Raw genomic sequence first — 72,089 nt, forward strand, 5'->3', positions numbered from 1 at the left:
AAGTTCATTCGATTGACGAAGAAGAATACTAACAAGATTTTTCAGCATATGTAATTCACACATCTTAACTCGTTTAATTACCCACTGGATCGGTATTAGAATATAAGTTAGTCTACAAAACATGGATGAATCTCATTCAACATCTATCATTTCCCCAAATACACTTAGCTCGTCTCAATCATCCAGATTCAATCGAATCGGGTAAGTTAACAGGATCGTCTCTGACATTTAGACGACCATGTGCGAAAGCGTTTAGAACGCCCTTTTATGAAAAAAAATAAAATAAAATTTCACCAGGGGCGGAGCTATGTTAGAGGTAGGTGGGTCTCTGGACCCATCTAAATTTTCTAGACTAGGCTATTAGTAGTTAGCGTCTGGTTGCAAGTCAAAGAGAAAATTTCCTATCCGTCGGAATAGGGAGACGGAAAAGCTAAAAAAGATAAAGCTTTTAGGTTTTTTTTTTAAAACTTGAAAATGGAACGCAGCAAAAGTAAACGGGCTGCAGGCGGCAAGTCATTTTTACTCTTCTATCAGTATTCAATTAACTCAAAAGATGAAGACACTAGATGATGTGATGATGTAACATGTATTGTATTCATCTATTGAGTTGTTTCCTTTCATTTTACACAAACGGACAAAATGGATATGATTTTAACTTATATTGCTATATGAATATCTCAATATGCCACATATAGTATCAATTAATCAAGTATATCAAGTAATCAATCAAACTTATCATACTGTCAAACTGTCGAAGCACTCCTAGTATCATAAACATGGTGCCCAATGATTCTCCAAGTTCAGTTAATCTTAAATATGGCGGTGATTTTTTGCTTGGCATACATTTCATAAGATGTAAGATGTCTAATTTTTTTTTGTTAATGTGAATTGGTTTCTGTATAATAAAGATTTGATTAGATTTTTTGTCTTATGGATAGGTATTGAAAGATATTTCAAAAAAGTTAGGCAAAAGGATTCTGCTCCTATATTGATTAATGATAATCAATTGGTTTCTCAACCTGAATCACGATCTGATAGTCAAGAGGAACCCGAAACAGAAACAGAATCAAAATCAAGATATGTATCTGTTAACCGTGTACGGATAGACTTGTCATATCTCCCGTCTGATCCTGGTTTACAACCGAAAATTTCAGATTATGATCCGAATGATCAAGATGTTGTTCGAAGAGCTTATCTACTAAAAGGTCCTTGCCAGCCAAAGGCACACAAATTTCCCAAAAAAGTAACGTCAGGAAGAAATCGAGGGTTCAACAGTGGCAAATATTTTAGTAAATATGAGAATTGGTTAGAGTATAGTAAGGCTAAAAATGCACTATTTTGCTTATATTGCTATTTGGCATCAAAAGACCTTGTGATACACGTTGGAGTTCACATTATGGTACACTTGTCAATTTAATAACGATGTTTTCTTCTGTGATTGAAGTTCTTGATGAGGTTCTGGTAGATGCAAATGGTTCTAAAGAAAAAGGTGATGCATTGATTTTATTAGATAGTATGCGTTCTTTCGAGTTTGCTTTTAACTTGCATCTAATGAAGGATATATTAAAGATCAGTAATGATCTTTCAAAAGCATTACAACGCAAAGATCAAGATATTGTAAACGCTACGACCTTAGTCAAGCTATCTAAACAGCGCTTACAAAAATTTAGAGATTCTGGGTGGCCATCATTTCTTGAAGAAGTTAATTCATTTTTCCACAAGCACGGTATATCAGTTATTCAGATGGATGACGATTATGTACCTCCAGGAAGATCACGGCGATATGGGCAGGTAACAAAAAATTTACATCATTACCAAGTTGATTTATTTTATGCTTGCATAGATAAACAACAATTCGAACTCAACAATCGTTTTGATGAAGTAAATATGGAATTACTTGTTTGATGTCATGCCTGAATCCGAATGATTTATTTGCTGCTTTTGATATCAATAAGTTGGTTCGTCTTGCTGAGTTTTATCCAGATGACTTCTCAGAACAGGAACGCATAGACCTTGAAAATCATCTCGGGGTTTATGAAATGGATATGAAATCCAATGATGCATTTAAGGAATTGAATGGGATTAGCAGTTTAGCCAAGAAAATGGTTGAGACGGGAAAGGATGTTGTTTATAATTTGGTGTACAAGTTTATAAAGTTATCATTAATCTCGCCGGTTGCTACTGCTACAGTGGAAAGAGTCTTTTCTGCTATGAATATAGTAAAGTCTCGTCTACGAAATCAAATGGGCGATGAATGGTTAAATGATTGCTTAATCACTTATATTGAGAAAGCTATTTTTAACACCGTCGGTGATGAGGTAATTATGAAACGCTTTCAGAAAATGAAAAACAGGAAAGGACAATCATGATTTTTTTGTTTTTTTATTGCTAGGAAATTATTAGTACTTCATTTTACCTTTATAAATTTCTTCTGTTGCTTTGAACAATTAATTTTTCTAAGGTAAGAAATTCATTTATTATTTTCATTAATTTTTGTTTGACTATGCATATGATCCGAACCCATATGGCTTGCTTGCAACCAAAAGTAGATTAGTTAAGGTGAAAAGTTTTTTTTTTTTTTCGTTTTGTTCCACCCAACCAAATTTTCGGGCTCTGCCCCTGAATTCCACACATATAATTATATGTTTTCCAATTAAAATCTACCATATAATATTGAAATGAAGTAATTTATGTCACAAACTTAAGAACAATGTTAATAAGCCGAGAACTATCAAATTTCAACTACTGTTTAAGAAGGAAAATTTGAAAAATGAGCTACGTCCGTAAACAGATAGAAAAAAATCGCCACTAGCCATTTACTCTGATACTGTTTTTCTTGCTCAAGATAGTTGTGGAGTACCTATATTAAAGCAAGAAAAAAATTTGAGAAGGAAACTCAAATAAAAACAGATGCTCCAATCGATAACAGCAGTTATATATCCACTCATATGGTACTTCATCGTACGATTCATATGCCATCGTAATAATTGCACTGTCTGTGTAAAAGGTTAAAACACTGCACATTACTATGGAAATAAGAAAAATGAAACAAAAATTAAACAACTACCTATGTGACCAAAAAAACGCACTTTGGACCCAATATTGCACGATTCCCAAGGGTTGGTCCCATTTCATTGCCCCAATGGCCGGAATTGCTTATAAGCTTTTTGTCTTATATCTAATGGTACCATCCCCGCTAGCCTTTAGCAACCGTGCAATATTGGAGTAATAAAACAGCACGGTTAAGATGCTGGGGCATTAAACTTCATAAACATATATGCACAGTTCATATTGCTACATGTAATGCACTCGATATAAAAATGTAGAGTATGAGCATTAGATAAGCATCTACTGTCTACTGTCTACAGGTATATTAAATTGGTCTAGTAGGGAATATATATATGGAAGTGAAAGTTTTCCCTTTCTTTGTCTGGGACATGATATAGTCATTGTCAGTGCACCAAGTTAGCATTGGGAGTCGCATGATCCATTACCAAACATATATACAATGCAAACTAAAGACCTTAAATGTTTGATGCAAGGAAAATTGAAGCGACATGGAAGAAATAATACTGCCAATAAGAAAGTGTATATGATACTGACCTCTTATTAAAGTTGTGTCCACCATCATTTGAATTTCCATCTCCTTGCATTTTTTTCTAGCGAACTTGTTGATCTTTTGAAGATCAATTGTATCCAAAACACACTCTCTATAAATATTAAAGCTAATCCGTTTAGCTTTTTTTTTTGTGACATGGTTGATCTCAAATACGACTTCCACAATTTCAGTTTTGAAAAACTTATTTCCGCGGATGCCACTGTAACAGGACTAGTCAATAATATCCCGTAGGCAAGACAAGTAACATGAAAACAATCATGTCTCTTCAAGAAGTTCAAGATATCGATTGCATTCCATGTGTCTTTTGGCAAAATCTCTCTGACTATTTTTAGTTCAGCAAATAAATCAGTGGCTTTGAGATCAGAAGACGTTCCATATTTAAGAACGGATTCAAGATGAGTACAATATGCTTTCAAACGGTCATCATCCATAGAAATTCAAGTTTTTCCAACTGAACAAAAATCCAAAATTATTCTCTCATGGCTTACATTCCTCAAATCTTATTATCAATGAGCTGAGAGCTTGATCAATAGCAGGAACAATTTTTTTTTCCATCATGCATCACAGTTTTCAGCTCATGGCTACATGACTGTATTGGTCTCTTCATGATCTTACAGCAACTGCAGTGGACGACTAAACCCAAATTTGGTGTCGAGTGGGCTGGCGTAGTGGGACGGACCATCGATCAAAATTTGATTAAAGAGTAAAACTCGGACCAAATTTGGTCGGGGATTAAGACCAAATCCAAATATAGTCGGACGTTTATATAATGTCCGCCTACCCGACGGGCGTTGGTATAATATCCGCCTGTAACCGCGTGTTCGTAAAGTTAACGCCTGATGCAGGGCGTTGGTATAATGTCCGCCTGGATGGGGCGTTGGTATAATGTCCGCCTGGATGGGGCGTTGGTATAATGTCCGCCTGAATGGGGCATACATAATGTTAACGCCTCTCTTGAGGCGTTGATATAGTCATGATCCCACTTTTACAAAGTTTTGAAAACTTTGCTTGGGGCGTTGTCTTTATCAACGCCCCTTTTTTTTTTTTTTTTTGAACCCGGGCGAACGTATAATCTCCGTCCCACACACCAGACGTTGCTATAGTTCACGCTCCATACAGGCGTTATCTTTATCAACGCCCCATACCAGGCGTTATCTTTATCAACGCCCCATGCCAGGCGTAATCTTTATCTACGCTGGACGATGAAGCGGACTTTATATCAACGCGCGACCAAATTTACTCGTCACCCGCTACGCCACAGGACGGACTAAACCCAAATTTGATTTTTTTTTTTTAGTCTTTGATCTTTAGTTATGCTCGCACCACTGTGGACGCTCTTAAGCTATCCGGCTCTTAGGCGGGCTTTTTAGGCCATGCAATCAGCTATAAGGCCCGTTCGTTATTGCACCAAGCCCAATACAAATCCAACCAGTCCCACCATTTTTCCCACTCGCACCTCTTTGCTTTCTCTTCTCCTGGAATGAGTCAAATCAATAACTGCAGAACAGAAATTCTTAGACCATTTCCAACGGGTTGAATTTAACAGTCATCAACGATCGGTAAAATCATAGAGTTGTTCCATTTGACTAAACCGTCAATAGAGCCACCAATAACATGGCTTGGTCATCTTAACCCACGTTAAATCCCCTCGAACGTTCATAATCTATAGAGTCAAGACCAGTTTCCCCACGTCCATAATCCCTTCATGGTCCATAACTAAAGCCATAACCTCCCACGTCTCAGTCAAACATCAAACCCCACTCTCTCAAAATCCATCTATAAATATAGGGTTCATGAACACTCCTCTGTTTACAATCACTCCACTACTACTACTGCTATACCACTCTCTAAACCCTCTGCTTTTTGATCTCAGAAAAACACAACAAACATCATGAGTTCTTCTGCTTGTTCTTCATCAGTCCTTGCAATTTTCATCATCTTCGCAATATGCACACCCATTATAGTGTCAGAAGCTAAATCAAGTGAATTCAAAGTTGGTGAAAATGGTGTTTGGCAACAACCCAATGATAGTAATCTCTACAACCACTGGGCTAGGCGCAACAGATTCATCGTTGGCGATTCTCTATGTAAGTCTTTTCTTTTTTGTTAAAATCTGATTAATTATGGGTTAAATTTGATTAGTTTGAAACTAATGTTATCTTGTTGATTAGTGTTTGAATATGAGGATGGTGATTCAGTACTAGTGGTGAACAAAGGGGATTACAAGAACTGCAACACAACGAACCCAATATCCGCATTCGATGATGGAAAGACTGTTTTCATGTTAACTAAACCAGGACTAATCTACTTCATTAGTGGAAACTCAACTTATTGCAAGAATGGGGAGAAGTTAATCATCAGTGTTATGACTATTCATCCTCCTACTCATCACCAGTCTCCACCAGCAGTTTCTGACTCGCCTTCAGTTTCACCAACTAGTCCAACAACTGAATACTCATCAGGAGCCTCCCTCATGGCTGCACCAATTACAGCATTATCAGCATTCCTTGGAGTCTTTCTTTGGAGCGTACCAATGCTACAGTAGTTACCCTAGTATACTTTAGTGTTTTTATCCTTCTGTTTGTTTAGTGTGTGAAATTCCGGCTAACTAGTGGCCGGAATTATTATTTATTAGTTTTTTATTGTTATGATTGTTTGATTTTTCTATTTTATTGACCAAAACCATCATTTTTATTCATTTATTATATGTACGTAGTTTGGATATCTATCCACACTTTTTATTATTAATGAAATTATTTATTAGTATTATCACCATGTTCTTAATTTTTTACAGTCTACAGTCTACATAGATGAACATAAACGAGCTCTTGAGAGAAAAATAATCGAAAGTAAGTTGTCAAATCTTAGCTTTTGGGAAGCAAAGTAATTGCATCCTTGACAACTTTCTGTCATGCACTCAAGTACCTGCGCCTCATGAAAGAAAGTGCATGCAAACCCACTGCTCTAGCGGGGATGATATATTGACCGCGGTCCATCCCGCAAGACACAAAACACAGGGTCCTCCTGACCCGGCGGATTTGTAAGGGATGGGTTAGGGGTGGGACCCACCCCCTCTCCGGCGTGATGTTAATGATCATTTCCGCTGCTCTAAGGAAGCTACTAAAGTTATCAGTCTTTGTAGTCCCTACACTGTCTAATCACATAATTTCCATTACTTATGCTCTCTTTTTTCTCTCGTAACAGTTACTGCATTTTGTTTATACAGTGATTGAAAAGGCTTTATTGACGTTGTTGTGTGCGCTACTACGTATTTAGAATTATATACTTTTTGTGTCTTAGACTATATATTGTAGTTAATTTCGCATACTTTTAGTATCTTTTAAGACTTACGTTTTAGGGGCTCATTTATGTTGCAGTGTGTGTGTTTGTTTCTCAAGTTGAAAAACATGGCGTCCTTTGGTTCACCTAGGACTGCCAGACAGTATGCGTAAGTGCATTGCCGGGGACTGCAAGACAGAATCAGATTGAGTTTATGTAAAGAATGTGTTTAGTTTACAAAATCCAACAGGCTGCGGCTGTCGGTTTTAGTAACTGACAAACTATGTTCTTAAAAAGCCCACATAAGCCCATTGAAACGTTTTCGGTGTTGATAAGAGTGTACTCCATATTTGAGTCATAACTATGCATCCTCCTACTTATCACCAGTCTCCACCATCAGTTTCAGGAGCCTCCGTCGTGGTTACCCCAATTTCAGTGCCATTGCTATGTATGCAATGACTAGGTTCATTCCTTTCAGCTAAAAGCAGCCTTTTTGTGCAAAAGCACCAAAGTAGTAAAGTGGAACAGTTTCAAATGGACCGATTTCTGTGATAGCCTATGAAAGCTTTTGATGACCGTCTTCAAGGAAATCCATGAGTCAATCAGCGCTTAAAACCTGCTATATGCAGCTTCTCAATCAACCGGGGAAAATAAATGGCCCTAACTTTGATTCAAACTCTGGTACTAGAAAAGTTATCAGACACTAGTGAAAGGGAATGTAAAGCTATATGATTTTGAATCTCTGTCCAATGACTGCTATTAGCGGGTTCTTGCACTACAGTCATCAAATTACTCTGAAGTTCTTGTCAAGGATGTTTTTCTGCATGATTTCTCAACACTCTTGATGCAGTCTGTCCTTTCACTTCCAACAGGCGAAAGAATTCGTGACATGGGATAAAAAAACTTTCTGAGTATAAAAAGTCTAAAAATATCTGAATGTAGCATTCAAAGTTTCTATTATCAAGATTATCTCCTGACAATAGGAAGTAGCGACTGCAAATTTCTTGGTGGGGATATGGGATATTATCATACAGGTCACCTTACTGTTGGTTAAACTTCAACATAGAAGTCACTAACAAGCTGGTTAGGACAAGATTAGGAAATTGATGTAATCCTAAGGGAATTAGAAGTCATCTAGTTCTAAGAAAAAGAAAGACATGTAATAAGGTAATAGGACTAGGAAAAGAAATTCATAGTTCTATATATATATGATCAGCAAAGTTGTGGTTGATCATATGAGCAAGATTAGAGCTTGTGTTTAGTTTTGAGAGATTTTCTAAACATCAATAAAGAGAGTTGTCTTTATATAAGCTAAGTTTCATCTTGCAGTTGTCATTAATTGGTATCAGAGCTTGTTTCTGAGCCAATGGCAAACGAAACCACCATTGTGGGTGCAAAACAGTTCACGCCCCCATCAATACAAGTTCCAATCCTCAACGCCACAAACTACACAGTATGGGCCATGAGAATGAAGGTACTGATGAAAATCTACAAAGTTTGGGAAACAATTGATCCTGGTACATTGGACCCAGACAAAAACAATGTTGCCATTGGATTACTCTTTCAAGCAATACCAGAATGTCTTGTTCTACAAGTTGGTGAACAGGAAACTTCAAAGAAAATTTGGGATGCAATAAAGGCATGTAATCTCGGAGCTGATCGAGTTAAAGAAGCCCGTCTGCAAACCTTAATGTCTGAATTTGAAAGAATGAAGATGAAAGACACTGATACTATTGATAGATTTGCAGGAAAGCTATCAGAGATAGCCTCAAAAGCTGCGTCACTTGGAAAATCCATTGATGAATATAAACTGGTAAAGAAGTTTCTCAATAGTTTACCAAGATCCAAGTATATTCATATCATAGCTTCTCTCGAACAAGTCTTAGATTTAAAAAAGACTAGCTATGAAGATATAATTGGAAGATTGAAAGCATATGAAGAGAGAATCCTTGATGAAGAAAACAATGGAGAAACTCAAGGAAAAATCTTGTACACAAACTCTTACCAACAAAACTCTGCGACAAGAGGAAGAGGTCGTGGAAGAGGAGGTAGAGTAAACAGAGGCCGAGGAAGGGGAGGAAGGTTTAACTCACAAGATAGAACAACAAGTCAGAATGATCAAAACCAAGGGAAAGAAAAGAAGGATAGATCAAACATTATTTGTTACAAATGTGATAAACCAGGACACTTCTCCTCTGTATGCCCTGAAAGAATACAAAAGATGGAAGAAACAAACAAGAATGAAACAAGGGAAGCAGATACAGCTCTTTTCATGCACGAAGTTGTCTTCTTAAACGAAGGGAAACTAATACCAAAGAACTACGAATCAAAGGATGGAGAAGAAGGAATCTGGTGTTTAGATAATGGAGCCAGCAATCACATGACTGGTAAGAGACACTACTTTTCTGAACTCAATGAGAAAATCAAAGGACAAGTGAAGTTTGGGGATGGATCTTCTGTCGAAATTGAAGGGAAATGATCAATTCTATTTCAGAGCAAGACCGGAGAACAGAAGCTTGTCACAAACATCTACTTCATCCCAAACTTACAAAGCAACATTCTAAGTTTAGGACAAGCTAAAGAAGTTGGATGTGATGTTAGAATGCGACAAGATTATCTAACAGTTCATGACCCAAGTGGAAGACTTTTAGTTAGAGTCTCACACTCACAGAATAGACTCTACAAGATAAGTCTCATGATTGGAAGGCCATTGTGTCTGAATATGAGACTGGAAGATCAGACATGGAAGTCGCACGCGAGGTTAGGACACATAAGTTTCAGAACCTTAAAAACTATGTCTCGGCACAAGATGGTTCCAGGGCTACCACAACAAAACGGAGTGGTGGAGAGGAGAAACAGGACTCTAATGGAGATGACAAGAAGTTCTTTAAAAGCTATGCAGGTACCTAATTATTTATGGGGAGAAGTTGTACGACACTCCACATACCTAATAAACAGGATACCTACGAAAGCTCTGAAAGACATGACTCCATATGAAAGCTTGCGAAAGAGAAAACCAAACATAGATCATTTAAGAGTGTTTGGTTGCAAATCATACACAAAAGTTTATTCTGCAACTCTTAAGAAACTGGATGATCGATCTCAGACTCTTGTGAATCTAGGATTTGAGCCTGGATCCAAAGCTTACAGATTATTCAATCCAACAACGAAAAGAGTGATAGTGAGTCGAGATGTGGTATTCGATGAAAAAGCAAACTGGAACTGGAAAGAAACTAATGATGGACCAAGTAGGGATCCAGGAATGTTTCACATGAGATGGGGTCAAGTAATTGATGAAGGCGAAGGACCCATAATCATCAATACCAATGGAAACAATGATGTTAATCAAGAAGAAGAAGAGAATAATGAAAACACTGAGAATAACGAAGAAGTAGAAGAAGAAGAAGAAGAAATCGATGAAATAACTCAACCCATTCCACTGCGAAAATCAACAAGACAGATACAAAAGCCACAGTATCTGGAGGATTATGTACTTCAAGCTGCAGAAGAATGTGAGATTATGCTACTTTCTGTTAATGATGAACCAAGGAATTTTCAGGAAGCAAAGGTCTCGACTAAATGGACACAAGCATGTAGAGAAGAAATTATTTCAATCAACATAAACAAGACTTGGTTTCTAGTTGATAAGCCAGGTGGGGTAAAAGTGATTGGTCTTAAGTGGATCATCAAAAAATAAAACGGAATGTTGATGGTACTGTCAATAAATACAAAGCAAGGCTTGTATCTAAAGGATATGTACAAGAATCATGCATAGATTTTGATGTAGTTTTTGCACCAGTTGCTAGAATTGAAACAATACGCTTATTAATTGCAGAGGAAGCATCAAACTCATGGGAAATTCACCACTTAGACGTTAAGACAGCATTCTTACATGGTGAATTGCGAGAAGATGTGTATGTTGAACAACTAGAAGGTTTTGAAGTAAAAGGACAAGAGCATAAGGTTTATAAGTTATCAAAAGCTCTATATGGTCTAAGACAAGCTCCTCGAGCCTGGAATACAAAGTTAGATCAAATCTTAAGAGAAATCAGATTTGTTAAGTGCTCTAAAGAAACATCAGTATACATAAGAGAAGAAAAGGGAACGCTCCTTGTGATTGCAGTCTATGTAGATGATCTATTTTTGACTGGCAATTCCCTTAAGGTGATCAATGAGTTCAAGAGAGAAATGTCATCAAAGTTTGAGATGTCAGACCTCGGAAAAGTCACTTATTACCTTGGCATAGAAGTCCATCAAGGAGTAGATGGGATTCAGATTAAACAAGAAGTTTATGCAAGGAGAATTCTGAAAGAAGCAGGACTTGAAACTTGTAATCCAACTAAGATACCAATGGAGTTTGGACTTAAAGTTTCAAAGGCACAAGAAGAAGCAGAGATTGATTCAACGAGTTATAGAAGAAATGTTGGATGCCTAAGATACTTATTACACACAAGACCAGACTTGGCTTTCTCTGTGGGAGTAGCAAGCCGTTATATGCAGAGTCTACGCAAGTCTCATGGTGATGTAATAAAGCAGATATTGAGATATCTAAGAGGAACAATCAGCTGTGGATTGAAGTATGGCCGAGGAGGATCAAAAGGAATTGTTGGGTATAGTGATAGCAGTCATAATATTGACCAAGATGATGGAAAAGGTACAACTGGTCATATATTTTATCTAGGTGAAGCACCTATTACATGGTGTTCACAGAAGCAAGACATTGTAGCCCTCTCATCCTGTGAAGCTAAGTTCATGGCCGCAACAGAAGCAGCTAAACAATCAATATGGCTTCAAGAACTGTTGGGTGAAATCAAAGGAAGAGAACCTGAAAAAGTTCTCATCAAGATTGATAATAAGTCTGCAATTGCACTTACTAAAAATCCAGTGTTTCATAGGAAGACGAAACACATTCACAAAAGGTATCATTTCATACGAGAATGTATCTAGAAGGAGATCATCAACGTTGAACACATACCAGGAATTGAGCAGAAAGCAGATATATTGACAAAGGCATTAGCTCGGATCAAGTTTGAAGAAATGAGACAACTGATTGGAGTACAAGATATGTCACGGGTAAGGTTGAAGCTTAACGGGGAGAATGTTGGTTAAACTTCAACATTGAAGTCACTAACAAGCTGGTTAGGACAAGATTAGGAAATTGATGTAATCCTAAGGGAATTAGAAGTCATCTAGTTCTAAGAAAAGGAAAGACATGTAATAAGGTAATAGGACTAGGAAAAGGAATTCATAGTTCTATATATATATATGATCACCAAAGTTGTGGTTGATCATATGAGCAAGATTAGAGCTTGTGTTTAGTTTTGAGAGATTTTTTAAACATCAATAAAGAGAGTTGTCTTTATATAAGCTAAGTTTCATCTTGCAGTTGCCGTTACTTACAACTCTGGACAAACTTCAGTTGGAGCTTTACAAATAGACTGGCAGTAAATTTGCTATACAGATTTCTAAAACCCCCGAAGTTTTAAATATTAAGCTCTCTATTCTCAACTGTTTATGTTTAGAATTTCACGTAAAACAGATTCTGAGCACACAAAGGTACGACCATCTTGCATTCCGAGATAGTACTCGCACAAAGCCTCACCTGCAACTCTCCAAACAAAGTAGCATTTTTTTCACCCCATAATGCTTTGCTTCATCGTAGCAGATATGATATATGGCAAGAGCATCCATGAATATATCTTTTTCCTTCCTAGGACTCTGATTGAGCTCCGGTGCTTGATATAAGACCTATGGTGCAAGCAATATGACCGAGGATTTAAAAACACGAAAAACTAGAAACAACCTATTGAAAAACATGAATTAGTAAACGAGGATTCGACAAAGACCTCTTTATATTTCTGCATCTGCAGATTGACCTTTTGCCCCTACATTGTTCAAGGCACGGCACATATCGGTTTTATATGGATTATGTTGTTCCCTCCAAAAAGCAATGCAATGTTCTGGAACATCTTGTTCGAAAGATGGGAGTTTATCCACTTCTATATGATACAAATAGTTACAGTAAATAATAATCTGTTATGAACTTATTCAACTTCTATTAGTACCCGAGTGAAGAAGGAATTAGTGCTGCTTACCAATTAGTAGCTGGTCTCCAGATTCTTCAAAAGATTCAACTTCATCGTAAAGGAGTCCCAAGACAGACTTGGAATGATAATAATTATCTTTTCTCAAGGACTGTGGAGAGTTCAATCCAGATGGACCAGAAGACTTTTTTCGCATGAAATGTGGATTTATGTGCGGCTTTAGTTTGAGTGGGATTTGAACCTGTTTTGAGACCGAGAAAGAATTTTGACGCGGATGTGAACCAATGTACGTTATAAATCTAAATGAGCGAGGGGTAATGATTTTAAGTTTTAAACCAAAGAAAAACGTTAATCATACTAACCTTTTTTCCAGATTTTGTTGCATGCAGCAATTTTCCCTCCACATCTTTTATTTTTACAGCATCTGACTTGTCCAATGTCAACCGTGTATCCATTAAACTCAACCACCAATTTGCCGACACGCCGACAGGATTACTGAATCAAATGGTATTAAATGAAGTACTTGTTCAGGATTTGATTATTAAACAAAAGAAAATATTAATAATATAAATGAGTGAGAACGAGCACGTACCTACTACTAAACATTGCTGTTAAGCACCGCTCAAAAAGATGGTGTTCTAAATCATCTTCATCCTTGAAATCAGTTGGCTTAAGATGGGATACATTTTTCGCAAAATAAGTTTGTGTCCATGGCGTGCTAGGTCTGAACCAATTCAATAACTGAAAACGGGAGAACTTCCATATTAGCATATATCTGCATAAAAGGTTTATTTTTGAAGATTCCACTAACCTGTGTATTTCTGCACACCCGATACATGTCTCCATCCAAATCACTATTTGCAATTTCATCTGCTATGGATCGGAGCCCTACAATGGGAAAAAGTATTCCATCTTTTGCATCTCCAACGTAGTTCTCCAACTCTGGCACATATGTTGCTGTCAGGACATGTATGTCGCCGAAGTGTAGGCCAGGGTGTTTGTAAACTAATACATCACCTGAAACTTGACCATTTTCACTAAAAATGAACCAGAGAGTTACATTAATACTTCAAACACGGTGCGGAAAAGAGAAACAGAAGATGCTTTACTGACGAATCTCATGGAAAAATCTGGTGGATAGTAGAAAACACGTACAGAATTACACAAACTTGATCTGGTTTTAGATCCTAGTAGGATCTGCGGTGCCCATCAGATAATATGAGTCATTCATAGGAAGCTTTCTTTCCTTGAGATTCTTCAAATCTTCTCTCATTAGCACTGACAAACGCTCTTTCAGATATGGTTCACTCAAGAGAAGTCCAGATACAATCATTTTTGTTAAAAGAAAGTCATCCATTCCACCATAATTTAGAGATGCTGCAATTAGAATTAATATAGTAAGAGGAAACCCACAAGACAAACCAGATTCTACAGAACCAAATTGGCCAAAGAACGAAAGCACCATAAGCAAAGGTTGGCTAACAGGTTCATCAATAGGTTCTCATAAGTAGTGGCAGATCTGATTATCCTTTTATAAGAAAATTGGTTGTTCAATCTAGTTCAAGCTAGTATAGTAAATGACAATTACCTCTAAATGCTGCGCGCCGGTCACACTGAAATTTTTTGGTTTCTACCCAACAATCATTGAGAAGTTCCAGAAAATATTCATCTGGGACTCCCCCGTAACTAAGAAGTGCAATGAAGTATCTCGACAATTTTGCCATCTTTGGTTTCATGCTACAGAAAAAGAAGTAAAGAGAGTTAGACACTAACAGGTACAACCATGAAAAGCTTATGCATGCACATACCTTGTTGATACAACCTCAAAGGAGTTGATCGTGGATCCATTATTTGCAAATTCAAGATCACTCTTAACTTTTATCATTGAAGGCCGTACTTGAATTGTGTTACGGTCAAGCTGAAAAATCGAGAACATGCAACATTACTAAAGAAGTTGGTAGATCTAACTTGCAAATTCTAGAAGCCACATTGATAGTGACTAGTGATTTATAACAGCTTAATTGGAATCAAATTCATGTTCCCCTAAATTGACGCAAATATTTTTGTAGCAAATTTTTATACCATCTTGTTGACAAGGAGGGTACAGCACCGCCATTGTGAAACAACCGCAACTGGATCAGCAAAGGCTAGACACGAATGAAGAAAAAGATTGCTATCTTGTTAATTGAGTTTGACTAAATAAACAACAAGAACGGAAATTAGCAATGAAGAAACTAGCGGGTGCCTGTACCGGATCTCCAACATAAGATCTTATAGATGTCTCAAGTCCTAAAGTTTTATACTCCGTACTTCGATGTAGTAGCGTTTTCTATGGACATAAAAGCATTTAATTAGACTATGATATGAAAGATCTTTCCCCCTTACAGCAGATAAGAAAACTGACCTCAAAGTCACCCTAACTCGAGCACTTTCCTTTCAGGATGTTCCTCGGACATTTTAGAGCTAAATCGTAAGAGATAAAACCAGTTCCATCAGTATGTATCTTAGGCTCCCCAACTTCATTGCAAACAATGCAGCCATCCTGATCCTACAGTTGAGGAACGGTCCGTATGCGAGTTGAAAGATTAGCCAATTATTTTCAAAAAGTAATAAACAGAAACAATGATAGAGGGTAGCAAGGTATACATATATATACCAGGCAAGGTATATCTTCAATCTCTTCAACATGGGCAGACGCAAAATCAATATTCAGTTTGAATGTCTTTGACAATATGAGGGATAACCTGCAACACAACCAGATTTTTCATATAAACCAAGACTGAATAATGTACGAATTTCTGCTGTAAAGAAATAACACCATAATAACCTTCCGAATTACCTAGGCATGTATTTAACAGTGGTTGGAACTTTATTTATATTCATGAAAAAGGACCCTCCTTCGGAAATAGATTTATAAAACAAAATGCAAGGGCCGACTTTATTATATGACAATAGATCTTCATATTCCATGCAGACAAAGTAACACTTGACAGATGAGGAAGTTGAGGATTTCTTTTCTTTGTTCTTCTCCTCTTTGCTGTCATGGTAAACTAGCGCAAGTTCGTATACAGAGCAAAAAGTAACATGTCAATAAGAAAACTTTGCATAAAATTATTGAAAGCAATAAACCGTAGTTAGATAATTCAAAATCTAAGAAACGATAATTACAGACATCAATTCAGAAACTGTCCAGAGAAAACTGAATGCATAAGTGTCAACTCACCGAAAAAATGATAGCGTCGTGAACCAACTAATATCCCTTCTTCACGAATCCTATGGTACACATAATTTGAATCACAGATTCCTACACCTTGGTTTCTGTTCGGCTGGTATGTAGAACTTGAATTATTGCATCTGAATATTGAATTCCTTCCTGCATCCTCCACCATTTGTCCTGAAAACTTGACCAGCAAAACATTCTCATCGCCTACAACCCTCTGAAGATGAGTTTGTCCTGATTCCAAATATGGGCCCTGTACAGAAAAGTCACATACATATCGAGTTGTTTTGATTAACAGTTCTTACAACGCTACTGTTTGTTAAGTTCAAGTCTGACGGGAACAAAAATATTCTGTGGCAGCAGCGAGAATGAACATAAACTTAGTCCCTGAAGAATTTCTTCATTTATCTCTTAAAGAAGAATTATACCTTGAATGTGTAACTACCATCTGAATCAACATGACAATGGTACATAAAGGTTTTATCCGAATCCCAGTTGATATCCTGCTAAACCAAAAAAGATGAGAAAAGAAGATCAAGTCTTTATTTCCGTGGCAGTAAAAAATTAACCAGGGTGCCTCTTTATTCAATTCTATATCTGTTTCGTTTTATCGCTTTTCAATTTTACAAGAAATCTTTCAATGTAATAGCTAACAGACAACATTCACCTTTGCTCTCTCTCTTTCCTGGATAAAGTTGCGCCCCAACAGTCTCCAAAGTTTTGGCTCAAAAGAAGACATTTCCATATCTTCCATACTCTTAATTGCATCCACGGATATGACATCATGCGACTTGTTCCTGCATCAAGTAGGGTCTCCATTATTTCAGTAAAACAGCGTAATTTCAATATACAAACAACTACAGATCTATGTGTTACACAAACAACTACAGATTTATGTGTTACACAATAAGGCTTTAAAATGCTCATCTGATCATGCTATTGAAAATGTATCAAACGCAACATAGAACCCACAGTAATTGCAATTGTTAGTAAGTACGGGGTAGTCTTATCATGCTATTGAAAATGAGAGATACTCAAAGTTCGTATGAACTTACTTCCCGCGATAGCTTAACATCAAAAACTGCTTCTTAAAATCAAGCTGATTTAAAGCTTGTATATGTCCATTTATTCTTGGCATTTTGGTTCTTCTCTGCTCTTCCAAACTAGTGCGTCTAAAGTTATCATCATCTGAAAACAAAGCCAAAAGAAAGTCTCACAAACCTGCAAATTTTAATTCACAAGGTACAAATACAAGTGCAATATCAAAAACCCAGTAACAATGTTTATTTTTTGGCTTAGTAATTGCTAAAATATTGAAAGGAAACAAAGCATCTTGGCAGTTACTCCTAGTTCTGTTTAAATTTGAAACTCTAAGAAGCTCAGAGACCAATCTGTGGATGCCAAATGAACCCATGAATCTACACAAAACGACCAACTTAGTTCTTACAAATGAATACAACCAACGAGACTATATTCGGATCCAATACCCCCAAAATTGTACAAACACAACCCCTGATTAGCTTCTTTACGCAAAGAAATCATACTAAATTGCAAAGAAATCATACTAGTAAGAGCCCCTGAAACTACGCTGTAAATTTGATAGGTGCAGCAGAAGTATAGAAATCATACTAAATGTATCCTCTCGCTGAACCTATTAAAAGGAAATCTAAAGCTTCAAAACATGTTTTTTCACTTGAAATCTTTCCATATGCAATCTACAAAATATGGGTCTCTGCTCATTTGACTTAAAAATCTTGGGTGCATCAAAAAATTACCTTACATTGTTTTTACTAAAAAAACTCAGTCAAGAAAAGGTAAAGTAAATTTCTGTGTATGAGGGCAAGAAATTGATAGCTACTACTTGTGATCACACTGAATACAACATGTAAAGTTCTAAATTACCTTTCCTAATATTCTTTGTTGAAGACTCTCCAGCATTCTCCATTTTCTTCTGCTATGATCTATTAACTTTTGAAAGAACTAAGAGAAAAGAAACCCACTTCTCCACTGATCTCCTTTGAGTCCGTTGTTGATTGGGATGAAATATGATTTATCCACACCACACCACACCACTTTACTTTTTTTTTTTTTTAATCAAGTACACTGGAAGAACGCTCTTTTATCCACTGTGTAATAAGAAGCTTGACAAAACAAGACAAGGGTGACTCACAAGACACGACAAGAGAAGAGATAATAAGCATTACTTAATTTTTTGACCACTGGTTAGCTTACATGTATGTTAGGCTAATGCTAGTCTATCTAAACTACTTCGACCACTGTTAGTCGTGCTTTCAATTACAATGTCTTGCCGTTTTGAGTCTGCATCCTATATTTGTACCCCATGTGATAACCAGGAATTTTGAGTTGTGAATCTTGGGACTTGAGGAGAATAGATTACCTTTTCGGGTCACATAATAAAACTTAAAAAAAAAAAATGTAGTGGCGAAATATTGCACAAGACAAATTCAAAGTCTCACTCTTGCTAGGCACGAAGTAGAAGGGAATTAGGCGAAGAATAATTACGCGATAATAAGGAAGAAGACACGAAAGACAATCACAAGATAAGAGCAATGCGACATTAATCAGAAGAAACACAAAGCATCAATGCGACAAACAAGGACAGTCCTCAAAAGACTGGTGAATAAGACAAACTGATACCAAATCCCTCCTCAGAGATCTTGCACGTGAACATGGTTATCTTCTATGCATATATTTGCCTATATATAGATTCACATGGAAAAAAGAAAAGGCAGTTTTTTGGAGAGAGAATTGCGTCAAGTAATAGCGCTAAGAACTACTTCCAAAGAAAAGAAAGAAGCCATTAGAGCGGAGCTTTTACTTATTATCTCCACTGTCATTCATTTGTATCTTTGTGATATTTGTAAGAACTTCATATTCTAAATACAAAGCTTGTGTGAAGATCATATTAGTGCCAAGTGGTGTATAATATCATTAATATTTAAGTTGATTCTCATGATTTAGACTTTGTGTTCTTATCATCTTAACGGGTGTAGTTGTGCGATTTTCCGCAACTACAAAAACAAACAAACAAATAACTGCACTAAATTAACACATAGCATCATAGTCTACCGGAATAAGCATTGAGTCGCGATAAACATCATGAAATAACTAAAATTGTTGTTAATTTAGCTCAACATAATCTTATAGTAAGATAGATCAACATACTCCATCGGGAAAATCTTCCCGTTGACACGATCCTCACTCATTCTAAACATCTTCCTACTTATCTTCAAACCATTACCCAATTTATTTTCTCGAAGGCCGATCATGATAATATTCACGATCCTCACTCATTCTAAACATCTTCCTACTTATCTCCAAACCATTACCCAATTTATTCTCTCGAAGGCCGATCATGATATTATTCAATTTTGGAGTCAGTCCAGTGGCAAACCGGCACAATGACATAATTAAACATCTTCTGTTTGAGATGTTTCAAAATTTTAGAGGCATTCTCTGTCACGCATACTCTATCTTCACAAACAATAAAATTTTTAGTCAGCTTAATGGACGTTTGGAGAGAGAGAATTCCATCAAGTAATAGAGCTAAGAACCACTTCCAAAGAAAAGAAAGAAGCCATTAGAGTGGAGCTTTTACTTATTATCTCCATTGTCATTCATTTGTATCTTTGTGATATTTGTAAGAACTTCATATTCTAAAAACAAAGCTTGTGTGAAGATCATAATATTTCCAAGTGGTGTATAATATCATTAATGTTTAAGTTGATTCTCATGACTTAGACTTTGTGTTCTTATCATCTTAACGAGTGTAGTTGTGGGATTTTCCGCAACTACACTTTGGCGCTAGAAACAGGGAGGATTATCCTCACCTGCTAGTTATCAACCAGAAATCACCATCTTTCAAAGTTCCTGTGTTATTTTCACTACCATTCACTAATTATCATCAGTTCTCATTACGACCGTTTTCTACCCGCCACCACGAACCCACGGAGACTCCTTAAATATCATTTACCCTTCAAAACACCATATCTCCTTACTCTCCGAACATTGAAAATCCTAGCGATGCAAATAGGAAACTTTAACAACAGATGCGGGAAAGAACTAACTGCTGCCATGGAAAATCCATAATATTGGATGGAATGGGTTCAGCCATATGATCCAGAAAGACCAATCATAGACATCGATAGTGTAATACCCTGTATTTTTAGCTATTGTTTCGGGTCGGGTTATACCCGGATTAGTTAACCTTGTGGCTTAGTTTGTTGTCCCTTTGCTTTAGCCTAGTTGGGTGGATTGAACTAGAAAGGCTACAATTTAGGGTGGAAACAGAATAATCAATAATAAATAAAATTAAAGAAAAATGAAAAGATAAATAAAATAGTTAAGAAAAATAATAATAAGAAATAATTTTAGATTTGAAAAAGAATGAGAAGGAGAAAGAGATGGAGCTAGAGTTTTTATAGAAGAAGGTTCTGGATAATCTAGAGGAAATTATAGCTAATTAAAGGTAGAATGTGAAATCCTTTTCTCATTTGGTGTTTTCTTTGGGTATTTAGTTTGTATGATGTTGTATTATTAGGTTTTAGTAATTTAATCACACAAATATATATCCCTTAATGATGTTCAGGCTTTTGAAATTGTTAGATAATATGATTAGGCAACTATGGTTAAATTTTGAGAACAATACACCACAAATTCACCGTTGAATGTGTGTTTGAATTTGGATGATAGTTTCTGAAATTCTGGACAGTTCCAATTTTTTGTGTTTTTGATATTCTTAGGAAGTCTTAATGATGTTAAAACAATTTGAGTCCTTAACAAAAGTTGTAGATTTGTGATTTATCTATCAGTATGCTTTCGATTGAGTCCATTTGATATTTCTATGAATTTATCATGAATTTTTTGGTAATGACATGTAATCTGACCAGTGTTTAGGATGTCCTTGTAAATTCGATAACTTTAGTTTGAACCGTTGGTTTTCTGTGAAATTTGGATATGTGGTTTTTTATGGAGATATGTATGTTCTCTGAAAGTTTCAGAAAGATCAGATGAATAAACCACCCAAATATGTATGATGCAAAATGGATGTAGTTATCTTGTTCGTAGAAATGCTTGAAAGAAAATTATGTTCTTATGCCATGGTTGTTTGTATTGTTTGTAAAATGATTTTAAAAAGGAAATGAGTTCATGTTTTTCCTTTAGATGAAATATGATTCCATGCTAACGGTAGGTAATGATCCCCGAGAGTTAAATGGGTAATGATCCCCATGGGAACTTGTGTTTCCCGACCATCGATGGCGGCTGTCCGTGCTGGTAAACAATAGGTGGTGTACGAACCAAAGTTTTCGTACTGTGAATGAAACGAGTAATGATCCCCGAGAGCAGATGGGTATGATCCCCATAGGAACTTTCGTTCCTGACCATCGATGGAGGCTGTCCGTGCCGATAAACGTTAGGTGGGTGTACGAACCAAGGTTTTCATACCGTGAACTCAAAATTTGTTGGTGAGATGTGTTGAAATACAGATTAAATTTATTGGAAACATAATTGGTTTTATAAACTCATAAGTTGAAACTTAAATGGATGAATTGTGAATTGATGTGTTAAATCCCAAATGGATGATTAGTGAACTCATGGTTTCTCTGTGACAATTATTTTGGTTTTGCAAACTCATGGTTTGTTAGTGTCAATATTAACTTGTGAATCATATGTTGAAATCTATGTAAAATGATTTGTAGAACCTTATTGGTTTTATGAACTCAAGCATTGAAATACGAATTGAAGTATTTTGAACTCGCGGATGATTTACTGATATAATATTAATATTGTGAAGTCTTTTTTTGAAATCTTAAGATGATTTGTGAGAAACAATATTTGTATTGTGAATTCATGATTAAACAAATGAATTGAATGATTTGTTGAAAATAATGCTTGTGTGGTAATCATGTTGGTTGAATATCTATATTAGTGATTTTCTCGAAATTATGTTGTATGCGTGTTTTGAGATTGGGAATGTATTCTACTGAGCTGTCATCTCATCCCAATTGACATTCCTTGAAGATTTATTAGAGTTGCGTAGCGGAAGCTAGGAATGAGTAGCTTAGTGATTGAATTGTTTACTTGTGTTTGCTTGAAATGTAAATATGAACTAAAGATGTTTAGTAATTCATATGAATCAAATCATGTATATAAAGTTTTAATTATGTTTATTATGAAAATAAACTTTAAGTCTCTTTCCGACCCGTAACGTTTCGAGTTTGGATATCCATATGGGTTTGACCCTGGTCCGGAACTCGAGGTGTTACAGGTAGGGATAACAGGAGAACAGAAAACCAGTTCCGCTGTCAAAACCGAGATGAAGAGATCTTTTCCCTCTAGCGCGATTATGAAGCAAAGTTCGCACAATGGAAAGAAACAGAAAAAATGTTGATAGAAGAACGAATCAACCTCGCACAATAGCATGGATGGCTGATGATAGAAAATCAAAACCTAAAATAAAAATTACGAGAATACGAATTACGAAGAAGACGTTATATCAAAGTGAACAATGGGCGAAATGGAGCACCATAAGCGAAAGGGATATAAGATGAGTAGAAATGCACCACCATAAGCGAAAGGGATATAAGATGAGTAGAAGAGCGTTATATCAAAGTGAACAATGGGCGACTCAGCAAAAACACCTTCGAATCACTACAAGGAGAAACCGAGGAATCAACGATGTATCACAAACCACATCCTCGAAAAGAAATATGGAAAAATCACGTAGAAGAATGTCAAAGAAAACCCGCGAGTATGATGACAAAGACAGACTCTCTAAAAGTGAGGTCCTTACCCAAACCTGAGAGAAAAGGAAAAAAGACACATATATATGAAGAAACAACATTCAGAAAGCTAAAATGAAAGAAAGGAAACTATGTATCAACCCAAATTTTAATATGAAGCAAAGTTCTTTCCATAAGAAAGCAAGCAACCCAAAGGAGAAACAAAGCTACACGACAAAGTTAAAAAAACAAATCTCGTAAAACCTCAATAGGGGGCAGCAAGTTACTATTTAAAAACCTCTACTTAGGGACGCTGGGACTACGGTTGTGGCGTGTCAACTTAGTTTGCACAGTTGTGCGACCGTAGGACTGTACAATGTGTAAGAGGCGACCATAATCCCTAACGCGCGTCATAACTGGGGCATCCTTAGTTACTTATATTTGGGTGAAAGAAAAGCTTATCCATTGGAGGCCACTGATAAGGAACCACTCAGCGAATAAGTTCTCCGGTATGGGGTGTAAAAGCAGACCAGTGGAGTTAGAATAAGGCCTGGAACATGTGATACACTCGGTCCAAAGAAGCCCTACTTAGGGTGTTATCTCGTGCCTATCAAGGCACTTAGGCGAAAAACATGGGGTTGCGACAACACTAGTTGTTGAATAACTGGATGGGAGGATCCCAACTGAAATGGTCAGGGGTGACTTTCTTGAAAGGGCGATTCAAGGGGAATATAAATGGACGACACCCTCTATTAGGGAGCTAAATTGTTTTGGGGCTCTTTACTCACGAGAGTATCTGAGGCCTGGTATATTGTCGCAGAATAACCTAAGGAGGTAAGAATACTAACACGGTTAAGGAGAGATCAATGTCCAATGACTCGCAAGAGCACATGGAACTGATATTTCGTCGCCCAATGTTGAAGACCCTACCCAAGGCGACCATAAGTCCTTTAAAGTTCTATGTGGGGGAAGGCAGTAAGACCTTACTTAGGAGGAAGTTAAGATTTATAAAGATCATGCGAATATAATCTATTCAAGCAGCGCGAAGGGAGCTGAGACAATAAAAAGGTCGCGCCAGGACAATAAAAGGTCGCACTGAGGAAAACATAGGATCGCATCAAAGCGCGAAAAAACAGAATGGGAACATTTCCATTCAGCTAAGTATTAGATTTGAAACAAGTCTTAAGATTTATCTTCTAACATGCTAGCATGAGTGCACAATGTAATATTCATAGAAACCCTTAAACCTTGAAGATACACCTCCCACATACTGATATATCACATTAATATCTATAATACAAAACATAATGGATTTTTGACCTTGGACGGTTGGGTAACATTTTGAGAGACAAACAGATAATCCGACCATCCCAGTCTCATCCAAGCAAAAGACATCTAGCGGTCGTGGTGTTTGTAACCTCCTTCCATTATGGAGATATTGATAACCTTCTTAATTAGTTCATCTTTAATTGAGAAAATAAATCTGCCATTAAAAAAAAGTAAAGTGAAAAATTAAATGTCATGACCATAAAAAAATAAAATAAAAAAACTTTGAACCATATTTAAAAAAAAAATCAAATTTTCATTATGGAAAAGAAAAAAAAAATTCATTATACTCACTGTATAAAGGGAACAATTGAAAAAAAAAGAAAGAGTAATTTTCGTTATACTCATTGTATAAGGGAATAATCGGAAACAAATACGTATCCAAAAAATGACTCATCAAAAATTTACGCTTATGTTGTAGGCCTGATTTTAATTTTCGCAATCAAATAAGCCAACCTTCATCAGCCTACGAAACCGAAATAACACTTGAATTAAAATGTATAAATCCCAAAGAAAAAACAACTTTAAAATAATTTTCTAACATTTATAACAAATGTATTTTCGACTGAGACATTTCACCAATCGAAAAATCAACCATGTTTTCGCCCATACAAATTTACCATTCTTGGGAATAATTGATCATTTTTGATCAATATCATGACTGTATCTTCATCAGATCTTAATGCCATGAATAGTTTAATCAGAAAATGCAACACAAAAAAAATAAAAATAAAAAACACAAACAAAAAGAAGAGCAAAAAACCTTGATCGGTTTTTTTTCCTAATCGACAACACAAACAAAAAGAAGAGAAACTCAAAATGGCGGAGTAGAGAAACCATTTTGTGGTCATACAGAGTCGTGTAAGTTTCAAGATACTTTAGTTTTAATTTTTCCAGTAATATTTTGAAAAATCAACAATATATAACATCTTTAATAAACAATGGTCGTGAATTTTACATAATATATATACACTAACTGTTACTATTTGATGTGTCTCAGCTAAGAAAAAGTCAATGGATTGCAGTGGTAGTTCAAAAACTCAGACAAACCAAATGTCCATGATGAGAGAAGGAAGTCAAGAAAAATCAAATAAGAAACCGCGTCGATGACACATATACGACCCAGAGTATGCAATGGATAATGAGGCATACAAACACTTGGAATCTGTGAACCGAGATGAAATGAAACGGATAGTTCTCCTGTCATAATTTAGACCGGGGAACCTGTTGGGGCGGTCTAAGTCTAAAGCTGACAAGGGGATAACGCAACTTATCGTGGTTGCTGAAGAATATCATGAGGAATTGAGACGACGACGTCGAAGATAGAATATTAATATTCCTTTGAGGAGGAAGATGAAGGAAAAGCCATGCATCATCTTTATGGGTAACTATTGATAATTCGCGAAGAGAATTGGAGAATGGATTTGAGGCTGCGCCGAAACCATGCAATGGAAATTACTTGGGATCATACCGAAATGGAATCACCAAAGCATATGGATAATGAACACAGGACGATAGTCCCAGCAATCGAGGACGTAAATACATTTGTTGCTTGTCAGATGAAGATTCAGCATAATAGTATGAATGCAACACAAATCAGTATCACGGACTATCAATCTATGAGGATCGGAAATTAATTCTTTATTTAAGGGCAAAATAAAACAAAATTTTTATCAAAATTTACCATTTTAAGTCTAAAGAATTTCGTGAGGCATTACTAAACTATTATATAAGCATAACCGAATTTATAAGTATTTGGATTACGATTTTCATGTCTACAAGTTCTCATGGATTGAATTAAGACTCATAGTGCGTGGTAATTATTAAGATCATTTTAGCCAAAAATTATTCCATCACACGCCGTCCCGTTACGGCACGGGTTATTTTTAGTTTATCATAAAAAACAATTTTGCATTAAAATCATAGATTCACATAAGCAAAATCTTGTATTCTTCAGCTTCTTAGAATATTCTCCTGGTGCATATGTGACATTAGCATCAACCCAACAAAATCAAGCATAGTATTTAAGGCTATAACCTTCCTTCAAAGATGGAAAGCATAGTCAACTATAGGGATGTTAAAATTTATATACTTCCCACCTTTTCAGTAGGAAACCTTAAATACCATAAGACACATTTTCTTATGAATTTAGGCACAACTAAAAGAGTAATATAAAATATTGAATAACCCAGTATGATAACCGCAATCGCACGGTGTCTAACTAGTAGACATAGGCAAGTACGGGTCGTTCCCACGAGGAGCAGTGGAAATATTGTAATCAATATCTCTAATAATCATAAATAATGTTTTTTTATTGAGATTTTTATAATTGAGAAATGTAAAATGAAATAATAAAATTAAACTAAAGTAATAAAAGAAATTCAGTGGGAGAGTCAGTAACCATGGTTTATAGTATCCACCACAACTTCTATTCAATTATTGAAATGAAACATAATCCATGAATATTTGTCTATTGTTCGTTGGTAGGCTGGGGACTGTGTATAAAAATGAGAGCAAGATGGGAATGTATGAGAAGCCTACAGTGATAACCGCAAGTGCACGGTGTCGATTGTGGTGTTGTGCAAATACGGGTCATTCCACAGAGACTTGGGTGTATGTTTGAAGATTTCCTAAGCTAAAACAGTGGCAGTTGAGAACTTTGAGCTGTGTTGAGACACAACTCAGCTGAGGACAGTGAGATGTCAAAATGTGTAGGAGTGAACAATGGTTGTAACTGAACTAGTGAAGGCAGTGAACTAAGGTTGTTGAATCCACAACCTAGATGCTTAGAAATCCCTGTTTTGATACCCTAGTTCTCTTCTTCAATCAAGGAGTATAGAGGTTCCAACCTCAACTACCTTGAAGGTGTGATAAATCACCAAAATGTCATGAATTAACCTTAAGTTAATAGTCTGTCAAATCCAAGAATTGGCTGTCTGATTAAGGCACAACCAAGCAAAAATTGAACTAAAAATGCCAATTCCTAGCATTACCCATCTGTTTAAAGTATGGGCAATCACAAATTGAGCTAAAATCATTTTACTAAGCTTGAATATACATCAAAGTGTTAACCTAACTACCTAGGATGCATGACATACTAGGTGAGAGTAAATCAATGTGTATTCAGGGATTAAAGCATGCTTTTACTTATAAGTTCATGGAGCAACAGTGAATCAAACAGGGGATTCTTATCAACTAGGGTTTCATCTAAACCTTAACACAATGAATTAGAACATAATGCAACTACTACTGAATTTAAACATAAACTTCAAATAAACTGAACTGAAATTGAAATTTGAATATAAACAGGACATGGAAAATTTAGGGCACTGGCTAGTCCAGGCCTCTGAGGTGGTGCTCTGGCTAATCCAGGCATATCTCTAACACATACCCACAATATCTATTTATAGTTACAAGCACAAAATTAGGGTTACAATAATTTTTTCCCAAATCAGAGAAATTAGGGTTTCACTTTACCTATTTTGATGGCACAATCTCTCCCCCATGCGTCGACCCATTCTTCCTCTGACTCTCCTGCTCCATTCCCATGCCTCAATTGATCCTCTAGCTTCACCTATTTCATCATTTTCTCATCTAGGGTTTCAGAGATAAAAGAGGGGAAATTAATGAAATAGAAGGCTAGGGAAAGGTAGGGTGATGATGGGTTTTGTTCGATTTGGTGGAGAGAGTTGGTGGTGGCGTTTGGTGGAGATGGCAGGGGAGAAGGTGGTGGTGATGGCGTACGGGTTCTGCAGACAGAGAGGGGAAGAAGATGGAGAAGAAGAAGGACCCGATAGAAATGATTTAGGGTATGTTTGTTTTGGGGGTGTAGGTGTTTGTCACTGCTATGTGAAGCGGGTGTAGCCAATTCGATGTCCAGCAAGGATGAGACGTCGGATGCGAAGATGATGGATCGATCTAACGGCGAGATGGAAGGGAGCGAGGAGCGACCGTTGGATGATGAAGTACAACGAAACTGACGGCCCAAGATGGAGTTAGGTGTTGTAGTGTTAGACAGGAGCTTCAGACTTCGATGCACGACGATGAAGCGACCGTAGGATGCTGAGATGATCCAATCTGACGGCTGAAGATGAAGGCGGGTATGGATATTGGAAATGGGTTTGGGTAAGGGTTTTGGGCCTTGGGTATGCCAAGCTCACTTCGTTCTTTAAGAGCAAATCTTCCTTCTAAGCACATTTCTAGCCTTTGAGTCTTGTGCACAACATTCTTCGCGGCTTCCTTGCGTGATTCCTATCGGCTTTTCACTACTTTTCTGCTCTTTTCGCTCCGCAACTCATCCAAACTTTATTTATTACCTAAAAATGCAAAATTAATTAAGAAAAATATTTATTCTTGAAAACAATGAAAATACAGAATATGGGATAAAATGTAGAATTAATGCACAAAAGATGAGTTAAATGCCAACAAAAAGGGATAAATATATACAATATTTGGCACTCATCAAATACCCCCAAACCTGAATTTTACTTGTCCTCAAGTAAAACAAAACTAAGGAAATCCTACCTATACCAGTGTCGCTGGTCTCTCGAATGCATTTAGCGTATGCACTAAGCCTTTTAAACCACTAAGTGTCCCTAGTGGACGAGTGAAGTCTCGTGAAGGTTTGCTTAGAACGTACCTACAAAGTTCTAGGTCAAAATATAAGCTCAGATTGCATCAAATGTGACATGTGCAAGACAGTTTAAGCTCACAGCAAAATGAAGATGTCAATCTAGCTATCAAAGGCACAATCCTAGCACTGATAACAAAAAAAAGACATGTGATAAGAGTGTAAAGTGTATCTACACATGTGTAAAGAAAGATCTGAAGTTATGACTACTAATCACCAAGAGATAGTTTCTCAGGCTAAGAACCAAGGTCGAAATCTAACTAGCTGTCCGGACTTTACGAGAATTGTGAATGAGTTGGAGGTATTTCACAATTACTCGCTTTGTAAATCAATGGCATACACCCTTCCTTGCTTATTACAACAAAAAATGACTCTTTACATGACTCTTATTTACATTGACTACTCTCTTTTATTTTTGGATAAGAGAGAACTATTTTCTTTACATGACACAAATGGAATTTGAATACTTGATTTTTTTTTTGTATTTTTCTGATATTTTTTTCTGAATATATACATCGTTTTTTTTTTTTTAATAAGGAAACACTTTTGATACAAATACAAAAGGAAACAAAAGATTACATGACACTTTGCAAGAGGTAGCCCTTTTTGATGCACCCAGTTAAATTCGATGGTTGTCTTTCTTAATGGAACCTCCACCTTCTATCCCAACCAACCAAAGAACAAGCTAGTCAAGTTTCGTTCAGTATTCTAAAGTGATTGGCAATCGTGACTTCCTATCAAATACCTTGAAGATCGAGGCTATACATGTATTGGTAGATCGTGCGCGTGCAAATTTCTTATCACTATGTGAATTGTGCTAGAATTAGGGTGCCTAAATATCTAGACTAAGACTCCTAATAATTACATATTTGCACAAGAGTCAACATTTCAAGGTAAATGAGCTCCATTTTTATGATTTTTCATTTTTTTAATTTTTTTTTTTTAATTTTTTCGATTTTTTCAAAAGAAGGAGTTCGTTTTCAATTATAGCATATTATCATGGTATCCATTCCATACCCCCAAACCTAAACTAAACATTGTCCTCAATGTTTCAAAAGATAACAAAATTATAATGCAACATATGAAGAGGAACATGCTAAGTAGAGTAAAAGGAGAGAGAATACCCGATTCGTCGAAAACACGAACCGAACTTCATTATTCACCGGCTAGAATCCAAAATTTTCAACTTAGATCATATTGGATTAGCAAAAATATATACAAAAGAAACCAAAAAGTTTTAAAATTTATCTACTGGATTATATACAAAAAATTCACCATACACCAAAAGTCTAAAGAGTTGAGGATCAACCCAAAAGACAAAGTGTAGCGGTTTCAACAACTTCACACATGAAAGAAAAGCACGTGAAGCTGTGAAACCAAATGAGCTACCCCCAAACCTGGATTTTACAGAACATATAATTTTGAAAACAAAATCGCGCAGCTTTGGGGGTTCATCATGCACAAGATCTAACTCAAAGTGTACTTTGCTATGGACGGGCAAACATGCAATTTCCAACTGTGGTTCCTCAAAGATATTATATTTAAATGCAAAATGGTCCAAGAGGACTTGGGAAGCACACAGTTCCAAACCTAGATTAGGCATTCTCAGAAAAATTGGTTTTACAATATTGGTACAAACCAAATATAGGTTGGGTGGAAGGCCATCAGATTGTGACTCATGTAGGAGAATAGGTACGTCATTATCAATCAAATCAAAATCTCCTAAATCATCTACACATGTCACATCATGCTCACAATCATCAATCAAATTAGCAAGTTCACACTCAGAATCATCAACATCATCAACAGATTTGTCCTCATGCATCGGCAATTCAATGGAAACATCATATGGAATACTAGCAGAGATATCATTCATTAAGGTCTGGGCAGAGAAGCCTAATGTATTTGAACCCAAAGGTTCCATAACATCATCAGTATAGACATGTTCTTCTAATATAACATCATAATTATTATCATCCTCAACAAAACAAGAGTGTCCTTCCCTAAAAACTATAGTGTTTCTATTCCACTCGTTTACCTCTAGATTAGGTTCATGTTCAATATGACTATCATGAGTAGGGTTAAAAACACTATTTTGATAATTAATTTCATTAGGGATAACAATGCTGCTATGATCATTCAATGTATGCGTTTCTAAACTAGCAGTGTTTTGTTTGAGGAGATTGATGTTTTCCATTATAGATTGCATACAAGGGCTCATGTGAAATTGTTCGTCCTCCCCTTGTGGTGATTGATACATGGGTGCATGGTCGTTAGGGTCTATAAATGGTTGATCGCAACCTTGAAAAGGTTCATTATGGTCCCAATAACCACCATCATAATAATCTGTAGGTTCTACAAACCTTGGAATTTCTCCAGTCCGCCTAAATTCATGGAAAATATAGCAATTCGCAATAGTGTGGTCTAAGCCATCACATGCGGGACATGCATAGATTTCAGGTTGCCTAAGAAACTTAGATGTGACAGATTCCTCATGTGATTGCATTTCTAAAGCTGCGATTCGAGCTTCTAATTGATCGATCAGTGATGATTGTGTGAGTGAGGCACTAGCAAAATGTTCATTTTCACGTTGTGGCGAATGATGCATGTGTAAATAGTCATTAGGGTTCAAGTATTGAGGCTCGGGACTTTGAAAATGTCCATAATAATTCCTATGACTATTTACATCATGGTCTATGGGAGGTTCATAACGTGAAGTATGTCCACACGCAAGTTCTCTAAGGGATTTGTTGTACTCCCCAACTGTAGAAAAAGATCTATTCATGATTGGCTCAAAAGCTAAGTAAAGAATGTACAAAGCTCAGAATTTGGTTTTTAAAGGGTTTGGATTTTTGGAAAAAATTTGGTTTTGGTGGGATAAAAGAAAAAAAAAATTTGGTTGTTAATGTGGGAGCAAAATAAAATTTGGTTTTAAAATCTGGGAGCAAGTAAAAATTTTGGTTTTTTTTTTTTTGAATGGGAGAGAAAATATTTATTTATTTATTTATTATAAAAGAAAATAAAATTTGGTTTTTGAATGGGAGCAAGCCCACTGTTGGTTTTGTGTTTGCTTTGGCCCAGCTGGTTTGAAAACGTTTGGTGAAACTGAGTCCAAAATCTCGGCCTAGAATTTGGGTACTCGGCCCACTAACGAGTTAACCTAGCGTGATCGGTTACAAGCTCAGCTGGGTTTAAAAACCTAAAATACAAGTCCAAATTAAACAAGCTCACAAAAATTAAATACAAGCCCACAAATTAAACAAACAAGCCCACAAAAATTAATTTCAAACCCAACAGAAAATAAAAAGCCCAAAAATTGGATTTAATATTACATGCCCATAATTAAAAATGGAAGCCCACAGGTTGGGTTCTCTTAATGGGTTTAGGCTTACTTGCTTAAGCACAGCCCAGCTGCTCAGTTAGGTTGCAAAAGCCCAGTTGGGCTTTGGATCAGGACCAGCAGGGGGTAGCAGCAGCTTGCCTTTGCACAGCAGCAACAGCTGAGGCACAGCAGCAGGACCAGGAGCAGCAGCAGGAGAAGCAGCTCAGCTCTATTTGGGCTTCACAGCAGCACAACAGCACCAGAGGTTTGTTCTTAGCCTCACAGCAAGGTCGCAGCAACAACAGCAGGGGCAACAGGAGCAATTCAGCAGCAACAGGCTGCAACAGCAGCACCACAAGCACCTGGCAACTCAGAGAAGAGGTTCAGTTCCCAGAATGATGCAGTTGAAGCAAATGAGAAGAGATTATGCAAATGATGCAGATGCACTAGAGGTGGTACTAAGTTACAGCTACAGATGCAATATGCAAGATGAGTACACTAAGATGCTTATCAGAACTACACAGCAGGCATGAGTATGCAAAGAACAGCAAGAAAAACTTCAAAAACACGGCAACCAAGTCCCCGGCAGCGGCGCCAAAAACTTGGTAGGCTGGGGACTGTGTATAAAAATGAGAGCAAGATGGGAATGTATGAGAAGCCTACAGTGATAACCGCAAGTGCACGGTGTCGATTGTGGTGTTGTGCAAATATGGGTCATTCCACAGAGACTAGGGTGTGAATTGAAGCTTTCCTACTTTCCTAAGCTAAGATTATCCTAAGCAGTAAACTAAGGCAGTGAATTAAAGTGATGAAGCAAGTGACAGTTAACAAGAAAATTCAGTGGCAGTGAGCCAAAGGCAGTGACAAAGAAACAAAGGCATTTTGAAAAGGAAAACAGTGGGAATGGAAGTGGATTATGGGTGAGAACTAGGGGTTTGAATTCACCTTTGCTTAGCTATGCAGTCTTTTATTAAGATGTTAAACACAACTATGGTCTTCTCCAAAGTACTAGTTGTCTTTCTAAGGTACAACTAGTCAAAGGCATATGAATTCAGCATGGAGTTGAAGTTTATCAACATCTTATACATCTAACTATAATGCATACATGGCATACAATGTGAAAGTGAGATGATGACATACTAAGTTCAATTCTTTCCTAAACTTGTTTATCCTTCAAGAGCAATATGATCAATGTAATACACACAGTAGACCAAGGCTTCATCAAATCCCTAGCATGATGGATTAGAACATGATGAACATCAATGGATAAACATACACTGTTGGATAAAATTAAAATTGGAAAGACGTAAAAACCTAAAACTATCCTACAGACGCACTGGCTAGTCCAGGCATATCTCTAACACATACCCACAACATCTATTTATAGTTACAAGCACAAAATTAGGGTTACAATAATTTTTTCCCAAATCAGAGAAATTAGGGTTTCACTTTACCTATTTTGATGGCACAATCTCTCCCCCATGCGTCGACCCATTCTTCCTCTGACTCTCCTTCTCCATTCCCATGCCTCAATTGATCCTCTAGCTTCACCTATTTCATCATTTTCTCATCTAGGGTTTCAGAGAGAAAAGAGGGGAAATTAATGAAATAGAAGGCTAGGGAAAGGTAGGGTGATGATGGGTTTTGTTCGATTTGGTGGAGAGAGTTGGTGGTGGCGTTTGGTGGAGATGGCAGGGGAGAAGGTGGTGGTGATGGCGTACGGGTTCTGCAGACGGAGAGGGGAAGAAGATGGAGAAGAATAAGGACCCGATAGAAATGATTTAGGGTATGTTTGTTTTGGGGGTGTAGGTGTTTGTCACTGCTATGTGAAGCGGGTGTAGCCAATTCGATGTCCAGCAAGGATGAGACGTTGGATGCGAAGATGATGGATCGATCTAACGGCGAGATGGAAGCGATCGAGGAGCGACCGTTGGATGATGAAGTACAACGAAACTGACGGCCCAAGATGGAGTTAGGTGTTGTAGTGTTAGACAGGAGCTTCAGACTTCGATGCACGACGATGAAGCGACTGTAGGATGCTGAGATGATCCAATCTGACGGCTGAAGATAAAGGCGGGTATGGATATTGTAAATGAGTTTGGGTAAGGGTTTTGGGCCTTGGGTATGCCAAGCTCACTTCGTTCTTTAAGAGCAAATCTTCCTTCTAAGCCCATTTCTAGCCTTTGAGTCTTGTGCACAACATTCTTCGCGGCTTCCTTGCGTGATTCCTATCGGCTTTTCACTACTTTTCTGCTCTTTTCGCTCCGCAACTCATCCAAACTTTATTTATTACCTAAAAATGCAAAATTAATTAAGAAAAATATTTATTCTTGAAAACAATGAAAATACAGAATATGGGATAAAATGTAGAATTAATGCACAAAAGATGAGTTAAATGCCAACAAAAAGGGATAAATATATACAATATTTGGCACTCATCAAATACCCCCAAACCTGAATTTCGGCCTCTCGCAAGAGAGAGCTCCCAAAACCGGCCTCCCAAAACAGTCACCAGAACCCCCCCCCCCCCCCCCCCCCCCTTTTCTTCTTCACAACACAGAAAATATATACCAAATAAAGACGTGTCGTCATTCTCTTAATTAGCCTTAATTGAAACTTGCATGGTGGTCATCAATGTGATCTCCCCGTATATATTCTTCTTCATTTTGCTTGCATGCATATTTGGTAGATTTAAAAAGAATCCCATGGGTGAGAAAGCAAAACTGGATGTGTAAATATGCGACGACACATGGCATAATAACCCATTATAATGTTTTCTGCTTGCAATTTGCTGAAAATCGCACGACTGTCCTTCTGAGCCCCACAAAACCATGATTCAGGGAAAAGCATGTGTACGTGCTTGACCTCCTTGTTTTCAATTAGACCGTCCCACTTGTGTATCATCCCTTCTCTGTCTCGTTTTGGTGTCTCGGGTAACCTTGCTGGGTTTTTTTATTGTGGCAAGCACTGTTTTACTTTCACATTTCGCCATTTATTTTTGGATGATTGGATTTACTTCTACTTTCTACAAAAGCATTAAAATAGTATTATTAGCAACAATATCGAGTCCTATCTAATATAAATATGGGTACAAAATGTAGCACATACGTGCTTATCAACACCTCCACACATATATTTTTCTAGTCCTCGAGCAAAACAAAGAAAATTATATCAGCTACACAGCTGGATATGAAGAGTGTGTCTGCTAAACAGCGAGACGGATACGCTAAACAGCAAGACCGAGAGATGTCTGCTAAACAGGGAGACAGATCCGCTAAACAACAAGATCGAGAGACAGATCCGCTAAACAACAAGATCAAGAGATGTCTGTTGAACAGCTAGACAGAAAGACCTGCTAAACAGCTAGTCATAGAAAATACTCTAAAAATAATAATTTTTTATGTAGACCCGCTAAACAGCTGGTCATAATATGCTTTTTTTTAAAAAAAAAAACTAACGAAAATGCCACTCCCCCACACTTAAACATTACATTGTCCTCAATGTAATTGAGTCATCCAATGTAGAAATTAAGATGGAAAATTCAAGCAAACAAATAAAAGATAGAGGAAAGAAAACGAATCTGATGGGTTGACTCCCATGAAGCGAAATCGTATGGGTTGACTCCCATAAAGCATAATCTTTGTGTATGTGCTCTCTCGAACAAGGTGATGATACACCAAATTAAGCTGATAAAGCATATGTATACAGTCTGAAAAGTTGGGGATCAATCCAAAAAATCAGGTTAGTTGAAAAGATGACCATGCAACAATAATATTGATTAGTACCCAGAGAGCGAAAACTGAATTCAGTCTTATTCGGAAAACAATTTGAACCTTCCTCATCGTATGTGGTTATCTGAAGTAAATCTGAATCACGGATAATGAGTAAAGATTGTTTAGAGAATTCAACAATCGTTGTACACTCTAAATCTGGTTCTAAATCCGAGGAAATAGCTTCCTTTGCTGAGTTGCCTATATTATTTATTGGAGACCGCAATGCATTGACAATGTCAATAAGCATGGGGTCTTCAGAGTCTGCAAAATGGTCTAAACAAACTGAGATTGGTTCAAAATCAACAATACCAGTATAATCCTGTTTAACATTCATATCAGCAATTAGAAGATCATAAGATGGGTCAGCAACACAAGAGCTCAAAGGAGCAACAATATCATGAATAATCGACTCATCGACTAAGTGATTTATATGAATTTCACTATTCAAATGACTAGAAGGTACCTCATTATGAATGTCTACTGTCTCTAAGTCGTTAGACTCAACAATAGTATCCTCTTTATAAACAGGTTCCTCTAAATCATCATCTGCATATAACTCTTGGTATGCCATAATTCTCAACCTTTGCTCCAAACTGAGCGGTGTATGCTTGTAATGCTTCTCATATATCGTTAAAGGCGATTCTTCACTTACTACATGTGGAGAAAAAACTCCATACCGTTGCCTGTGCATATATTCACCAAGCGTCATCTCAGATGAGGTTTCCTGATAATTTGAATTTCTACGCTTATATTCCGCCAATGTCATATTAGGTGACGTCTCCTGAGAAAAAGTCAGCATCCTCAAAAAGGTACCTGAAACAAAATTCTAAAAAAGAAAACAAGTCAAATGGAAAAAGAAATCCTAGAATAAAAATATTGTACAAAAAAAAAAACACCTAACTATTTACAAAATCAAAAATACTAATCACAATATTCCTCAGCCGCTCCCCGGCAGCGGCGCCAAAAGTTGGTAGGATTTCGGGAAACTCTACATGATAACCGCAATCACACGGTGTCTAACTAGTAGACAGAGTCAAGTACGGGTCGTTCCCACGAGGAGCAGTGGAAATAATGTAATCAATATCTCTAATAATCAGAAATAATGTTTGTTTTTGAGATTTTTATAATTGAGAAATGTAAAATGAAATAATAAAATTAAACTAAAGTAATAAAAGAAATTCAATGGGAGAGTCGGTAACCAGGGTTTATAGTATCCACCACAACTTCTATTCAATTACTGAAACGAAACATAATCCATGAATATTTGGCTATTATTCGTTCTATCGACATCACCTATTATAAGTATTAGAGTCGCAAATATCGCTGGGAGACCCTAAGCATGGTACATCAAAAGACTAAACCAAAGCATGCACCATCAAATTGCGTTAGTGAGAAAATTACACGAAACTAAATATAAGTTCACAAATTTTATTTGGCTTTTCTAAGCATAACCCATCAAACAAATTAACCAAGCATGGATCATCAAATAATAAGACAAACATATTTGTAAAACTATCGATTACGCACATAGGTTTTAAAACCGGTGAAGCAACAACTTGTATTTCGATTAATCAATAAATATTATTCAAGAATTAATCTAATCAAATCATAATAGTCTTTTGCTAAATATTATTCAAATGAAAATAGCCTAATAATCTAAGTGGTTTCAATATAAACCCTAGTTACAAAGATTTAGCTAGACATGACTTTCTCAAAAGCCATAAACAAATCAAAGAGAATTACTAGCAAATCAAAATGGAAATGAAATCACAAGAATTGTAAACCCTTCTTTTCACTTCTGTATCCGCTCCTCTCTTTTCTCTTCTCTGGTTTCGGCCTCTCGCAAGAGAGAGCTCCCAAAACTGTCCTCCCAAAACAGTCACCAGAACCCCCTTTTTCTTCTTCACAATACATAAAATATATACCAAATAGAGGCGTGTCGTCATTCTCTTAATTATCCTTAATTGAAACTTGCATGGTGGCCATCAATGTGATCTCCCCATATATATTCTTCTTCATTTTGCTTGCATGCATATTTGGTAGACTTAAAAAGAATCCCACGGGTGAGAAAGCAAAATCTTTTTAATTCATTTTTCTCCTTACAATAAGATATTCACGTGGACCCATTTATTTGTTCCAATATTCCACTATCTAACAATATTTCTTTAACAGCTAATGCCTTTTCAACTTCCCGAAACTGGATGTGTAAATATGCGACGACACATGACATATTAACCCACTATAATGTTTTCTGCTTGCAATTTGCTGAAAATCACATGACTGTTCTTCTGAGCCCCACAAAACCATGATTCAGGGGAAAGCATGTGTACGTTCTTGACCTCCTTGTTTTCAATTAGACAGTCCCACTTGTGTATCATCCCATCTCTGTCTCGTTTTGGTGTCTCGGGTAACCTTGCTGGATTTTTTTTTGTGGCAAGCACTGTTTTAGTTTCACATTTCGCCATTTATTTTTGGATGATTGGATTTACTTCTACTTTCTACAAAAGCATTAAAATAGTATTATTAGCAACAATATCGAGTCGTAGTTAATATAAATGTGGGTACAAAATGTAGCACATACGTGCTTATCACAGATATGCATCTACTTTGATTCAAAATTTACAAACGACAGGAAAGATACAGACCAAAAACCATGTTATGCCCCCCAAGCTTGGGAGCACCCAGAACACCGCCCAACAAAAGGGAGAATGTTACACAATTAGAAGTCAGCCTAATCACGAGAAATAGAAGTTGCTAGGGAAGAACCTTCTGCTCCAGAGTGCGAAACATCCAAAGCATCATTATGAGAAGATGAAATAAGTCCTTGTTGACCCTGGCCATCCCCAGCAATCGGAGATGATTGATGATCACGTTCACCACCATCTATAGTGACTTTGTCAGCTATGTTAACTCCATCTTGTCTGACATTCTCAGCGAATTCAGCCGCAAGATCAGCATCTTCTTCATCAACGTCCTCTTGATTAACGTCTTCTTCATCAGCACATCATCAACGTCTTTGTCAATTTCTTCTTCACCACTAGACTGCTCTTCCTCGATAAACTCTTATTCATCACTGGACCCGGACTCCACAAACTCATCCTTAGGCAAGGGAACATCAGAAAATTTCCTATAAGGGAGATTGTTCTCGGAAGTGAAACGATCAGCAGTATCTATGGCGACCTTATTACATAGCCTCTGCACCTGGCCACCAACATTAATAAGCTGGGCCTTCTTACAATGCTTCAACAACGCATACTTAGCCTCCATAACTTCCTTCTATTGCCCGGCTTCAGTCTTTACGCGAAGAATCTCATCATTCGCCAAAGAAAGCTTCCCCGATAGATCATCTGCCAACTGCGAAGAAGGACCACCACCAACCTTGAACGTCACCAACTCTTGTTGCGACTTCTCAAGTATTTTCGTCAGAGAACCCAGCTCATCCCTCAAATTCATCTCATTTTCTGCGAAGAACCAAGATAAATTAGAACTCTTAAAAGGGAAAATAAGCCGCAAAAGACTAAGATAAAACCAACAGGAACACCTTCTTTATAAATAATCATAGAATCTAGTGTCTTGTGATGTTGCTCTAGCCAACTAACATGCTTAGTAACCGCGACCCTATTCTCATCGATCTCACCTAGGCCCTAATCAAAATCATTATTGCCCTCAATTCTAAGACGATTCCGAATCTTCTCAAGAATCACGCGAAGATCATAGTTCTCACTTTGAGAATCTTGAATATACCTCACCCCATCTTCAATAACCTCATTCTTCTCGTCCATCAAAACAGTCTTTTCGCTATTCACTGCCTAATAACACCTTGAAGACGCCGAGCACGAGACCTGGAAAATCCTAGAACTGCGAATAACTTCCTAAACTCAAGTTTAAGGTGTTTATATTTTTTATTATAATCCTCATCATCGTCTTCAATATCATTCTCCTCGCGCAAGGCAACAAAAATTCGTGACTAAGAGAATTAAAGTGTACCAGAAGAGCATCCCTATCTAAGTTTGCAGCGACAGCTAGATCAGACAGATCAAAGACCTCTACAAGGAACCTCACGACCCTCAACTAAGGAATTTATCTCTAAGAGGCCAACAAGAAGCAGGACAAAGGAGAAGAAACATGAAAATATACCTGCTAATGTGTCATTCCGAACCCGAGCAGCATTCAGTGCACTCGCGGAAGTTAGCTCATCACTAATTCTAGCACGATCCTTTTGGAGCAAGGAAACTTCTCCTTGGAGACTTATAACTTCATCTTTAACAGAAGAAAACTGAGAAAACTGAGCGCGAACCACGTTCACTACTTTGCGATAATCCTCAACCAGAGCGATAGCGCGACACATGTTCTGAAAAGCGACACAAACGACATCAATAGAGTGACACGACCAACTAAGAAGCAAGATTACCAGATAAGGAACTTACCAAATAATCGAACGCAAGATGTTGATCAAGGGAAAGCACGGAGTGAAACTCCCATCTAGGTTGAGAGGAACCGACAGAAGGATGAGAAGTAAGGTTCAGTGCTAACTCACGAACAGTAGCAAGATTGGGATCGGGCATGGAAAACTGAGCAATAGAAGCTATCTTGGAAGCAAAATCCGCAGTAGCATCCTCAAGGGAGGATTTTTCAGATGACATCACTCAAGAAGAATAAGCGAAACCACTTGAGCCCATTCCTATGTCGGAATCAGCAATTGAGAATTTCTCAAGCGAAGATAGCTCAACAGAGTTGTCAATATTAGCTGAGGCAGACATATTGGCAGATCCTAAGGTCAGGGGTTGACCATAGTGATAAGGGGTTTGCCTGACGTTCCCCTAGACTTATTTCTACTCTGGCTAAACTTATTGAACTTCTCTCTCTTGGATGTGGGTGAGACAGGAGAATCTTCACGACAAGGTTCCTTACGTCACCCACAAAAACATCACCTACTTAACCATGTTCTTCTCCGCCCTGTTCTTCGCCTTCAGATCCCTCTTCATCAGGAAGAGACTAAACAAACAGAAATCCAATAAGGAAATGGAAGAAATAAACTTAACTGCAAATAATAACATACATTATCTTCGGGGGACGCGAAGACCTTTTCCCCAACTTCTCCTCAACAAGCTCTTTCTTCTTCTTCTTCTCAGCAGCAATCTTCTCCTTATTCTCAAGCGAAGTAAATTCTTTCGCCAACTACAAGTTCAAAAGAAATCTATAAGGAAGGGCCACGGAACGAAATAAACAAAGAATAGGAAACAAACACGTACATAATCCCCTCGATCGGGCTAATTGAACTTCCAAGGACAATATGCAAGAGTATCAGGTCCTACAAGCGAAACATCAGGGGAAGCACGAGGAGTCCCCTTCGGATTGCGACCCCACAAAGAGGACCCTCAATAATCAGATGAAACTTCATCCAACTAGGAGGCTGTTAGAATTGATATGTTGATCCACATGCTCCAGAAGTCTCTTCAAATCATCCTTCAACTTCGCCCTATTCAAGCGAATGCCTCAGTGCGAACCCTTTTTCATAGACCAATTCACATTATACTGCTGAAAGAAAGACTCGACAGTATAATCCACATGATCATATGGATCCACTATATCCGGACAAAGAGATTTTCCTACACCAGTCGCGCGAAATGAAAATTCCTGGATAATGTAACTGGCATCCCCACTCAATTGATATACGGCACGGTCAATCCTCGCAAGAATTTGGTAGAATAGAGGAACCTCAAGATCAAAGAGAGGAAAAAGAAGACCAGCTTTTAGCCGACCAAACGCGATAGGAATGCGATTCGCGTTCCATGACCCCTCCGGAATCATCTTCTCACTCAGAGAGATAACAGGAGATGAACCATGAGGAATGGTAATTGTGAAACCTTTGTCCCTCAACATCGTTTGATAGTCTTTAAGAATATCAACCCACTTCTTAACGGTCTTGCGCTTTGTGCTGCAAAGAAAACATATGGATGAGTATGTGGTAGGTTTCTAAAAGATCTACAAATTATAACCGCAAGTGCACGGTGTCGATTGTAGTATGTGTGTGCAAATACGGGTCATTCCACAGGGACTAGGGTGTGTGTTGAAATCTTCCTAAGCTAAAGTTATCTAAACAAGTAACTAAGTGGCAGTGAGACAGTGAACCAAGGAATAACTGTGAAACAATGGCATGGATCCAAAGGCAGTGAAGTAAAGAGCCAAAGAAACAAAGTAAAACAGTTGTGGTAACACTACTAGGGTCTTGAATCCACCTTCTTAATCCTATGCTAAGGCAATATTTATTCAAATTATGTTCTTGTTCCTTTCCAAAGAAAAACTCCAAAGAATGATTTATCAGTTAATCTTCCTAACTCACCCCTAGCATAGGCTGTCTTCTTACAGCACAACCTATCACAGGCTAATTCGGTTCAATTAGCTAACTCTCATTCTTTTCTCAATTAAGCACAGTTCTTATTCTATGGTGGGATCTCAAATGGATAACTTATCAACCAACTTCACTAATTCCCCCCTAGCATAAACTGTCTTCTTACAGTACAGCTTATCACAGGTTCATTTGATCAATGTAGCTAACTAGCATCTCTAAAGCCATGAAGCATTATAAGAACAATAATATGAACTTGAATTATCTTAACATGTGATTAAGGGTTTCATCCAAACCCTAGCAGATTAATTTAGAACATGAACTAAAATTAAATTCTACAACTTGGTGCACCAGCTACTCCGGGCATAGTTAAAATTACACCCCAAGCACTCAATTTATACATGCAAGCATAATCCCCAAAATTCCCAAAAATTAGGGTTTCACCAAAAGTGAAATTAAACTAATCAACTCTCTGAAAATTGATTCTGACTTCGACCCATTCTTCCCCTTGGTCCTTTGCTCCATTCCCATGTGTCAATTGCTACTCTAGACTCGCCTAATCGATTGATTTTTCTTCTAGGGTTTCAGAGAAAGGTGAGAAGAAATATCAATCAAATAGGGGGCTAGAAAGAGGGGGTGATGATGTTCGAGCAGGTGGAGTTGGTGGTTTGGTTGATTTGAGAGGAGATGGTGGTGGTTGAGGTGGTGGTTATGGTGATGGCGGACATGGGTTTTCTCTGCAGCGGAGTGGAGGAGAAGATGGATTCGATGGAGAATAGGAGAAGGGGTTGTTTGGTGCGGGGTATAGGTGTTAGGTGCTTGGGTGTGTGGCAGGAATAGCAAGCTTGATGATTTGCGAAGCTCAGCCGTGGGATGCGGAAATGATAGATTGATCTAACGGCTACAAGTGAAGAGGATGGTATCGACCGTCGGATGCCTGATACAACGAAACTGACGGCTCAAGATGGAGTTAGGTGTTGTAGTGTTTGACAGGAGCTTCAGACTTTGATGTACTAGCGATGCTGTGACCGTAGGATGCTGAGATGATCCAATCTGACAGCTAGAAAGGGAAACGGGTATGGATATATGAAATGGATTTGGGTGAGGGTTTTGGGCCTTGGGTATGCCAAGCCCATATCTTCTTTAAGAACAATTCTTCCTCTTCAAGCCCACTTCTAGCCTTTTGGTCTTGTGCACAACATTCTTCGCGGCTTCCTTGTGTAATTCCTCCCTGCTTTTCACCGCTTTTCTGCTCTTTTCCGCTCCGCTATTCATCCAAACTTTATTTATTACCTAAAAATGCAAAAATTAATTAATAAAAATATTTATTCTTGAAAACAAACAAAATACAGAATATGGGATAAAATGTAGAATTAATGTACAAAAGATGAGTTAAATGCCAAGAAAAATATATAGAAATATGCAGTTTTTAGCACTCATCAGTATGGGGATGTTAAAATCCCCCAAAGCAGAAGCAATGGTGGAAACGAAACACAAAATTATTAACTGAGGAAAGAATAACTTAACCAAAAGATGACGGAGCAACAACAGGAGCAAGTACACAATGATCCGCCATAGAAGAAAACCAGAGAAGAAGAAGTCGAAAGGAAAAGTTCAACAGAGAAGATGAATAGAAGAGAGAGGATAAAAATAAAAACTACCTTTCTTTTACCTCTCTCTTAGATATTTATCCGAAGAAAGCAGTAAAGACGTGCCTCTTGAAAAGAAAGTAACCGCTAACATGTGTGGCAGTTACGCGGAATTTACGGGGACATGTCGGATAAAGAAAGAGAAAACGAAAAGATGGGTCTGACACGAAGTGTTGACCATGAATTCTCGCATTATTCCACTTACAGAAGAACAACGCGAGAAGAGGAAAAATATCGCACAAGACAAATCCAAAGTCTCAATCTTGCTAGGCACGAAGAAGAAGGGAATTAGGCGAAGAATAATTACGTGATAATAAGGAAGAAGGCACGAAAAAAATCACACGACAAGAACAATGCGACATTAATCAGAAGAAACACGAAGCATCAATGCGACATGCAAGGATAGTCTTCAAAAGCCTGGCGAATAAGAAAAACTGATACCAAATCCCTCCTCAGAGATCTTGCACATGAACATGGTTGTCTTATACCGATATATTTGCATTCACACGAAAAATAGAGAAGGCGGTTTTTTGGAGAGAGAGAATTCCGTCAAGTAACAGAGCTAAGAACCACTTCCAAAGAAAAGAAAGAAACCATTAGAATTGAGTTTTTACTTATTATCTCCACCGTCATTCATTCGTATCTTTGTGATATTTGTAAGAAATTCATATTCTAAATACAAAGCTTGTGTGAAGATCATATTAGTGCCAAGTGGTGTATAATATCATTAATGTTTAATTAAGTTGATTCTCATGACTTAAACTTTGTGTTTTTATCATCTTAACGGGTGTAGTTGTGGGATTTTCTGCAACTACGAAAAAAAACAAACAAATAACTGCACTAAATTAACACACAGCATCATAGTCTACCGGAATAAGCATTGTCGCGATAAACATCATGAAGTAACTAAAATTGTTGTTAATTTAGCTCAACGTAATCTTATAGTAAAGTAGATCAACATACTCCATCGGGAAAATCTCCCCGTTGACACGATCCTCACTCATTATAAACATCTTCCTACTTATCTCCAAACCATTACCCAATTTATTCTCTCGAAGGACGATCATGATAATATTCAATTTAGGAGTCAGTCCAGCGGCAAACCGGCACAATGACATAATTGAACATCTTCTGTTTGAGATGTTTCAAAATTTTAGAGGCATTCTCTGTCACGCGTACTCTCTCTTCACAAACAATAAAATTTTCAGTCAGCTTAATGGACGTTTGACCGGCATTATTAATCAGTTTAACAGGCATTTTTAGGTCCCGTAGAAGGGGAAACAATTTCCTTGCACTAGTCCTGGTAGGTAAAGGCAGAACTTGATCTTTATCAAAATTCAGCGTTTTCATTGGCATGTTGCCTGGCTTTGAAAAATCTAGTTCTTCATATTCGCGAAGCTTAGTGAGCAATTCAGCCTCGGTTTTGTCAGTTAAAATAACACCAACATCGTCACTATCAAGCACAACTCCAACTTCATGGAGGCCAGGTCTGAGTTCTTTTTCTCGGGTAAACCCTACAGCCTTCGACAGCTCTCTATTAAATCCTCCGATGTAAACCTTGCTGAAGTTGTCTTTGGTGAGAGAGCTCATGATGAAATTCTTGTATTTGGTAGTCTGAATCTTTGCATAACCGAAACAGAAAACATAGATGCTTCCTCCCCGCTTGAGATTTATGATATCCGACTTGAAAGATTTCTCATCAAAGGGGTTTTCCTTGGAGTATTTTCTTATTGCTGAATTTTCTATTGCTTCCCTCTTTTGGGCTTCGCGCATTCCTTTCTCTTCCAAGAATCTATCTTCTGACATTTCATCTTTTCTCTTATTCTTACGGTTTGCTATTCTTTCTTTCCGTTTTCGTTCTTCTTCAGCTTGTGCTTTTTGGAATTCGCTTTCACGGAACTCTTCCAGTTCCTTATCAGACATTGTGAAAATTCTCTGTTGAAGCTCAAGAAGCTCTTCATTCAGCTTTCGTTCATCTTCTTCGCTTAGATGCGTTTGATCTTGTCCTTGGTTTTCCAAGGTCTGGCTGCTGCACAACTATTTCGCTCGTTTAATCATCTCGAGTCCTTGGTTTACCAAGGTCTGGCTGCTGCTCAACTGCATCGCTCGTTTCATCATCTTGTCGATTTGTTACAGAAACCGATGGCGGTTCACTTTCTCTGATCTTAAGATTTCTCTTGAACCAAAAAAGAAATCTTATATAGGCGGCTTCCTAGAGTTGCGTGGGGAAAGGTTACCCTGCTTATTTATTGCCATAAGTAAGTACCTAGTCTATAATATTATGTTTGGTGTATTGGTTACCCTGCTTATTTTTATATTTTTTTTTGATCGATTACCCTGCTTATTTATTGCCATAAATAAGTACCTAAATAATATTAGTCCAATGCGTGTCTTTTAGATGATCTAAATGGTTCGGCTACTTCGGTATTAAACTTTTTTCTGATGATCAGGTTTGAGTACTCGTTTATTTAGAGATCTGGGTGTTGGATTATGTGGCGCATGACTTGGGATGAGTTGGATTATATGGCACATGACTAAATTTGACTTGGTCTAACTAATGATGTGTCCAGCATTAGGCACATAAGCACCGCAAGTGTCAATTATTAAGCTTGTGTTAGTATAGCTTAATGACATGTGGTGGTCATTAGCTTCGATGAAAAGCTGGAAATCACTCTTTTATGTCTCGGAGAGATCTCTTATTCTCTCGCCCTAAAATGGATGTTAGCTGTAATTCCATCTCTTATGAGCAGCGACTAGAATAGTTAGGGTAGAGGAATATATGTTCTACTCATGCACTCTAAATCAGCAATATTAGCTTAATCTTGTTAATCATTAAAGTAGACATGAAAATTGAAGAAATTCGTGATAAGGATGTCTATTCTCAATCAGAGATATCTACATAATCAAATGAATCGTTTCACTGAGGTATGAAACTAAGGCTTATTCTATTTAATTTATGGTAGTAATGAATATGAATATCCTAGATTGATCATGGTTGGTAATTAGCTTGAATTAACATGATATAATTTTCCAACACTTGGTTGTTGATTCCGGGTCATAACATTTTTTTCTTGTCAATTGTGTTTTGAGCTCGTTTATCAAGTACGTGACTACTGATCATCAGTAGGGAAGAGGAGGCATTCGTTTGTTATTCACTTGCTACACCTATTGAAAAAAAATCTTTGCTTAAAAAAAAAATGAAAAAGAAAAAAGAGATCTTTACTAAAGCTTCAAAAATGTTTTTTCACTTGAAATCTTTCTGTATGCAATCTAAAAACTACTACAGAATATGGGTCATTGCTTAATGGACATAAAAATCTTGGGTGCATCAGAAATACCAGGTTTTTACTAAAATTGTATAAAAAATAAAAAATAGTCAAGAATAGGTAAAGTAACATAATAAATTGATAGCTAATTAGCTACTTGGTGATTGCACCAAATAAAATACACAAAATTGGTTAAAAAGACTAAAATCAATAATTTCTGGGTGAAAAAGATATCTAAATTATGATACTGTTTAAATGGACAAAAATGTAAAAATAGTCAGGATGTAAACAGTTTCATCCTACGCATTTTTAAATATTTTTTCTTATTTTTAATTTACATTAGGATGCATCCAGTTTCATCCTCGCTATTTTTTAAGATTAAGCCAGGAAGAATCCAGTTTCATCCTTACTATTTTTTTTGTCCATTTCACCCATACTAATTTTTACTCGTCTATTAAAACCATGTTTTAAAAATATTTGGACAAATGACCGATTTTCCGTATAAAATATGAGTTCGTTTGTTTTTTACTCGAGAAAGGCAAAGTATATAAGAAGATCAGTTCCTTACCTATAAAACGGATGAAAAAGATACAAACTTAGCTCAAATTATAATAGAACTTACGGAAACCATAAAATAAAAACAAAGCTAAAATCTATGACATTATTGCATTATGACATTATTGCATTATGACATTATTGCATTCCAACTGCTCAAACATCATTCAAGTGTATACCTTGGAAAACATGTAGAGTGTTAAAGTTATTTAGTTACCATTCCTAATATACTTTGCTGAAAATTCTCCAGCATCCTCCATTTTCTTCTGCTATCTATGAAATTTCAAAGGAACAAATTAAGAAAAAGAAACTCAATTCTCTGCTTAACTTTTCTGAAAACATCTACCGCGGGACAAAGCAAAGGAAAAAAGTATCAGCCAAATGTGGGAATGAAATAAAGGTTAAAGAAAAGTGATGTGGCGTGCCCATCCGTCGCTCCTCACAAATATACCCCTGCTAATCTATGGTCCCAGGGACACCACCTCCTTTCCCATATTTGGATAAAGCTTTTTGTCCCGCTTCTAGTCCCTCCTGAGTTTCATTGAGTTCTTTGATGATAATGATATGAAGTTATGATTTATCCACGGCTGTACTTTATTTATTTTCTTAGTCAAGTACGCTAGAACACTCCTTTCCATCGTGTAATAAGAGGCTTGACAAGATAAGACAACACAAGGTAGGAGATTATAAAGAGCAGTGATACACAAGCCGACTGAAAATCCCGCAGAAAGGTCCCGACTCACACATTTTCTGGGCTCTACCGGCAACAGGGACTAGCAGGGGCCATCCTTTTATGTTTTGGGTCCTACAATCATGTCTCACTCGCACTACACCATATTGGCCAGATATCAACTCAAATTAGCAACGGAAATGTAGCAGTTGTGAATATTTGTTGCTAAATATTCGCAACAGCCAGCTGTTGTGGTTAATCTCGCAACTGCTTATCCTCTGTTGCTATTCGCAACTGTATTTATTTCATGCATGTGAGCTAAGTGTGTGGCAGTCAACAGCCGGAAACACTTTTTTTACTGATTTGTTTCACGCATGCAAATCATCCATGTGCATAATTGATATTATCCTTGGAAAATATCTTCTCGTCCTTAGAAACACAGAAACACACTGGTCCTCTCTTTCTCTTTCACTCTTTGTGAACTCTCACGCCATTAATCCGAAGAAGAACTCTTCCGCCATTGAGACTCTCGCCACCTTGAATCCAGGTTTGTATATTTTGGTATTTCTTTGTTTATATCCATTAATGATGTTATTTCTGTTAGGATTTGGTAGATTAATAGTTAGTTTTGTGTATTTGGTGTTAAATCGAGTTTTCCCGTGTCTATATTTTATAAATTAAGACCCTAAGTTCATTGGAAATATATACCCTATTTTCGGAGGAAACCAGTAAATCTGAATTTCATTTCAGATTTGGAAATAAATTAGGGTTTTGATTTGGGAGTTTTGTTAGGGTTTCTCTAAATCGTGTTTGTACAGATTTTCAATGAATTTTCTTTTGATTTCATACAAAGTTCTTTATGTTGGATTTGATTTTGAAAAAGCGGGGGTCTAACAACACCACCCAATAATTCGCTTAGCAATCTATATGGACAAAATCGAATATACTTTTAAGAGAATCAATAAGACTCAATCAATTAAAAGTATATCAACGAGTTTATATCTCTCTCTTGTTTTAATATACTCGAGCTAATAGAAATCAGCGAGTCTTTCATCAAACACAAGGAATAACTTGGATGGTACCAAAGACCAATATCTAAGGATCAATCAATGACAATCAACAACCAAAGGTTGGATTACTCTAATTGATGATCTAACGCACAACCTGTATTATTTCAATTATATAACAAATATAATGCGGAAAAGAAATAACACAGACACCAGAATTTTTGTTAACGAGGAAAAAGCAAATGCAGAAAAATTCTGGGACCTAGTCCAGATTGAATACATACTGTATTAAGCCGCTACAGATACTAGCCTACTCCAAGCTAACTTCGGACTGGACTGTAGATGAACCCCAATCAGTCTCCCACTGATCCAAGGTACAGTTGCACCCCTACGCCTCTGATCCCAGCAGGATACTACACACTTGATTCCCTTAACTGATCTCACCCACAACTAAGAGTTGTTACGATCCAAAATCGCAGGCTTTGACAATAAACAAATCTGTCTCTCACAAACAAGTCTATCAAAGGATCAATCTGTCTACCACAGAAAAATTCTAAAGTTTTTGTTTCGTATTTTGATATAAAATCAAGGTGAACAGAAACCAATTGATAATTTCGGTCTTATATTCCCGAAGAACATCCTAGGTTAATCAATCACCTCACAACAATCTTAATCGCATGGTAGCGAAACAAGATATTGCGGAATCACAAACAACGAGATGAAGATGTTTGTGATTACTTTTTATATCTTGCCTATAGGAGAGGTTAATCTCAATCCAATCAATCTGATTGTACTCGTACGATAGAAGATGCAAGATCAAATCACACAACTACGATAAAATTAGTATCGGTTTGGCTTCACAATCCCAATGAAGTCTTTAAGTCGTTAACCTGGTTTTAGAATAAGAAAACCAAAGGTTAAAGGAGAATCGACTCTAGCACGCAAACTAGTATCACACGTAAGGTGTGGGGATTAGTTTTGCACAAGGATAGATGTCTCCTTTATATAGTCTTTCAAATCAGGGTTTCGCCTTTCCCACAAAGCAAACACTATCCACCGTTAGATGAAAACCTGATTTAGTTTCATGCTAATATATCTCAACCGTTAGATCGAAATCTTAGCTTGTTATACACAAATGAAGTGCACGCTTCTAGGTTTGTTAACCGTACCCAAACGTGTGCATTGTTGGTTCAACAATAGTCAACCAAAAGGTTAGCCATTTGAGCATTTCATACCAACCATTTTCTTCTTCACCATAACTTGTTCAAAGGACTCATATGAACTAGTTAGGGAGTTGTTCAATTGCAAGGAAATCTCATATACTACACAAGACACAATTGAAGCAATGATGATTTGATTCACATGAATCGGTTCATGAACGTTATAGCCACGGTTTACAAAAGCATTCCTAAGTCTTTATAAGTTTCAGTTCAGAAATCATCTTCAGATATATAACCTTTCTCAAGTTCGCAGACTAGATTCGCGGACTTAAGGTACTGGATAGAGTTTACAAACTCCAGCAGAAATTCTCGGGTTTGAGAACTTCGCCGGTTCGCGGACTGGGTTCGCAGACCGGGTTCGCGGACTGGGCTCACGCAAGCAGTTTTTTAACTCAGCAGAAATTCTCGAGTTTGATAACTTCGGCAGTTCGCGGACTTGGCTACTAGCCATTCTTCCAGTATAGGACTTATGCACATATGTTTTTCGACAACATACTTATATCCAATATTGGTTATGTAATCTAAACTATCATTCCAATCATTGAAACATTCTTAGATAACGTTATATTTTTGTTACACTATTTCTCGTCAAGATGACTGAAACATATCATGACTTGCGTCACTAGGTAAAGAAAAACATGATCAAAGCGAAACGCTTACCAACACATATTTCGAGATATAGATAGGCGAGGTATACTCGACTCGAAATACCAAATGTGTATAATCTAAGTCTATATATATATCATACGACTTTTTTCTCAAGAAGTATGAGATAGAATAGATAGACTTTTGAGTGACAGATAAGTTCAAGTCTTCACGTACCTTTTTGTCGAGAAGTTCCACCGGTTCCTTGAGTAGTTATTCCACTTGTATGATGAATTGCCATGAAGTCCTTGAGCTCAACTACACTTACTATCCTAGTCCGAGACTTAGCTATAATAAACTAGAAATCAAGACTTATAGTTTTGATCACTAACATTGACAAACATGCTTGAGATAGCAACGCATGCGAGTTCGACCGAGAACTGCTCTAACAATCTCCCCCTTTGTCAATTTTAGTGACAAAACTATCAATAGATATGAAATACAAAAATATAATGAAACTTTAGTAGCTCCTATTCCATATGTATAATCTTCAACATTCCTCGAAATATTCGTCACTTCCAAGTACTCCAATGATCCCAAAGGTTGTAAGTTTAGCATCACCGTTGTTGAAGATCCATAGCTATAACAATGAGAAATCATTGGTCTCGATCATTGTTATACAGTGTCATAGTATTATTACACAGTGTCAAAGTCTAATTGTATCACAACTTCAATAATAATACTATGGGGATATGTATTACTCCCCCTTAGTCAATACTCCTCTGAGATAGTGATGTGTTTTCAAATTTTTTCTATTTATTTATCAAGGCAAATAATCATATAATAATTGCATAAATTGAATAAAATAGAGATTACCACATTTTATTGGCGAAATAGCTTCCCCCGTCGCCCCAGAGGATGGGTTTAGCTCATCATTGTATAAACTTGCTCAAAGTATTGATTCATGCTCAAAATTTGTTTACAACGATGAAATGGAGAGAAAATAATGAAAAATCGGGTGTTTGCAACGTTTATAATTGTTGCAAAACACTGTTACAAAGAACGATAGAAAAGAACTGTTGTTGTTGTATCTCTGCGACCCTCGTGTGTCTGTCGTTGTCACTGTTGATAAACGACTCCCTCTGGTGGTCTTTTGTTCTTCGTGTTCTTCCTAGCAGAAGCAGAAAAGTTTTCTCTGCAACGTGATCAATCTCCTCTATTGTTACTCTAAACTCTCCCAAGCTCTCCAGAACGCTTCTATGTGATCCTAGGAACCTATTTATATATCCAGTAGCACCAAGAAATCTCGCTATAACTCAAGATAATTCTCTCTTAACTCGGCCTTGATGAGAAATATTCTGGGAATATTTTTTTCCCTGATTTAGCTTCTCATGCGTTTCTACATCTGCAAAATCTCCTTATTTATCTTTGTCAAGGTCCAAAGTGTTGCTCGAGTCATCAAACATGAGCAGAACACGTTTAAATTCCTCACAACTCGTGCAAGCTCATGTTTTTCCTCCAACTCCCTGTTTGGATTAAACCAAGTTATCCATCCAAATTTGATCGAAACAAACACCCATACCAGCTCTGTTAGGACATATCACAACTACCCATGAAGTTTCAGCGATTGAATCGCACAAAAACTCCTCCAAAATCTGATCGAAAAATCTGCCAGTGAAGTGAATATTTTTCCCGCCATTTTTATTTTTGAACTGTTGAAAATGAAGTGCCCCTATCCTTTTCTTGGGTGCGAATAGCAGATGGGTGCTGAGGACAAATTTGGGTGATGAGGATGAATTTGGGCTATGCAAAACCTTGGGTGTCCCTTAGCCAAATCTGGGGTCCGTATAACAAATGTCCTCCAGGGGTCCAAATAGCACTTTTTGAGAAACTTTTTCCACACAAGTGTATTTCTCCAAAAACACCTACACAAACATAAAAACACCATAATAAGTACAAAATCAAGGACTAGCAATAAAGACACTGAGGACAATTCAGACACAAAAATGTGTCTATCAGATAGTGTAGATTGGGTTTCCTTCCATACCACAACTCATAAGGAGTGTTAAGGGTCTTACACCGTAAATACACATGGTTGATCAAGTAATATGCTGTAAAAACAGCTTCTCCCCAAAATCTTAATGGTAAGTTTTTGTTATGGAGCATTACCCTAGCCATTTCCTGAATATTCCTATTTTTTCTTTCAGCAACTCCATTAGCTTGAGGAGTGATAGGTGGTGAGTATTGTTGAATCATCCCCAGTTTGTCACAGAATTCAAATACCTTGATTTCTTTGAATTCAGTTTGACGATCACTTCTAATTTTCTTTAGCTTGCGACCTTATTCGTTTTGGATCCTTTTAACAATATTCTTAAATTCACCAAGAGTTTCATTCTTATGAGCTAAAAATGCAACCCAAGTGAATCTGGTCTAATCATCTACCATAACTAAAGCGTACTTCTTACCAGCAATAGTGGGTTGTTGAATTGGTCCGAAGAGGTACATATGAATTAAATCAAGTGGTGCTTTAGTGAGAATATCTCTAGATGATTTGTGGTGAACTTTCGTTTGCTTACCCTTTTGACAGGCACCACATACACCTTCAATCTTTGCACTGATTTTGGGGATGCCTCTAACAAGTTCTTTGTTAATGATCTTAGTTAGAAGACGATAATTGATGTGACCAAAACGCTCATTCCAAAGATGTGTAGATTCCACCTTAGTCAAATTGCAACGGTTGCTAAAATGAGTATCAAGAAGATGACAGTTGTTTTTACCACGAGTTCCTTGAAAAATTACTTTCCCAGTTTTGTCTACAATGTCACACCCTTTTGCATTGAAGACAACTCGATGGCCTTTGTCACAAATTTGACTAATAGAAAGAAGATTAGCGGCCATACCTTTTACGTATACTACATCATGGATTTATGGAACACCGGGCAGTTTGATCGTCCCCTTCTTGCTGAAGTAGCAACAACTCCCATATCCAAACGTTATAGGACCTCCTTAATAGTCAATAGACGAAACGAACCATGTGAGATCACCTGTCATATGTCTACTACATCCACTATCAAGAAACCATTGAAAAGGAGACGTAGATCTTAAAGAAAAGGCACCCATACTATTTGTACTTCTCTATTTAGAGTTTCCTGTTGGTCTTGTATGTACTTTCAGAGTATCAAAAAGTTGTTTAGTTTTCTTACAAAGATTACTTGCAACATTCAGACTCTTTAGAAATGACATACAAACTTGTTGAAGATGATTGGAAGAATCACAACAACAATACGGGCCAAAACTTTGACGTTTGTATGAGTGGTTCCTAGTCACATCAGTTTTCACAACAACCGGTTGTTGATTACTATCTGATTTACGACTATTCTTTAAAGAGGAACAACTGGAGTTTCTCAGATTCACAGAGGGACTATTACACGATATCAAATCCTTAAGAATTGCAATTTATGCAACAAGACCAGAGTTGATCCGTATTTTGTCATCCAACCCCCTTTGAAGAGTAACCAGTTTATCAGACCTTTTTCTACGGTTGGTTTTTAAACCTGGTGAAGCGTCAATTGAGACTTTATGGGCCATATATTCAGATTGCTACAAACACAGACTTGTAAGGTCTTAAACGTGTTTTCCTTCTCTGATACCAATTGAAAAACCGGGGTCTAATAACACCACCCAATAATTCGCTTAGCAATTTGTATGGACAAACTCGAATATACTTTTAAGAGAATCAACAAGACTCAATCAATTAAAAGTATATCAACGAGTTTATATCTCTCTCTTGTTTTGATTTACTCGAGCTAATAGAAATCAGCGAGTCTTTAATCAAACACAAGGAATAACTTGGGTGGTACCAAAGACCAATATCCAAGAATCAATCAATAACAATAAGCAACCAAAGGTTGGATTACTCTAATTGATGATCTAACGCACAACCTGTATTATTTCAATTATATAACAAATATAACTCGGAAAAGAAATAACACAGACACCAGAAGCTTTGTTAACGAGGAAACCGCAAATGCAGAAAAACTCCGGGACCTAGTCCAGATTGAATACATACTGTATTAAGCCGCTACAGACACTAGCCTACTCCAAGCTAACTTCGGACTGGACTGTAGTTGAACCCCAATCAGTCTCCCACTGATCCAAGGTACAGTTGCACCCCTACGCCTCTGATCCCAGCAGGATACTACGCACATGATTCCCTTAGCTGATCTCACCCACAACTAAGAGTTGCTACGATCCAAAACCGCAGGCTTTGACAATAAACAAATCTGTCTCACACAGACAAATCTATTAAACGATCAATCTTTATCCCACAGAAAAACCCTAAAGTTTTTGTTTCGTCTCTTGATATAAAATCAAGGTGAATAGAAACCAATTGATAATCCGGACTTATATTACCGAAGAACAGCCTAGATTAATCAGTCACCTCACAACAATCTTAATCGTATGGTAGCGAAACAAGATGTTGTGGAATCACAAACAATTAGACGAAGATGTTTGTGATTACTTTTTATATATTGCCTATCGGAGAGGTTAATCTCAAGCCAATCAATCTGATTGTACTCGTGCGATAGAAGATGCAAGATCAGATCACACAACTACGAAAAAAGTAGTATCGGTCTGGCTTCACAATCCCAATGAAGCATTTAAGTCGTTAACCTGGTTTTAGAAGAAGAAAACCAAAGGTTAAAGGATAACCGACTCTAGCACGCAAACTAGTATCACACGTAAGGTGTGGGGATTAGTTTTGCACAAGACTAGATGTCTCCTTTATATAGTCTTTCAAATCAGGGTTTCGCCTTGCTCACAAAGCAAACACTATCCACCGTTAGATTGAAATCTTAGCATGTTATACACAAATGAAGTGCACGCTTCTAGGTTTAACCGTACCCAAACGTGTGCATTGTTGGTTCAGCGATAGTCAACCAAAAGGTTAGCCATTTGAGCATTTCATACCAACCATTTTCTTCTTCACCATAACTAGTTCAAATGACTCATATGAACTAGTTAGAGAGTTGTTCAATTGCAATGAAATCTCATGTACTATACAAGACACAATTGAAACAAAGATGATTTGATTCACATGAATCGGTTCATGAAATTTATAGCCACGGTTTGCAAAAGCATTCCTTAGTCTTTATAAGTTTCATTTCAGAAATCATCTTTAGGTATATAACCTTTCTCAAGTTCGCATACTAGGTTCGCGGACTTAAGGTACTGGATAGAGTTTACAAACTCCAGCAGAAATTCTCGGGTTTGAGAACTTCGCCGGTTCGCGGACTTGGCTCATGCAAGCAGTTTGTTAACTCAACAGAGATTCTCGGGTTTGAGAACTTCGGCAGTTCGCGGACTTGGATACTATCCATTCTTCCAGTATATGACTTATGCACATATGTGTTTCCACAACATACTTATGTCCAACATTGGTTATGTAATCTAAACTCTCATTCCAATCATTGAAACATTCTTAGATAACGTTATATAGTTGTTACACTATTTCTCGTCAAAGCAATTTCCAAGATGATTGAAACATATCATGACTTGCGTCACTAGGTAAATAAATACATGGTTAAAGCGAAACGCTTACCAACACATATTTCGAGATATAAATAGGCGACGTATACTCGACTCGAAATACCAAATGTGTATAATCTAAGTCTATATATATAACATACGACTTTTGTCTTAAGAAGTAGGAGATAGAATAGATGGACTTTTGAGTGATAGATAAGTTCAAGTCTTCACATACCTTTTTGTCGAGAAGTTCCACCGGTTCCTTGAGTAGTTCTTCCAATTGTATGATGAATCGCCATGAAGTCCTTGAGCTCAACTACACTTACTATCCTAGTCCGAGACTTAGCTATAATAGACTAGAAATCAAGACTTATAGTTTTGATCACTACCATTGAAAAACATGTTTGAGATAGCAACGCATGCGAGTTCGACCGAGCAGTGCTCTAACAGATTTTATACAAACTTTATCAGGTAAAGTTAGGGTTTACAAATTCTTATCATCTTTATCATTAAATGTTTGATTTTCTGTATATAGTGTTTTAATTATCATTTGTTTTTCTATTGTAGCAATCAGTAGAAGCCTATTTAACTCTTGATTTTTGTTTGTAGTTTCTTGAATGATAATATTATGGGGTTATTTGAGAATTTTCATTTTCATTTGCTTGATATACTGTTAGTGACCACATTTTTGAGAAATCCTTCCAAACCATTGTTGAAATTTTGAAGACTTAGCTATTGTGGGTGTAGTCCTTGTTTGATTGGGGTTTTTTTCCGGTCATTTCACGTAGTTATGGCAGCTGCATAAAGCTTCTAAAAAGATGACAGTGATTTTAGGTAGGTAGAAATTCAGGTATATGACAAAATGGGTGTATAGCTTGGAAGATAGATATTCATGGAAATACCCTTGTTGACATTTTTGTATTGTGATATATTTGCCGTATTAAAACCTTAGGGTGTTCAATTATTCAAGTTGCTCATGAGTTACTGTCTTGCCCTGATTCCTTCTCTGCGACACAAGTGTTTTACTCAAAGGATCGAACTGATGTAGGATGGTATTTGGTCTTGCATTCACCACAAGCCGTAACTTCCACAGTAGATTCCTTTGAATTTCCAACTAGTTACCAGTCAGCTCTTACTGACAATGAGAGTGTAGAAATATTTATGTGCTAAAATATAGTTTAAAATGATGTCTGCTTTCATTGCGATGTATGCACTTTTTATGATTCTGATAAAGTTTGCTTACTTGAGAAATTAGATTGGTCTATTTATGTGGATGGTGACAAGGTTGATAGGTTTTGTATCTTTCACATATAGATATTTGTTAATTGTTATTTTACAGGTTATCCAATCCTAATAGGTTCTGTTTATTTGAGAAATTTGATTTCGTTGTTTATGTGATAGTGACAAGGTTGATAAAAAAAATTTCTTTCACATATAGATGCTTTTTAACTGTTATTTTACAGGTTATTTTTGCAGCAATGGGGGTAGATGAAAATGGACTTCCCATGTCTAAAAATTCGACTAAACTTGGCCACCTGAAGGGCTCTTTGGTTCGTACTCATATCCCTATCTCCTACAAAACCTGGAAGGTGTGCCATATACTTACAAAGAGGACGTCTGGAATGAACTTCAGGTACAAACTTACCTCAATTTGATTTACGTTCATACTTATGTTAACTTTATTTGAGTGTAAGCGAGATGATTTTTTTTCAGATATCATTTGTACTTCCCGATACTTTCAAGGAAACTGTGGTGAAGGGGATGCCTGATCCATGGAGGAGACATAAGTGGGAGTTACGAACAACATATTGTGATCCATATACTACTTATGAAGAAAGGATCTTACATACTCCTCCAAATGTAAAAGATGAGGACTCGGAAACATTCTGTTGCAACGAGGAGGATGAAGAAGTACAGAAAACTTTAGTGGATAATAATAGGAAAAAGGAAAGATATGATTACATTCATACCACCGGTCGCAAACCTCATAGTTTGGTGAGAGCTGAACTGGTGGTGAGAGCTGAACTGGTATGTATACTATATCGACAATGTTCTGTTATCTTTAAATTTCAACACTTCTTGACGTTAGGGTACATGTAAATGATTGATTAATATACTAATCAAGTCATCACATTTGTAAATTTAGAAGATGGAGAATCCCTGAGTGGAAATGTTATGAAGATGTCTCAGCCATCATCTTTCGCGTATATCAACAATAAACACATATGGCTTTTACTTTTATGCTAATGTTCACATGGCTTTTTATTTTTCTTGCTAATTTTCACACTTTTTCTTGCTATATGTGGTAGACTAATATTTTACTTTAACTGAAAAATACTTGGCATGTAATATATATCTGTGTGAACCTTAACCATTCTCGTATGAATGGATTTTACTTGTTGGATTTGTGTGGTTCCTATATACGTATATGTTCGTAGTTTTGCAGGAGTGTAAAGTCAACTGAAGATAGTATCCACCCGGGGGAATATCAATCCTTGGTAAGTTCATTTGATTATGACTGGATTCAGTTTGCTGAAATTTGCTAATATTAACCTTCAGTTGACACTTTCTTGCGAGGTATTACACTTAATGATCAGCGAGATGCGGGATTATGCCATTTGCGACCTTTCTCTGGTAAGTCTCTGTTGTGATCTCAGTGCATTATATAATGTAACTTGATGGTATAAATAAATAGAGATGTCAGTATGACTGGAGTTGTAATTTGAAATTTTCCAGGTTGGGATTTAACTATGGGATTTGATTGATGGTACTACTATATTCAGTAAAAAGAAAGTAGAGAACAAGGCATGATGATATACTTTTAAGATTTGAACAAGGCATGATGATACTTCTGTTCTTAGATGCTCTAGTTTTGCTTCTGCTTTTACCCTTCTTTTTGATCATTTCGATTCTTTGCATTCTCGTGTCTGCTATTTTGAGGAATTACAGGCTCTGATTCTCACTAAGAGGCTTTATGTGGTAACTCCTCAGTTTGACCAGTTAGGAGCCATATGATTTCAAAAGGATGTTAATAGAGCCGCGCCGAGTATAAAAACGCAAAAGGTGTCAATTTCACACTCAACGAATGCATCTAGATCTGTACGTGCAGAAGAGCAAGATACAACACCTTCTTATGTGAATGTCCTTAACTGATTCCTGTATATTTGTATACATGACTTTCTAATGCATCGACCTTGGGATGATGATCATGTCCGCAGAGGTTGATGGGTTCTTTTGGGCTCATTGAAATTTTCAACACTTGCATTCCCTCTTTAATCAATTTTTTATTTTCCTTTTTTGCTTATATGTTGTCTTGGCATTTACTTTGTATATTACTTTATTTGATATTTTTGTATTTTGCTTACTTGAGTACTAACACTTGCATTTCCTTTGTTATCTGAATTAGTTCAACTCTCTTTTTGTTAGACCATTGCTCGGTTGAACTCGCATGCGTTGCTATCTCAAGCATGTTTGTCAATGTTAGTGATCAAAACTATAAGTCTTGATTCATCATATAAGAAGACGAACTACTCAAGGAACCGGTGGAACTTCTCGACAAAAAGGTATGTGAAGACTTGAACTTATCTGTCACTCAAAAGTCTATCTACTCTATCTCCTACTTCTTGAGACAAAAAGTCGTATGCTATATATAGACTTAGATTATACACATTTGGTATTTCGAGCCGAGTATACCTCGCCTATATATATCTCGAAATATGTGTTGGTAAGCGTTTCGTTTCTACCATGTTTATCTTTAACTAGTGACGAAAGTCATGATATGTTTCAATCACTTTGAAAATTGCTTTGACGAGAAATGGTGTAAAAACTATATAAAGTCCTCTAAGAATGTTTCAATGGTTGGAATGAGAGTTTAGATTACATAACCAATGATGGACATAAGTATTGTTGTGGAAACACATATGTGCATAAGTCCTATACCTTGAACCAAAGTTTGCCAACTTTGTTAATCAAGAGAAACCGGAAGAATGGCTTGTTTCCAAGTCCGCAAACTGCCGAACTTCTCATACCGAGAAATTCTGCTGGAGTTGACAAACTAGTTGCGTGAGTACCAGTCTGCGAACCCAGTCCGCGAACCGGCGGAAAGTCTTTGCAGGGATTTTATGCTGGAGTTTGTAAACTCTGCCCAGTTGCTTAAGTCCGCGAACCTAGTGTGCGAACTTAAGAAGGTTATATATCTGAAGATGATTTTTGAACTTAAACTTATAAAGACTAGGAATGCAATTTTCAAACCGTGGCTATAAAGTTCATGAACCGATTCGAGTGAATCAAATCATCTTTGCTTCAATTGTGTCTTGTGTAATACATAAGATTTCCTTGCAATTGAACAACTCTCTAACTAGTTCATTTGAGTCATTTGAACTAGTTACGGTGAATAAGAATGGTTGGTATGAAATGCTCATATGGCTAACCTTTTGGTTAACTATTGTTGAACCAACAATGTACACGTTTGGGTACGGATAACAAACCTAGAAGCGTGCATTTCATTTGTGTATAACAAGATAAGTTTTCGATCTAACGGTTGAGAAATATTAGCTTGAATCTAAATCAGGTTTTCATCTAACGGTGGATATTGTTTGCTTTGTGACCAAGGCGAAACCCTGATTTGAAAGACTATATAAGGGGACATCTTGCAACTCTGCAAAACTAATCCCTACACCTCACGTGTGGTATTAGTTTGCGTGCTAGAGTCGTTTCTCCTTTAACATTTGGTTTTCTTCTTTTAAAACCAGGTTAACGACTTAAAGACTTCATTGGGATTGTGAAGCCAGAACGATACTACTTTTATCGTAGTTGTGTAATCTGATCTTGCATATTCTATCGTACGAGTACAATCAGATTGATTGGCTTGAGATTGATATCTCTGAAAGGCAAGATATAAAAAGTAATCAGAAACATTTTCTTCTCATTGTTTGTGATTTCTAAACATCTTGTTTCGCTACCATACGATTAAGATTGTTGTGAGGTGATTAATTTATCTAGGCTTTTCTACGGGAATATAAGAACGGATTATCAATTGTTTCGTGTTCACCTTGATTATTATCAAAAGATGGAGCAAAAACTTTACGGTTTTTCTATGGGAGACAGATTGATCCTTTGATAGACTTGTCTGTGTGAGACAGATTTGTTTATTTTCAAAGACTGCGATTTTGGGTCATAGCAAATCTTAGTTGTGGGTGAGATCATCTAAGGGAATCAAGTGCGCAGTGTCATGTTGGGATCAGAGGCGTAGGGAGTACAATTGTACGTTGGATCAGTGGGAGACTGATTAGGGTTCAATTACAGTCCATTCCGAAGTTAGTTTGGAGTAGGATAGTGTCTGTAGAGGCTTAATACAATGTGTGTTCAATCTGGACTAGGTCCCGGGGTTTTTCTGCATTTGCGGTTCCCTCGTTAACAAAATTTCTGGTGTCTGTGTTATTTCGATTTCCGCATTATATTGTTTTATCTTTATAATTGAAATTTAAGCAGGTTGTGCGTTTAGATTATTAATTGGAGTAATCCAACCTTTGGTTGTTGATTGTGATTGATTGATCCTTGGATATTGGTCTTTGGTACCATCCAAGTTATTCCTTGTGTTTGATTAAAGACTCGCTGATTTCTATTAGCTCTAGTAAATCAAAACAAGAGAGAGATATAAACTCATTGATATACTTTTAATTGATTGAGTCTTGTTGATTCTCTTAAAAATATATTCGAGTTTGTCCATACAGATTGCTAAGCGAAATATTGGGTGTTGTTGTTAGAACCCCTCTTTTTCAATTGGTATCAGAGCAGGCAAACACGTTTAATACCTCAAAAGTCTGTGTTTGTAGCGATATGACTCTATGGACAAGAGTACTATCTCTGATAAACGCGTTACCAGAAATAAAAATTCTATCTCGTCTAACTATACTAAAGAGAAGGGTTCTACAATATCGAATATAGATGAACCTTCTGTACTTAAGAGACAGACTAACACTGACATGTGTACTTCTGATTACCCTTCAAATGTGAGCCTCTCCATTAATGAACGAGATTCGACTGAAGAGAGTGAATTTATTCTAAATCTTGTTAGAATCCAAGATGATAGATTCAATCGGTTGAAGCACCGTTTCAATGTTCTACTTGGTGTAATAAGAGATTGCAAATCCAAAGGTAATACTGAAGTTCATTCTTTGAGTACGTCTCTTGAAGCTAGCCTTAGAAGAGATTCCTTGGAAATTGAACATCGCCTGAGTAAGCTCTCTATTCAAGGATTCCCAAAGCAATCTAATATGCCAAGTACTTCTGACACAACTAAAGATGGTTCATACTCAGAAGTAAATACGAAAGTCCCTTCTAGTAAAACGGATGTGCCTGAAGTCACCATCACTCAAGGATGTTGCACATCAAATGGATGGAAGAAATTTTCTAACGATGATATTAAGACTATACTATCTAATCATTCTGATGATCAGAAAGTATGTCTTGTCTGTAAGACAAAGAGTTCTGTTAAACGAAAGGGAACCTCTAGGTTGAAGAAAAACTCCTTGTTTCAACTTCAACACACCTTATATTTAATTCTTAAATGTGTAACTGACATTTGTATGACTAACCAATCTGTTTTCGTACCTACCCTGTGTATGTTACCAGGAAAGTCAGTTCAATGAGTTCCTCGAACACTCAAGAACAAAACAGACGTCTTAATAAACATCGTCTAAAGGAAGATCGTGTCGTGGTCTCTGGAAACAATGCTGCTCCTGTTGAGAAAGGAAGTTCAGAAGAAAGAATAAAAATTGATGAAATGAAAGATAATCTGAAAAAGATAATTGAAGGGTATAAAGAATTTGTCAACAGGTTGTCTTCCTCCTCAAACCAAAAATCTTCTAGTAAGAACTCAAACTATGTATCGTATTTTGATGACAGTAAGTTTTATGATAATTTCTCATACAAAAAGGAGTACCTCTCTAGATTCAGGAGGAAAAAGAGACGTGACCATAAACACAAATCTCTTGATGAGCTTGTGGCCCATACTTGTGCTAATTAATCACAAGGGTTGAAGAGCTTACTCATAAAAACCATGTTGAGTAAGATGTGTTAATTTTCAGGTATACTTTTGGCATTTGCATCTGTTAAGTTGAGCTATCTTCTTATCGTCCATAGCTAAGATTTTTGATTGCAAACTTACTATGCTTAAAGTATTGTTTGTGTCTAAAGTGTCTTCTCATTTTATTTAGGAAGTAGCCTTTTGAACCTTTGTTTTCTTTCTACAACTTTGCTCAACATTGCTTTCTTGAGTTATGGAATTTTTCGAGTCTTTTGTTGCAAAAATCCCTTTTGGGCTTTATTTTTGGGGGTCAGGTTGTACTCGAACGAATATCCGTGTTCTGAGACGAGTCAACTATTTAAGAAAACCCTAGAATCCCTTCCCTAGGAGACCCTTAAATATCAAGCTATTGAGTCACGAAGGTCATGTACGCATACTCTAGGTTGGTTTCTGGGTTTTCAAGAATGTCTTCTTCTTCATATTGCTAAGGAGATTTCGCAACAGGTTTCCTGGACAAAGGTCTTGTTGTTGAGTCCAAGAAGAAAAGAACCCTTGTAGATGAAGATCTCCTAATGCTTCATGTTATTTTTCCTATGTTCATGAGGATGCTGAAAAGGATGATATGATTTCTGCTGAAGTTGTTCATGACTTTATTAAGTACTTTGGGGAGGCAAAACAAAAGCTCATTGTTACTCTGAAAAATCTTGATGCATTGAAAACTGAGTTGGAAAAGGTTACTGTTGACCTTGGTCTCATAAAGTCTTACATCAATGATCTTCGCAAAGAGAATCACCTCTCTAATGCTGCAATGATTTTGTTCACAAGCTCAAAGACCCAGTGTCACATGAGGATTCTGAACCGTCCATATAATCTTAGTTCGTGTTCGGAATAGGACTGGAGTCTGTTTTCCTTTAGCTTGTTTTTGTTGCCTAGTATGTCTTCTTTTTGGTTTAGTTGGAAGAATAACTAGTGCTCGAATAACAGTGATTGTGACTACACATAGCTATTATTTTCATCTTCTTGTTTTTTTTAGGTTTATTGGTATTAAATTCTAAAAATATTTGGAGGATGATGGTTTGCATTATTTAATCTTTATGATTTGTTATATTGCAATTTGTTATGGGATATTGGTATTTACGTCCGTGAACTATGTTGTCCCATATTTTGTCAAAAATAAAGTCAATCATGATCGGTATTCATGTGTTGATTTAAGGATGAATAGACTTTTGACATATACAAAAGTTAAACCTATATTGTCAATTCTTTGATGGAAGATAGGTTAAAATCTTTTGTGTTCAAGGATTATGTATTAAAAATCGTTATGCAAATAGTGATGGAAGATAGAATGAATCCTTGTGTATTCCACAGTATTGATCTTCACTGATCCATGTTTTATGTAATACTGTGAGGCTCCGTAATGTGTCTTATGTTGAGCACGATACAACCAAGTTGATTAATTTTTGATTAGCTTTGTTGGTTGTTCCGTAAGGTAATTTATGTTGAGCATTTTTGAACTAAATTAATCATATTGTTTGGTTATTTAGTTATTGCTCCATAAGTCTTTTTATGTCGAGCAAAACAAATGACAATTAAATTGATTACTTTTGTAATTAGTTTGGTTGTGTATTCCAATTAGATTAATTATGGGTTGTCTTGTAATTAATCTAGTTTAGTATTTTCATACTTCATAAGATTCCTCTTATGTTGAGTATATGAACGACTATCCTATTCATTTGCTAATGGTTATGTTAGTCGTATGCTCCGTAAGTTCTCTTATGTCGAGCATAATTAATTAAGTTGATCACTTTTGTGTTTAATTTGATTCCGTATTCCGATTAAATTAATCATGGGTTTACTTGTGATTAATTTGATTGAGTTTTTGGATATATAGAATCATTCTCATGGTTTTTGGTGCCAACAAAAATCCTTCTTTTCTTTTGAAATTAAGGTCGCTCTTGTTGTTCCCTTGGGAATGACATCAAATGGGGGAGAGTTCTTTTGAACTTGTGCTTAATGGTCATATCTTGAGGGGTGTGCGGCTGTGGAATTTTAAAGGGGTTATCTTGTATCTTTAAACTCCTTGATGAATGCTATTAGCTCCGGCTATATGATTGCATCTAAATTAGATGGTATGTATTTTCTTTTAGTCATGAAATGTCTCTTACGGAAATTGCATTATGATCCCGTTCTTGTACCTTTGCCAATTTTATTGACAAAAAGGGGGAGAATTAATATGTAGTTCACACTACAAATACATATGGTTTTCAGATCATTGTGTAAGGGGGAGTGGTTTCCATGTGAGATGGAGTATTGACTAAGGGGGAGTGATATATATCACCATAGTATTATTGTTGAAGTTGTGATACAATTGGACTTTGACACTGTGTAATAATACTATGACACTGTATAACAATGATCGAGACGGATGCTTTCTCATTGTTATAGGTACGGATCTTCAACAACGTGATGCTAAACTTACAACCTTTGGGATCATTGGAGTACTTGGAAGTGACGAAGATTTCGAGGAATGTTGAAGATTAGACATGTGGAATAGGATCTACTAAAGTTTCTTTATCTTTTTTGTATTCCATATCCCTAAAATTGATAAAGGGGAGATTGTTAGAGCATTGCTCGGTCGAAATCGCATGCATTGCTATTTCAAGCATGTGTTTTCAATGTCAGTGATCAAAATTATAAGTCTTTATTTCTAGTCTACTATAGCTAAGTCTCGGACTAGGATAGAAATGGTAGGTGAGATCAAGGAATTCATGGCGATTCATCATACAAGACGAAGAACTACTCAAGGAACCGATGGAACTTCTCGACAAAAAGGTATGTGAAGACTTGAAGTTATTTGTCACTCAAAATTCTATCAACTCTATCTCCTACTTCTTGAGACAAAAAGTCGTATGCTATATATAGACTTAGATTATACACATTTGGTATTTCGAGCCGAGTATACCTCGCCTATCTATATCTTGAAATATGTGTTGGTAAGCGTTTCGCTTCGACCATGTTTATCTTTACCTAGTGACAAAAGTCATGATATGTTTCAATCATTTTGAAAATTGCTTTGACGAGAAATGGTGTAACAACTATGTAACGTCCTCTAAGAATGTTTTAATGGTTAGAATGAGAGTTTAGATTACATAACCAACGATGGACATAAGTATTGTTGTGGAAACACATATGTGCATAAGTCGTATCCCTTGAACCAAAGCTTGCGAACTTTGTTGATCAAGAGAAACCAGAAGAATGGCTTGCTGCCAAATCCGCGAAATCAGTCCGCGAACTGCCGAACTTCTCATCCTGAGAAATTCTGTTGGAGTTGATAAACTAGTTGCGTGATTACCAGTCCGCGAACCGGCGGAAAGTATTTGCCGAGATTTTCTGCTGGAGTTTGTAAACTCTGCCTAGTTGCTTAAGTCCGCGAACCTAGTGTGTGAACTTAAGAAGGTTATATATCTGAATATGACTTCTGAACTTAAACTTATAAAGACTAAGGAATGCAATTTGCAAACCGTGGCTATAAAGTTCATAAAACGATTCGAGTGAATCAAATCATTTTTGCTTCAATTGTGTCTTGTGTAGTACATAAGATTTTCTTGCAATTGAACAACTTTCTAACTAGTTCATTTGAGTCATTTGAACTAGTTATGGTGAAGAAGAATATGGTTGGTATGAAATGCTCATATGGATAACCTTTTGGTTAACTATTGTTGAACCAACAATGTACACGTTTAGGTACGATAAACAAATCTATAAGCGTGCATTTCATTTGTGTATAACAAGCTAAGTTTTCAATATAACGGTTGAGAAATATTAGCTTGAATCTAAATCAGGTTTTCATCTAACGGTGGATATTGTTTGCTTTGTGACCAAGGCGAAACCCTGATTTGAAAGACTATATAAGGGGACATCTAGCAACTCTGCAAAACTAATCCCACAACTCACGTGTGATACTAGTTTGCGTGCTAGAGTCGTTTCTCCTTTAAACTTTGGTTTTCTTCTTCTAAAACCAGGTTAACGACTTAAAGACTTCATTGGGATTGTGAAGCCAGACCGATACTGCTTTTATCGTAGTTGTGTGATATGATCTTGCATCTTCTATCGTACGAGTACAATCAGATTGATTGGATTTAGAGTGATATCTCTAATAGGCAAGATATAAAAAGTAATCACAAACATCTTCGTCTCATTGTTTGTGATTCCGCAACATCTTGTTTCGCGACCATACAATTAAGATTGTTGTGAGGTGATTGATTTATCTAGGCTGGTCTTCGGGAATATAAGACCGGATTATCAATTGGTTCCTGTTCACCTTGATTATTATCAAAAGACGGAACAAAAACTTTAGGGTTTTTTTGTGGGAGACAGATTGATCCTTTGATAGACTTGTCTGTGTGAGACAGATTTGTTTATTGTCAAAGCCTGCGATTTTGGGTCGTAGCAACTCTTAGTTGTGGGTGAGATCAGCTAAGGGAATCAAGTGCACAGTATCCTGCTGGGATCAAAGGCGTAGGGAGTACAACTGTACCTTGGATCAGCGGGAGACTTATTGGGGTTCAACTACAGTACAGGCCAAAGTTAGCTTGCAGTAGACTAGTGTCTGTAGCGGCTTAATACAGTGTGTGTTCAATCTGGACTAGGTCCCAGGGTTTTTCTGCATTTATGGTTTTCTCGTTGACAAAATTTCTGGTGTCTGTGTTATTTCAATTTCCGCATTATATTGTTTTATCTTTATAATTGAAATAATACAGGTTGTGCATTTAGATCATCAATTAGAGTAATCCAACCTTTGGTTGATTGTCATTGATTTATCCTTGGATATTGGTCTTTGGTACCATCCAAGTTACTCCTTGTGTTTGATTAAAGGCTCCTAATTTCAATTAGCTCGAGTAAATCAAAATAAGAGAAAGATACAAACTCGTTGATATACTTGTAATTGATTGAGTCTTTTTGATTCTCTTAAAAGTATATTTGAGTTTGTCCATACAGATTGCTAAGAGAAATATTGGGTGGTGTTGTTAGACCCCCGCTTTTTCACTTTTTATGCAGGTTCTGCGAGATTCTTACATTTATGGAGGTACTGCTGATTACAACCAAAGTTGACACACTATTTCCAACTATCTTTGTATAGTTGTTACTATAAATCTTACTTTTGACAGTTACCTAACTTAGAAGCCGAGTTGCAGGTGAAGTATGAACCACTTTGCAAATGAAGTACTAGCACAAGGGTTTTGTTAGTTAAGGTATGTTTCTATCTCCTTGTCATCTCCGCATCCTCATTCCTTGTCCAGCACTTGATATATATCCGTACTCTTTGCTTAAAAACTTGTTGAAATCAACATGTTCGTCTGTGACCTCATTTGCCGGTATATCTTAAATCTTGATCACTTACTTTATTATTGTTTACTTTGCCAGTGTTCAGGATGGCTGCTAAATGTGCACTGAATTCTTAAATTGTGTTCGCAACAGAAGAAGAAGCATATAATTCATTGAATTCTTGTGGCAGGGTACATGTTTAGCATAATTCAAATTTTGCGATCTCTTGGTTTTTCTCTTTCGGTGTCATGTTTGTTTCTATGTATTATGCTTTCTCTTGTTCTTAAGGATTCTTGCGTTGCTAGCACATTTGAGGTTAGTATAGTTTTAACCATTACTCTTACAGTATTAGTTATTAGTAAGTGTATTACAATCAACATTTACATGACATTTTTTTCTTGGCTCTCAATATAACAGGAGGTTGATGAAGTTCTACAGCTTGATATGGCAAGGGCTGAGAGATAGAACAAAGAAACATAAGTATTCATTTTCAACATCTTCTCCCCAGAGTGGTCTAGTCCATTCACAGAGTGATGATTTGCACCACTCATTTGGGTTGCTGGTTATGGACAATATCCTTCTTATTGATAATTTCCACCACTAACAACAATTGGAGTTCATTAGGATCATGCTTGCAGATGTGTGGCCATAGATGGGAAGGTACTTCATGTATTTGTCTTTCGTCCTTCATTTTTCCATTGTAGACAAAATGTTAGACTTCCTTATTGTTTGAAACATTATGTAATTTTCTGTTGGTATAATATGGAGTGTATAGACATTATCCGAATGACAATTTTTGTTGTCTAGTGACTCTTGTATTGTTTTTCTTTGTTGTATATATATGATTGATTGACTGAATCAGAGGGCTATGGGGTAGTTGTAGGATAAAATTGAACTGTGGGGAATATTTGACCAGGTCAATAAAGAGTTAACTCTTTTTTTTGTTGCAAATATTTAGCAACATCTGAAATCTGTTGCGAAATTTTTATCGCTACTTTTTAGGTCATTCCTCGTTGACTCAGTCAAGATTTAACAACTAATAATAAAAAACTAGCAACTTCTTACTAGCTGTTGCGAATCAATTTTCGCAACCGCTAAATTTCCGTTGTGAAAATCCACGTCGCCCCAGTTCGCAATAGCTGGCTGCAGTTGCGACCCCAATTTGCAACAACAGTGTACAGTTGCAAAACGCTCAAAATGGTGTAGTGTCTGGAAACTCGGCGGGATATTCCGTCGGGACGTTTATCATTTCCGGATGGGAAAAAAACGGTTTAGTCCAAAACCGGCTCAAATAATACACTTTAGTCCAGACCTCGTTGACTAGGTACAGATTAATCTAAGAATTGTGTAAAGACGCTGCTATCCTTCGCACACTTTTAATAAAGCACACGTGCAGTGAATGGATACATTTTTGTAACTGACATAATAAACGTGGTTGTGACACGTATCTTGAAAAAAGAAACTGAATTAAAACTGCATCGTAACGGACAAAACATTAAATCCTTTTTTTCTTTTGAAGACTAAAAAGCAGAAGAAAAAAAATCAAAACTACTCCATACCTCAACATTTTGAACCCTAGAAATTCTTCAATTCACATAAACATTTAATCAAAACCCTAAATCTTACTAATTAAAAAACCTAGATGAGTGCAGTATTAGTAACATCATGTTGAAAGAAAAAAAAATAGTTTCAAAGGCAACTGCAACACCAACAGTGGAACATTCAACATCCACTGAAGAAGAAAATCCATCAGTTGCGGTAGAAGAAATTCAAAAACCAACATCACCAAGGACAAGATCAAAGTCAGCATCAGAAGATTCAACATCAATTTCAGTACGAGAAATTTCAAAAACATCACCAGCTAAGAAGAAATCAAAGACTTCAAAAATTTCATCCCCAACTCCATCAGTTGCAGTAGAAGAAATTCAAAAATCAACAGCACCACGGATGAGATGGAAGAGAGCTTTAGAAGATTTAACATCAATTTCAGTACCAAAAACTTCAAAAGCATCATCAGCTAAGAAGAAATCAAAGATTTCAAATCCTTCAAAGCCTTCAACATCTGTTAAAATAAAAAAGGTAACAATTCAAGTCCAGTTTTGTATGTTTTTGAGCAATTTTTATGAGTTTTGTTGCTGGTGTGTACATACTAGTACACCAACATGCTGTTGCACTTATTCATATCAAGTTCTTTCAATTTTTGAGCAATTTTTATGAGTGTTGTTGTTAGTGTGTACATACTAGTACACAACCATGTTGTTGCACTAATTCATGTCAAGTTCTGTATGTTTTTGAGCAATTTTTATGAGTTTTGTTGTTGGTGTGTACATACTAGTACACAACCATGTTTTTGCACTGATTCAAGTCCAGTTCTGTATATTTTTGAGCAATTTTTATGAGTTTTATTGCTGGTGTGTACATAATAGTACACCAACATGATGTTGCACTGATTCATGTCAAGTTCTGTCTGTTTTTGAGCAATTTTTATGAGTTTTGTTGTTGGTGTTTACATACTAGTGCACAACCATGTTGTTGCACTGATTCATGTCAAGTTCTGTGTGTTTTTGAGCAATTTTTATGAGTTTTGTTGCTGGTGTGTACATACTAGTACACCAACATGTTGTTGCACTAATTCACGTCATGTTATGTCTGTTTTTGAACAATTTTTTCGAGAATTTTTGCTGGTGTATAATACTAGTACACTACCATGTTGTTTGTACTGTTTCATGTCATGTTATGTCTGTTTTTGAGCAATCTTTATGAGAATTGTTGCGGGTGTGTACAGATTTGTAAACCAACATGTCCTGTTATGTGATTTTGTGAGTGGTTTTATAATGGCATGTTGTATGTGATTCATGGCATGTTATGTGTTATGGATTTTCTTCATTTAAGTTGTGTGTACAGATTTGTACACAATAATTCTATTGGAGTGATTCATGGCATGTTGTGTG

At 36.8% G+C, this 72,089-nt stretch overlaps 3 protein-coding genes and 1 pseudogene across 3 annotated transcripts; 2 read left to right on the forward strand and 2 right to left on the reverse strand.

The window, feature by feature from the left end:
• The first annotated feature begins 776 nt into the window (after positions 1-776).
• Positions 777-2,369, forward strand: LOC113341431. Its single transcript, XM_026586308.1, has 4 exons — positions 777-855; positions 939-1,205; positions 1,445-1,791; positions 1,956-2,369. Exons 1-4 carry the CDS (start codon positions 777-779, stop codon positions 2,367-2,369), a joined length of 1,107 nt encoding a protein of 368 aa, XP_026442093.1.
• Positions 2,370-5,448: 3,079 nt separating this feature from the next.
• Positions 5,449-6,286, forward strand: LOC113341305 (early nodulin-like protein 2). Its single transcript, XM_026586231.1, has 2 exons — positions 5,449-5,706; positions 5,791-6,286. The coding sequence occupies exons 1-2, from the start codon at positions 5,511-5,513 to the stop codon at positions 6,162-6,164; spliced, it is 570 nt and encodes a 189-aa protein (XP_026442016.1). The 5' UTR covers positions 5,449-5,510; the 3' UTR covers positions 6,165-6,286.
• A 6,979-nt stretch (positions 6,287-13,265) lies between these two features.
• LOC113341432 lies at positions 13,266-39,223 on the reverse strand (annotated as a pseudogene).
• Positions 39,224-45,034: 5,811 nt separating this feature from the next.
• LOC113341433 (mRNA turnover protein 4 homolog) lies at positions 45,035-45,877 on the reverse strand. Its single transcript, XM_026586309.1, has one exon. It carries the CDS (start codon positions 45,875-45,877, stop codon positions 45,035-45,037), a length of 843 nt encoding a protein of 280 aa, XP_026442094.1.
• Positions 45,878-72,089: the final 26,212 nt, after the last annotated feature.

Source organism: Papaver somniferum, unplaced genomic scaffold (assembly GCF_003573695.1).
Source record: "Papaver somniferum cultivar HN1 unplaced genomic scaffold, ASM357369v1 unplaced-scaffold_29, whole genome shotgun sequence".
Classification (NCBI taxonomy): Eukaryota; Viridiplantae; Streptophyta; class Magnoliopsida; order Ranunculales; family Papaveraceae; genus Papaver; species Papaver somniferum.

Coding starts and splice junctions, on each gene's coding strand:
- LOC113341433 (XM_026586309.1), bottom strand. CDS start 45,877: ATGTCTGATAAGGAACTGGAAGAGTTCCGTGAAAGCGAATTCCAAAAA.
- LOC113341305 (XM_026586231.1), top strand. CDS start 5,511: ATGAGTTCTTCTGCTTGTTCTTCATCAGTCCTTGCAATTTTCATCATC. Junction 5,707..5,790: donor CATCGTTGGCGATTCTCTAT/GTAAGTCTTTTC, acceptor CTTGTTGATTAG/TGTTTGAATATGAGGATGGT.
- LOC113341431 (XM_026586308.1), top strand. CDS start 777: ATGGTGCCCAATGATTCTCCAAGTTCAGTTAATCTTAAATATGGCGGT. Junction 856..938: donor TGGCATACATTTCATAAGAT/GTAAGATGTCTA, acceptor TCTTATGGATAG/GTATTGAAAGATATTTCAAA. Junction 1,206..1,444: donor AAGAGCTTATCTACTAAAAG/GTCCTTGCCAGC, acceptor CTGTGATTGAAG/TTCTTGATGAGGTTCTGGTA.